The sequence below is a fragment of the Schistocerca serialis genome, chromosome 7, assembly GCF_023864345.2.
Source record: "Schistocerca serialis cubense isolate TAMUIC-IGC-003099 chromosome 7, iqSchSeri2.2, whole genome shotgun sequence".
Taxonomy (NCBI): domain Eukaryota; kingdom Metazoa; phylum Arthropoda; class Insecta; order Orthoptera; family Acrididae; genus Schistocerca; species Schistocerca serialis.
This window is the reverse complement of record NC_064644.1, coordinates 169,952,918-170,025,006: the sequence shown is the minus strand read 5'-3', so window position 1 is coordinate 170,025,006 and position 72,089 is coordinate 169,952,918. Positions and strand designations below refer to the sequence as shown.

Sequence of the window (72,089 nt, the reverse complement as noted above, 5' to 3'; positions counted from 1 at the left end):
TTATGATTATCTCTTGCAAATTATTCAGTCTTTTTCTAAATATATAGCGTCAGTTTTTTCAGCAGAACAAGGCAACACGTTACAGTTATGAAAATTTTACAGTAATTCGAGAAGTGTACGTTATTGTCCCCATTTGCTCACGAAAATTCTTTTGCAAAGATTTGAGTCAGCTGTGATTGCTACTCTATGCTGTGACACTCTCTTTTAGCATATGGTACCTCATTTAACTTTTTGTGACTTATAGTTGTGCTAGTGTCTATTTTCTTGTTTATACTAATGAACAAAATTTTTCGTCTAATTTGTATATAGCTGCGTGTACTCAAAATTTAACTTCTATTGAATTCTGTTGAACTAATCTGCCTTTTCTTTGTCTAACAGATAAACTTTACATATGTATGAAATGATTTCATAACAAGATTGTCCATCAGTATAGATGTTTGGGAAATTTTGGAAGTGAAGATGAAATTCATGACCCTTGAGGTGTGACATGAATAAACAATATTCTTAGAATGAGAAAAAATCAATAAGAGAAGTGAGATGCAGGAAGTATGTGGGAGACTAATGATGTTTTTTTTTGTTCTTTTTTACAGCTTTATTATTTTTGCCATGGTATAAGATTCTTTTGTGTATATTTTTCTGTAGCATGAGTGACATTTCAGTTTAACTGTCTTCTTGTATTTACATGTGATATGACATAATAACAAGCAATGGTTTAGCTTAAGGAATTTTCAGGATGAATTTGCCTCTTACACTTACGTCATTTATTGAGTTTCTTTATAATGCATATTCTCTGTAAAAATTGTTACTGTAGGATGTGAAGCCATTAGTATAATAATTGAGTGATGTGTAGTACTGTGTGAGCTCTCATAAATCATGAAAGATATGTAAGAAGTTATGAAAGATACTTAAGGCAGAAGCAAAGAGAAAAAGGTAAGAAAGGAAGTTGTACAATACATGCACTAGCAAACAAATGGTTGCAAAGATGAATTTGAGATGAAATGATTAGGTAGGGTAATTATCAGATGAAATATGATTACACAGGGCAAATAGGGGAAATAGTCAGGTAGGGCAAATATTACAAATGGTTATGTAGGGCAATGAAGCTAAATAAAGTGAATTTATAAGAATGTATAAAATATCTGACAAAAAGAAGCTGAGAGATAGGGTAAAAAATTGTATTTGTTGCAATTACAGGTAAAATGATTAAGAGGTGCACAAACTAAGGGATAAAATAAACTAGATAACATGCTAATTACTGACCATATTAAGTACAATAACAAACTGATGTTTGACTGACTGCATAAAGTACTCTTTGATGTGAACCTTTCTTACTCCCTAATCCAAGTTTACCTAGGTATATAATTGTGTTCTCTTCGTCTGTGTGAGTGACCACTGTCCTCATTTGTTTATTTCTTGTGTGTGAGCACTATCTTTATGTGTCTCTTTCTATTGATTACTTTATTCACCTGTTCTTGAATTTTACAAATATTTTTTACTTATAGTTCCTAAACTCATATCCTTGCAAAACTATTTTTCTCTTTGTATTTGTAATATGTTTTATATGTTCCTATATATAATGTTTAGAATTCTGTCCTCATCCAATTACTGTCTGAAATGACCATCGTACAAAATTCTACTCAGGGAAAGTGGACGATATGTAAGGTGGGCATGTCATTTGGATTTTTGTAAATTATCGATGCACACTTCAGGGAGAGCAAGTTGTGTTACTGTTAAACGATCTTTGATCTTGTTATGACATAGTCTTTGCCTCTGTGCAGTCTGTTTCTTTCTTAGTTGAAGTGTGGAGAGGATGGATTTATTCAGTAGTACTGTGTTGCCTTTTGATTGTATCCATTGGACGATAAAAGATTTATTCTAAAGGACAACAAGGAGAAATATGATGTATGTATTGAAAGATGAAAATAATACACATTTTGCATAATTTTAATTGTTTTAAAGAGAAGAAGTCTGAGGTAAGACTGCAACACTGAGCAGCTAGTTTTTTAAAATGATTTTTGTCAGCTACGTAACTTTGTGCACTTGCTCAGAGCTCAGAGAGAGACCACCTCACTTTCCTGAGTCATGAATTAACATATCAACTGATAAAGTTGTTTGGTTTTTATAGAAATTCACTGTTAATATTTTACCCTTTTTAAATCATTGTTCACTTTGTTAAACGTAGTATTGTTCAAATCAACATGAGGTTTTACTTTTTTTTTACACTCTTCACTCTAAAATTCTTGTTTTGGAATATCATTCCATAGGAATACTTACGATCCCCAGGCCACTGTTTAAAGAAGGTTTATCATTATGCATTTCTACATTGCACCATGTAGTTTGCAACAGTTTGAATACTGTTTGGAAGTTTTGTTCAGAAATAGAAATCTGGCTTAGCCACTGCCTGCTTGCTGTTTGCTGTTGTGATTATGAGAACTCTGCAACAATGTTGTCAAGACGTGAGGTAAGTGGAAACAGTGCATAGAGACAGATAATTGTTTTACTTCAGTTGCGCATTTAACATAAAGACAAGTTGTTTTTAGATGAGTTACAGTTCAGTTCAAATTAGGTTAGTATAAGAGTTTAAGTTGGTTAAGATTTTGTGGGTACATAATTTTGATAATACATAGACTGTTTGTAGAGTGGGAAGTAAATTTGGGCTACATTTCATAGAGAAACACATAGTGGGGAACTTATAGAACCTCTGAAGTATTTTTAAACTATGAAAACTGTTATACAGTAGTAATGAAGAATAGGCTGAAGTTTAAGAGATTAGTCAGGAAGAATCAATATGCAAAGAAATGGGAACGGAAGTATTAAGGAATGACAAGATACGCTTGAAGTTCTCTAAGGCAGTAGATTCGTCAATAAGGAATAGCTCAGTAGGCAGTACAGTTGAAGAGGAATGGACAGATCTAAAAAGGACAATCACAGAAGTTGGACAGAAAAACATGGTACAAAGAAGATAACTACGAAGAAACCATGGGTAACAGCTGAAATATTCCAGCTGGTCGATGAAAGAAGAAAGTATAAAAATGTTCAGTGAGATTCATGAATACAGAAATACAAGTCGCTGAGGAATGAAATAAATAGGAAGTGCAGGAAAGCTAAGATGAAATGGCTGCATAAAAAATGTGAAGACATCGAAAAAGAAATGATTGGCGGAAGGACTCACTCAGCATGGAAGAAAGTCAAAACAATCTTCGGTGAAATTAATAGCAAGGGTGGTAACATTAAGAGTGCAACATGAATTCCACAGTTAAATGCAGAGGAGAGAGAGCGGATAGATGGAAAGAATACATTGAAGGCCTCTGTGAGGGGGAAGATTTGTTTGATGTGATAGAAGAAAAAACAAGAGTCCGTTTAAAAGGACAGGGGATCCAGCAATAGAACTAGAATTTAAATGAGCTTTGGAAGACTTAAGATCAAATAAGTCAGAAGCGATAGATAACATTCCATCAGAATTTCTAAACTCATTGGGGGAAGTGGCAACGAAATGATTATTCACGTTTGTGTGTAGAATTTATGAGTCTAGAGACATACCATCTGACTTTCGGAAAAATTTGCGAGAATTATCGCACAGTCAGCATAACAGCTCATGCATCCAATATATATGGAGAAGTATAGCAAAGAAAATTGGGAATGTGCTAGATGACGATCAGTTTGGTTTTAGGGAAGATAGAGGCATCAGAGAGGCAATTCTGACGTTGTGGTTGATAATAGAAGCAAGACTAAAGAAAAATCGAGACACGCTCATAAGAATTTGTCGACCTGGAAAAAGCGTTTGAAAATGTGAAACAGTGCAAGATGCTTGAAATTCTGAGGAAAATGGAGGTAAGCTATAGGGAGAGAGGCGTAATACACTGTATGTACAACAGCCAAGAGTGAATAATAAGAGTTCTGGCTCTGAGCACTATGGGACTTAACATCTGTGGTCATCAGTCCAATAATAAGAGTGAACGACCAAGAACGAAGCGCTTGGATTAAAAATGATGTAAGACAAGGCTGTAGTCTTTCGCCCTTATTGTTCAATCTGTACATCGAAGGAGCAATGGTGGAGATAAAAGAAAGATTCAGGAGTGGAATTAAAATTCAAGGTGAAAGAACATCAATGATAAGATTCGCTGACAACAATGCTATCCTGAGTGAAAGTGAAAAATAATTACCTGATCAGCTGGATGGAATAAACGGTATAATGAGTACAGGGTATGGACTGAGAGTAAATCGAAGAAAGCCGGAGGTAATGAGAAGTAGCAGAAATGAGAACAGCGAGAAATTTAACATCAGGACCGATGGCCACGAAGTAGATGAAGTTAAGGAATTCTACTACCTAGGCAGAAAAATAACCAATGACGGATGGAATAAGGGCGACATGTAAAGCAGACTGGCAGTGGCAAAAAGTGCATTCTTGGACAAGAGAAGTCTACTAGTTTGAAACATATAGGCCCTAATTTGAGGAAGAAATTTCTGAGAAAGTACGTTTGGAGCACAGTATTGCATGGTAGTGAAACATGGAAAGCTGGGAAACCGGAAAAGAAGATAACCGAAGCATTTGAGATGTGGTACTACAGACGAATACTGAAAATTGGGGAGGGGGGGGGATGATAAGATAAGGAATGAGAAGGTTGTGCAAATAATTGAGGACGTAGGTGCTACTAAAAAGGAAAAAAAAAACTTTATATGATAGCAATATAACTCCACTTCAAATCATTGAGTACAAACTGTGCTACACCTACCCAGAAGCGACTGCTGCACGCTGTTATGGCGTTTCAAGCTGCATGGGAAACAAACATTCGCAGGCTACAGACACAGTTCTATTCTGTGGACCAAGAAGATATTCTTGCCACCAAGAGGCATTATAAAATGTATAGTGGCACCAAGGTGCATTAACATTTATCATACCATGTTCCTATTGGCTGTGAACCACTTATTGTAATATACATGAAAGGAATGTTTTCTTTACAAAAATGGTAAAAACGATATTACAGTGATAAACGGTTACACAAAATATGACGTGGCGCTATGCATCGTCAAAAGCTACAATGACGAAACCTGTGCGATTTGACAAGTGATATGAAATCAAAACATAAAATAGCAGTAAAGACATATGCCTCAAAGTTAAACGTAGGTAATAAAACAAGGGAAGGGGAATGCAATATTTTCGTTGAAACTCTAACAGAACGTTTGTCAAGCCCAAATTCGGTACCAGAAAGTACCCAACATATTCCACTGCGCTTACATCAGTTGTAGAACCATTTATTCTTAATTAATACACCCAGCTCTTTTTTATAAAATATAGGACATATTTTAGTATAAACAAAAATCAGTTATGGGAGATACGTCCATATAAAAATACGTAAGAAATATTACTTGCTGCGACGCACCATCAACGTTAAAATCGTAACGTATTGTGACTCTTTACAAAGGATATAAATTCAGAGTATGAAATACAGAGTGTAGTCGTACATCTCAAACCATAAAATATAAAACACGGACGGTGGAAACTGTTTGGAGCGAGAGGGTAGGGACGAAAGGGAGAGACAGGGGAGATGTATTATATAAAATTAAGCAGAAACAGAAGTGTTTATCAGAATCATATATGGTACGATACAGTACACGAAGGGGAAAATATCAAAATCAGTATCGATTTCTGTCAAGTGGAGATCTATAGCTATCCATTACCGTTTTTTATAAAATATTTTTGTATTTGATGTTTTGGAGAACTCTGATGGTGGGTAAATTCCGAAACGCGTCATATGAGCAATAAGGTTACTCCTTCCCTGATGCCTGACTTTAACCTCTGCGATCCTCTCAGCTTGAATGCAGAACCACTAACTGATTAACATATTGCTCGTTCTACATCTCTAAAGGCTATCTTTCTTGATGGGATAACAATAAATGTCAGTGAATTACTCAGTACTGTGTTTTTCTCTGGAGAAGAATTCTTTGGAAATTATGATATTCGTAACAGAAGAGCTCTGTTAACATGTGGGAGTAGTAATTCGATGTGAATATCGTGCAAACCTGTCATATTAACCTGAATGAAGTTCTATGAAGAAGTTGAATGTACATAGAGGGACGCATCTGTTGATCCCCAAGTGAGTAGCAGAATATTCTTACATAACATTTCAAAATCGTGTTTATTTGTAGTTTTGTAGACGAGCTGATAACTGAAGCACACTAACGGAAAAACTGCTACACCAAAAGCTAATTAATGTCGAGTAATGAAATTTAGCGAATGCATTTGCCTAGGCAACACTTTCAAGTGATTCACATTGCAAGATAAGCCACAGGAAATGTGAAATTCTGGTACATTAATACCCTATTCAACAGGCAGAATGTTGAATGAAAGCATTCAAATGTGCATGCATTGTATTGTACAGGTTCCGGATCTCAGTTTGTGGGATGGAGTTCCATGCCTGTCGCACTTGGTCTGTGGATACAATGACGGTTAATCCTGATTGTAAATAATGCTGAAACTGTCGTCCGATAATGTTCCACATGTGCTCGATTGGAGACATATCTGGCGATCGAGAGGGCCAAGGCAGCATGCCAACACTCTGTAGAGCATGTGGGGTTACAGCAGCGGCAACTCGGCGAGCGTTATCCTGTTGGAAAACATCCTCTGGAATGCAGTTCTTCAATGGCAACACAACAGGCCGAATCACCAGGCTGACGTACAATTTTGCAGTCAGGGTGTGTGGGATAACCAAAAGAGAGCTTCTGCTGTCGTACGAAATCGCATCGTGTACCATAATATCAGGTGTAGGACCCGTGTGTCTAGCACGCAAATAGGTTAGTTGCAAGCCCTCACCTGGCCTCCTTCTGACAAACACACGGTCGTCACTGGCACCGAGGCAGAACCAGATTTCATCATAAAGATATAACAGACGTCTACCCTGCCCTCCAATAACCTCTCTCTTGACACTACTGAAGTCGCAAACGGCGGTGGTTTTTAGATGAGTGGGATCTACGCTACAGGGCGTCTGGCTCGGAGCTGTCCTTGAAATAACCCATTTGTAACAGTTCGTTGTGTCACTGTGGTGCAAACTGCTGCCCAGATTGATGCTGCAGATGCAGTACGATGCACCACAGCCGTACACCAGACATGATGGTCTTCCCTATCGGGAGTGCCACATGGCCGTCTGCAGCCCGGTCTTCCTGCGACCGCACTTTCTAATGACCATCGTTGCCAGCAATCATGTACAGTGGCTACATTCCAGCCAAGTCTTTCTGAAACACTGCAGAAGCAAAATGCAGCTTCTCGTAGCCCTATTACACGACCTCTCTTGACAATTATCTTCATATTAACCTTAAACCACACTCACGCACCATTCATACTGCTAAAACACATTTATAACATTTTACATACACAAAAAGACATAATAACATTTTATGAAAATACTAGAACAGTTTATGAAAAACATTCTATTACTTTAGTGCACTCTAGTGGGCGCAATCGAAACTAAATCACAGTCCGCCATCCAATACTGTCCTCTATCGGCTGATACATAAACTACGTGCGCGTCCAGTCTCGCATCACCATCTGTCACTATCCAGCTGTGAGACACATCTCCCACTTAACCGCTTCCAAGGCAGGATGGGTACACGGCGCTACGCCTCACACAACGCCCAAGCTGAATAGCACATGATGGTTACTGAGAATCACCAGGTAGTTCCACGTAACTGCTAAGGGATATCCGAGCTAGGTTCATAGGTGTTGCTTGAAGGTCCGTGTTCAGTGCGTCTTTGTCGCCTTACGGCATTCTTGACTAAATCGACTCAGCACGTCCAGTCTCAAAGGTAACTAACGCTCGTGACCGTTACTCCGTTTATTTGATGCAAACCTGTATTCCGTGCTCATATTGACGCTACGACTACCATTTTTATACGACTGGTGCGAAGTACAAACAGACATCATCTTTCAGATGTAAAAACATGCCTATGACCTTTCGTTTATGTCACACAGCTGCTTTTTGTTGCTACTACTTTTTTCCGTCGGTGTATTTATTGGTAATACTAAGGAACTGTAGAAGTTGGAGTGAACGCCTAAAACCTGTAATACGTTTGTGGGAAGCGTTGTTGAAAAGTGAAGTGCATCTGTAAAGGAAAGCGCGACCAGTTCAATAGTACAGTTCCAGCTTTTGGAATGCTTATTAAATGGTTCAAATGGCTCTGAGCACTATGGGACTTAACTGCTGTGGTCATCAGTCCCATTTAACTTAGAACTACTTAAACCTAACTAACCTAAGGACATCACACACATCCACGCCCGAGGCAGGATTCAAACCTGCGACTGTAGCAGCAGCGCGGATCCGGACTGAAGCGCCTAGAATAGCTCGGCCACAACGGTCGGCAATACTTATTAAGTAGGCGTCACTGCAGACATGGAAAGATTTAAGGGACACTATTAGCATCGTAATATTAAGCTATAGGCCACACAAAAATGTAGTAGAAGGGCTCAGGGAACTTAAATTAGTAACCCTTGGTAGAAAGACGACGGTAGTTCTCTCATGTTGGATAAATTTAGAGAAGCGGTATTCAAAGAATACTATGCGACCATTATGCTGTAAACATCACATATCTCTTGTAGGGAGCATTAGAATAATAGCTGAGAAATAGGACACTTACAGAGGTATGTAGATATTTATTTTTTTCCCTCGCTCATATTGCACATGCACATTGAACAGGGTAGATAATCATTATACAGGGTGTAAATTTTAAGTTGCCAAACCAGAATAACTCGAAAAATAAGCTTCACACGAAAAAATATGTAGAATCCAAAGTTGATTATTTTCGAGGGGAACATCTGCTGGTGCTAAAATTAGCCCGCCACCCCAGCCGCTTGGGGTTGAGGTGTGCGTCAGCTTTAAAATGTCGAATGGGAACCCCCATTTTTTTATTGCAGAATCAAATTCTACATAAAAAACTACGTGCATTTTGTCTTAAACATTTTTTTTAATTCTTGGTAGTTGGTGCTGCAATTCAAGAAAATCCATGTTCTCCTTTTAGCGTGAAAAACGGTTACAGATAAATGAAAAATACTTACTTACTTCGTGAATTTTGATTCGCTAAAACTAAAACTCCCCCTCTCTCCCCACGGAGTGGGATTTGAGAGAGAGGAATTATAGTTTTTCAAATGTTGACCAAAATATTAATTTTTTCCTCTGATTCGGATAAGTTTTGTTTGTTTAGTGGTCATGAGGCCACACAACTTTTAATTATCAAACAAATCAGCTGACAATCCAACTAACCAACCAAACATCCTACTTACTAACGACTGAACTCATTAACCTAATTTCTTATTAGATTCGGAGTAATCGCTCTTGTTTGTCGAGAAGTCTCACAACTGGGGTGCTTGCTTAGTTTGAGTCTTTTAGTTTCGGGTGGAAAAACGTAGAAAACGACATTCATAAATTTATTGACTTAAATCCATGGTCGCAGGATCGGCGAGGCAGGTCCTGTGAATTGGCCAGCCAGATCGCCTGACCTTACCTCGCCAGATTTTTTCTTATGGGCTTATCTAAAAGATATCGTTTATCAGGAAACGCCTACCACTCGCGAAAACATGATGCAAAGAATAACAAAAGGTTGCGCTTCAGTTACACCAGATACGTTATCAAGATGTGTGCAGGAAACGACAGTACGAGTCAATAAATGCATGGAAGTTGGAGGCATCACTTTGAACATTTGATTTCATAAAACGGGGAGATGCAAGGGATTTACGGTCAACAAGTAGGCCGAAAGTGAGAGATGAGGGGACTCACTGGAAATAAGCACCCTGAAATTCATTCACTTGCAAGTATTTGAAAATGATCAACAATGAAACGAATCAAATCGTTCCTTTTCAGGATCACCAAATTTTAAACGGGAATTGGTTCGCCTTTTCCTCAGTTAGTCTTTTAATTTGTTTACTCTGTGAGTTAATGAGTTATCTCGTTAGTAAGTAGGATGTTTAGTTAGTTAGTTAACTAGTCAAATGATTTGTTTGATAATTATAAGTTGTGTGGCCTCATGACCACGAAACAGACAAAGCTTATCTGAATCTGCTGAAAAAATTAATATTTGGGTCAACATTTGTAAAACTCTAATTCCTCTCTCTAAAACCCCACCCTATGGGGAGAGGGGCAGAGTATTAGTTTTAGCGAATCAAAATTTACGAAGTAAATAAGTATTTTTTATTTATCTGTAATCGTTTTCCACGCAAAAATGACAACATGGATTTTCTTGAATTACAGCGCCAACTACCAAGAATAAAAAAAAATGTTAAAGACAAAATGTACGTAGTTTTTTATGTAGAATTTGATTCTGCAATAAAAAAATGGGGGTTCCCATTTGAAATTTTAAAGTTGACTCCCACGCCAGCCCGAAGCGGCTGGGGTGGCAAGCTAATTTTAGCACCAGCAGATGTCCCCCTCGAAAATAATCGACTTTGATTCTACACATTTTTTCGTGTGAAGCTTATTTTTCGAATTATTCTGGTTTGTTAATTTAAAATTTACACCCTGTATATTACCCTCTATCTTTCACTGTACAGTTATTCATTTTTGAGTTATTACTATGACAGAGTTGAAGAAACGATACTTGTCCAGTCATTGAAAGTATGTTTCTGGTCTTTATTGGGAATTTTTTTAATTTTTTATTCACACGTCTAGATCCGTAGGACCAAATTGAGGAGCATATCTCCAAGGTCATGGAACGTGTCAGAATATGAAATTACAACATAAAAGTAATAACAGATAAAACAAAATGTTAATGATTCCGAAAAAGTCAATTAAATTTACGTCACTTTAACTCATTTGAGTAGGAACGTGCTCATAACAACAAGAGCGTTGCATTGTTATCTGATCACTGAATCCCATAGCGAACAGATCATGGTTAAGAACTCCAAAGAGCGTATTATTTTGAGTTGTGTAGTTTTTTAGCATTGAAGTCACAGACTGCAATGCGATATTTCTGTTTGTGTCTCTTTTGTTGAAGAAGATAAGTGTATAACGGTGAGGTATTTTGGACTGTGGCAGTTTTGAAGAATCATTTCAGGGAATTTCGAGTTATGCCAGTTTTAATGAATAAACCGATGTGTTCGATTTCTGTGCTTTGGCCATTAGGAATTCGTTATTTTCTAATTTAATTGTTGTTATTCTTCCTCAGTAAACAAGATACTTTGGATTAAAATATGAACTGTATTATTTGCGATGCTGTAGTGTTGAAATTTTGGCTTCCTTTTCTATAGATCTTCTTTTTTTTTTCTCTAACGTATTTATTTACCTCGGTTTTGAAGAAGATATTTTGAGTTGTCTCTTTTCAGGAATATACCCATACATGATATTTTTTGCCCCATTTCCATGTAGAATAATGATGTTATTATCAGCGCATTCGCGTGTCATAGTGCATGACAATATAGACGAAGGTCATTCTGATACTCTGGAATGTATTAAAGGAAAATAAGTCCACGAACCAAATTCAGGTGATGAAGTAGCAAAGGAGGAAAGTAATAAAAACTTAATGAGCTACATTGTCATAGAAATGCGTCATCCATAATTAAATCCCTTAATGAAATAGGGTCAGTTGTCACTGCTACCAGTTCTGAAGGAGACAGAAGTGACACTTGCGCCGTTGCACGTAGGTGAGAAAGTAGACAGGTTAAAGCTTATTCTACTCACTTTCTTTTGCCTGAAGGATTTTCAACATCTCATCGATATAAACATCATGGCAAAGAACTATTATGGTTCTTATTACAAAGACGTTCTCAGTATTTGCCGAATATTTGAACTGTCCATTATGATTCACTCATTTTAGCTTTAAATAACTGTTAAACTTTTGCAATGCAAAACGATACTGTCGTTTGAGTTACTCTTCTAAGTTTGTGAAATGTTTTGTTAAATATATGTTATTTCCAGAAACGTAAGAGTCTGTAGAGATGGACATCAAAAACCTATCAATCAAGACCTATCCTGCACAGTACGCGACTTAATTAGAAATCGGGCTTTATTAATAAGCATGTGTAGACGTTTTATACTAGGCCAGTGACAGAACTCTAAATAACCAACAGGTGTGTGTCTCATCATAATGATAAAAGTGGCATAACTATAAAAAAGATAGCCCTTGCGGTTAATGTTAGCAGAAACAAGAACACCATTTGAGTCTGGTGTTATATCCATTCTCGTTAGTGCCGATAAATTTGTCTGTCTTAATAATGTTTCATTGTTGTTTCATTGTTGTTGTTAATAATGTTTCATTGTTGTTTCTTGATTTATGGAAAACATTACATTTGACGTCGTGTCAATTTTGTAGCAAGATTCCGGTGACGTAGATGTAAGGAATTAATTACACGGTGGAACCAAGACCAACAGGAATATGCTGCAAACTGGGAGAAATGAATTCGTCTCCATAATTTTGAACTGGAAGGTAGCTCGTAGCTACTCTAACATCTGTAAAACTTGTAAGACTAAAAAAGAATGGACATTTTTAAGTCATCATCCTTTCGATTGATGCTGGCAACCATCTGTTCCTAACACGTGGAGATCTTGCCATCTCTCAATTTTAACTTTAGGTCTTTTTCAAATTGTTACAGCAAACTGAGGGGGGAAAGGAATTGGGAATACTGGAATGGGAATTACGTTTCGACACTTTCCTTATAATCAATGGCATGTATATACACTATATGGCTATATATACAGGGTGTTACAAAAAGGTATAGTCAAACTTTCAGGAAACATTCCTCACACACAAAGAAAGAAAATATGTTATGTGGACATGCGTCCGGAAACGCTTACTTTCCATGTTAGAGCTCATTTTATTACTTCTCTCCAAATCACATTAGTCATGGAATGGAAACATACAGCGACAGAACGTACCAGCGTGACTTCAAACACTTTGTTACAGGAAATGTTCAAAATGTCCTCCGTTAGCGAGGATACATGCATCCAGCCTCTGTCGCATGGAATCCCTGATGCGCTGATGCAGCCCTGGAGAATGGCGTATTGTATCACAGCCGTCCACAATACGAACACGAAGAGTCTCTACATTTGATACCGGGGTTGCGTAGACAAGAGCTTTTAAATGCCCCCATAAATGAAAGTCAAGAGGGTTGAGGTCAGGAGAGCGTGGAGGCCATGGAATTGGTCCGCCTCTACCAATCCATCGGTCACCGAATCTGTTCTGTTGTTGAGAAGCGTAAGAACACTTCGACTGAAATTTTCAGGAGCTCCATCGTGCATGAACCACATGTCGTGTCGTACTTTTAAAGGCACATGTTCTAGCAGCACAGGTAGAGTATCCCGTATGAAATCATGATAACGTGCTCCATTGAGCGTAGGTGGACGAAACTAAAATGAGCTCTAACATGGAAATTAAGCGTTTCCGGACACATGTCGACATAACGTCTTTTCTTTATTTGTGTGTGAGGAATGTTTCCTGAAAGTTTGGCCGTACCTTTTTGTAACACCCTACATATATATATATATATATATATATATATATATATATATATATATATATATATATATGTGTGTGTGTGTGTGTGTGTGTGTGTGTGTGTGCTCTAGCAAGATGAACTTTACTATTATATGGGATCTTATTTTATTTACTGTTTTTCATCAGTCTTCTCTCAGGTTTGTTGTGACCCGCCACGATGTCCGCTTCTGTCTCTTCATCTCAGAACTGCAGCTACATTCAGCGTCCTCAGTGGTCATATAGTTGATAAGTATTTTAGAATAAAACATTCCTTCCTACAGCTGCAATCACTGGACAAGATTTACCGTTCTCTGCCTGCGGATCACATTCATTTGCGGGTCACTGCGAAATAGCGAGGTTTTTGCACATTCTCGTCTGTTCTGTTGATTTCAAGCACGTGTTAAGAAATACAAGACGCATGGAGATCAATGGAGAGGGAAATAACAGATAATTAGAAATGGAAGGGAAAATTAAGTAAAAAAGTAAAGGCTAGAATTTTTTTGAATTTTTTGTTTATTTGCAGTAACGCACGCGCTGCGAAGACCGCGGCCGGAGAGAGACCATGGATCGACAGTCCACCTGAAACACAAAATACCAAAGAATATGTCTGTAGTTCGGAGAACTATACTGTTCTCTTACATTGCACGTAACACCTGTGAGTCGGTTCTATAACCAAGTGCGACTTAATTCCTCTCCAGTACAAGACAATGTTGCATACAAAATGCAGTAAATGCAACTAGAAGAGAATACGTTCGGATGAGAAAATACTGAAGGCTATTTAGTGACCTCTGAAAGAGACAGAGAATGGAGAATGCTGAAATATGTCGATATTTTGTCAGATGTTTGACATTCTTACTGTCAACTGAAACTGAAACTCTAATGGGAATCAACAAGTGTGACAGTCTGAAAATATGAAGAATATCGAATTTTGCGGCAAAGTAGAACCACTGTTTGTATTTGTCATGCAGTGATTTTTGTAGACCATTTCCCTTATGGTCACAATGAGTTTAAGTCTTACATCTAGGTGTGGTATTAAAAACAACCAGTCTCTTAACAACTGGTTTGTGTTAAGGGAATAAAGTTACCAGTTTTGTTACTATTTTAAATGTGTAAGTTGGTTTTCAGAACTTTTCCTAGTTACATATTTTGGATACTGTTTTACGGAACATGTCTTGTGATAGCACTTTACCTTATTCTATAATCCTATTCTTGTTATATCATCTCGTTTCTTGTGGCAGCTAGCGTTTTCTCCCTAGAATGGATTCGTTTCTGAGATATCAACAAGTGCTAAGTGTGGCTCTGCATGGTGTGGTGCTGCCTAACCGACATATAGCTCCCCCCCCCCCCATTCTGACTCTGTACCCTCCACATCTTAATTCAGGGCAACATCAGCAGACTCCCTCTCCCAAATTTTGGAATCCATCGTGAAATACATTATTCCCACTCGACTTGAATCAGTCCTTTTGACCAGATGATTTTTATTACACAATAATAAACATTTTTTCTCTTCACCTCTTCGCTGTTTATCAATATTATATTCCATGTACAACACCTGCATGCTATTTCTACGAAACATCGCACTTTCTAAATAGATTCAGTGCATACAAATCCCCCCACCCAAAACGTTGTCGTATGTTGTATCCAATCACACAAGCAGACCTCCAATAAAGCGTCATTTAACATAATCTTTCCTAATATTCGCTTGCGAAATTTTACTCATTCATTTACAGACCAGAGTTTCCGACCTGAAAACTCATTTGCCCTTCTCCATCAATTTATTTTTCAGAATGGTTGTGTCACCAACACGTAATCACCATGCACGTAAAATTTCTCTATAGAGTCCTCTGGTGCCATTTCTCTGTTGTATCTAGAGATACATCCAATTTTTATTTACGATGTATGGCTGGAATCGACCTAATGAAGGAACGTCTTACACGATGTTCAGTGTGAAAGGGAAACGGATAACTATTTCAAACAAAATGTTGTCTAAAATGTATTTTTATGTGCCCACTAAATCGAGAAGCATCAAATTCGTCTGGTAGGACACTCCGTCCAATGATATTTACTCACGGTGACAGGAAAACACAAAAAAAGTCCACTGTAGCGTCACAAATCGGCTTCAATGTGGAACCGCGTTGTTATCACGGCTCCATCATAAAGGCCTATAGCACGTCATGCCCCAGGAGCAGTTCTTATTTGATACGGACGCATATTTACAAAATATAAAATACTTGTGCTACGTAACGGTTAGTTATTTCTGCTGTGAAACACACCTACGTTGTCGAAGCCACTATCAAGAAAGGATGAGTTCAGTTTGATACCATAGTACACTCTGCTATCCATTAAACCTAGCCGGCGGCGGTGGCCGTGCGGTTCTGGCGCTGCAGTCTGAAACCGTGAGGCTGCTACGGTCGCAGGTTCGAATCCTGCCTCGGGCATGGGTGTGTGTGATGTCCTTAGGTTAGTTAGGTTTAAGTAGTTCTAAGTTCTAGGGGACTTATGACCTAAGATGTTGAGTCCCATAGTGCTCAGAGCCATTTGTACCATTTGAACCATTAAACCTATTTTTTGTGTGTATTGACTATCAAGCAGCGTAATTAATGTCTTTTCTAACCAAATTTAAGAGAGAGAATAGTGGAAATCATACTTTTTTTCGGATGTTTTCGCTTCGCTCAAACAAGATTCCGTTCGAATTTTACCAGCCAAATGAAGAGTGGGAAATGGACAAACGGAGTATCAAATTAACCAGTGCGAGGTCTTGACTTGAAAACATTTTTAATTGCTTGAAAGTAATCAGTGTAACTAAGAAAAAGCTAACTTGTAATACGTCGGAAAATTGAAATACTTGACGAACAGCTACGTAAATGGCTCTAAGCACTATGGGACTTAACATCTGAGGTCATCAGCCCCTAGAGTTAGAACTACTTAAACCTAACTAACCTAAGAACATCACACACATCCATGCCCGAGGGACGATTCGAACCTGCGACCGTAGCAGCAGCGCGGTTGCGGACTGAAGCGCCTAGAACCGCTCGGTCACACCGCCCGGCGCTACGTAAATGAGGAGACAAAAAGTTCATATCTTCAAGGTGTAGTATTTTAAGTAACAAAAGTTGCATCAGTGTATCAGTGTGATATTTGATTTCTAAAACGGTTTCCTTCGAATCAGGTACTAAATTTGGGACATTTCGAGAACAGCAGATACTAGGAAGACAAATGAGATGTCAAACAGTTTATCTTTTCAAGGCCTGTCTATTTTGGGCACAGAAAGTTATATTGGTGTGTTACTTAACTGCCAAAATTTGCTTCCTGATAATCAAGTACTAAATCCAGGCCGTTTAGATAACAAAAGACGCTAGGAAAGCAAATAAGGTGTCAATAAGAAAACGCTTTGCAAACAAATCTTGGAAAAAAGGAATGCTTGGAAAAGCGGTCAAATTTTCTGTGACATGGTTTGCCTAGAAGTAATAAATAAAACGTTCGAAGTGCTTTTGAATAATGACCGAAATCCTGTACAGCAAACGAGGTGTGTCAAATGTTTCTCTATTCTATTTTCTTTCTTACTTTTAGACTAATCATTTCACAAACATTTGACCGATTTTTTAATTTCTTAATTTTCTAATATTCTACTTGTGCTTGTTAGTTACTTACATGATTCATATATCTCTGAACGATGTTAATCAGTTCACAGGATACGCATACATGATTAGTTTCAGTAGCTGGCTACATACTAGCAGTTTTCAAGTTTCTAAATGGCATACTGCACTAATTCAACGTTAATCAACATATTTTAGACATACTAATGTATCTACAATAAAACTGGTTTTCTTAGAGGCAATCAGTTTTTAAATAAAAATTCGTCCACGGAATAGAAGGAGTTGTCCAGAAGAAATAATTTTATGATTAAATTTGCGTTACTACGTATCAGAAACTTGATATATATGGCAAGTAACTTCTGCTGTTGTAGTTGGGAATATCGCAATTCTTCTCAAATTGAGATGGATTTCTCACGTCGAATTTCATCAAGTGAAAGTGCAGTTAAATGCCAAATTCCCTGAATGGCAAATTTCCTTAAAATAAACTGTTTTTATAAAGGAATGTATTGTTAGTATTAACTTTTGTTTGAGAATAGATCTACTGCGAGGCTATTGCAAGCATTTACTATTGCCTGAATAAATATTTACGAGGGCTGTCCAGAAAATAAGTTACGATCAGTCGCGAAATGGAAACGACTATGAAAATCCGATAAAGCTTTGCAAAGATGTGTTGGGCAGTGTCTCAGTGTGACTCTAGGTAGAATTATGTCGCTCTTTTCATTCCTGAGCTCTTAGTGAGCGCGGAAAGATGTTATAGAAAATAGTGTCTCCCGCCAAGTACGAGGGCCTGGTGAGAATTTTCCCCTGAAGCTATGCAACCAACATTACGTAACTGTCGTGCGGTTTCTTCTTCTAGACAATTCTCAGCCTCATTCTGCAGGGGCAATGAAGATGTTCCTGCACCGTTTCAATTGGAAATGTTTGGTTACCCACAATACAGCCCGTAATTGTCTCCTACTGAGTTTCATCTCTGCTCAAACGAACCGCTGGCGATGAAGACAACATTTTGACACAGACAACGAGCTTTAGGCCAGCGTAGAGAATTGGCGGAAAGCACTGGCGGCTGCCTTCTATGATGAGGGTATTGGAAAGTTGGTACAACGCTACGACGAATGTCTGAGTCAGAACGGCGACTACGTAGAGAAGTAGCTGAAAGGTGTAGCTAACTGTTACAAATGAAACATTTCTGATTTTCACTGTGATTTTCATTTCGCGATCAATCGTAACTTACTTTCTGGACAGCCCTCGTATAATGCATGTCCCATTGTTATAATTACTTCCTTCTTTACTGCATATACACCGAAAGTATTATCGCACATAAGATCAGTGAAAGAAAATGAGCAAAGGCACTTAACTTAATTAGCTCCATATTCTCAAAGTTAACAACTATTCTTAGAGCAAAAAAGCTTAGAACAAAGTTTCTTACCTTTTTACGTCTAATCAATATTTATCGCCAAAAATTCAATTATTTGCCTTGTTTATTACTTTCTGCTCCTGTACCACCTGTATTCATTGTAATGTACAACATGCTTAGAAATTATTGAACGTTTTAATATGGCTCTATATCTTCATCTACGTTGAACAAAACTACGCGAGCCTGGCATCATGTTATCTTCTTCCAAACAGTTTCGCAGTCGGGTTCTGTGCTAACCTCATCAAATACTACCGTGTTGTTAAAAATACAGTTACAAATACACCCACATCTTCGGCGTCCACCTTACGCTTCCGATATAACTGCAATTGTAATTTAAAATTTCATTGCTATTAACAGCTGCTGATAGGAGGTTTCCATTACTAGCGTTTATAAGGACTTTACCAAGGAGGCTCTTCAGTTAACTAATACTCTATTAACATTCTTTTTCTTCTATCTGCCAATACGAATACTATTCTTTGTAATGAATAGAGTTCATATTTTTCCTCTCGGAAATCGGAGCATATTATCAGGTCTCTGGAGGGTTTTCTCTATCTTAAAAGGCCCGTTCTTTTCAAAACACTTACTCTGTTACCCTAGTAGCTGCTTCCTACACGTGTTGTACGCATGACCTATTAAAAGGGGTAATACGTTTCTCTACCACATAGCAGAGGTCGAGAACTCCTCACCGCAGATCGCCACTGAGTTGCCTGAATCTGTTATTTGAGCGCCTGATTCGGCTCCAAAACAGAGGACTGCAGTTGGATCTGGGAACGATGCTGAGATATGCTAGCTCTACTTCCATCGCAGGTGCAAGGCTAGCTAAGTTGGCCAATGCAGTTCGCCATCTACAGGTACAGAGGATAGCCTCTAAACTCAAGCGGTAGGCATCATCCCTACCAACATTTGCTACTACCTGCAGCCAGCTGCACCAGTTACGCTCAATAGCTGTTGACAGTAGCCTTGGACGAGATCCCCTGGAAGGCAAACAGAATGGACACTGACCTTCCTCCCGAACTGCCACCTATTTCCCAATGAGGCTCCTTTTCCCGCATAACGTTGGAGTTCTCAGTGACCATGACACCCAACCTCTTCTCTTGTCCAGGCCTTCACAACGATCAGCCCCAGTCACAACAGACGAGGCGTCCAGAGGGTGAGATGTAGTTTCAGCAGTGGACAAGACCTCAGACCTATTTTTAAGGTGTAAGGGACAGCCGTGTGGCCACTGTCCACTTTCGTCTTCTGGCCAGAGATTCATGACCCCACCACTGTCCGCCATCCACACTCAGGTGAACGCATATTGGCCATGTCGACCATATCGGAAGGCACTGCGTTATCAGCAGACGATATAAGCACGAGAAGTACCAAAAGTTTCGTCTCGGGTGTCTCGAAGCCACCCCAGATCATCACAGCTATCTCAAGCCCGTCAAACATGTCCAGCACAGTTTCCAACAGTTCCTGGACAATAGCCAGTTTCATTTGCATCCGTCCACAAGACTCACAGACCCCCTCCATCTTTAATCTACGTTCTTATTTACAGAGAGTACATAATGTATTTCCTCTCGAGCTTAAAAAAGAAACTCGTAGAATCGCAAATACTCTGCATCGTCGATTATGGTGATCCTATCCACCAAGGACTTTCATATGAGATCTGACTTCGGCAAGGACTTGTGTATGATACATTTGTGATGCACGCTATTTCGACTAATTACCTCTGCCTATCAACGGTCATCATGGCTATGTACTGATAAGAGTAGAAATTATCGTACCCAGCGTTTGCTTCATTGAATTCTCAATCATTGCACTACTTTCTATTTATTTCAACCTTTACAGTACTAGCTGAACAACACAGCCGAAATATTTGTTCCCAACAAAGTAAAATCCCCTCTGTACCACCACACATTGCCTTGTTATCTAAATCATTTTCTGTGTAAGGAACCCGACATTGGAACAATCTTCCTCAAAATATTAGAGACATTAAAATTGATTCAGACTTCAAAATTCAGTTAATGACCCACCTTCTACTACAATAGCTATCTCTTCTTGCAGCTCACTCTCGTCAAACCTCCGTCCCCCACCACTTTTCTCTCCACTCGTCTACAGAGTTCTCTATTGAAATTCTCCCCTTTTCTATCAAAAACTGTCACGTTCACTTCAGTGTTCTCCTCTTCCACCATCTCTTACACTTCTAGTAACAAACAAGGCTCCAAAAGTGCTAAACTAATAATATAATTCTTAATGCCTCCATTATTTCATCGTTATTATTATTTCTATTAACAAGGCAAATTATTATTACTGTGATTGTTCTGTAGTATTTTTTGTATGTGTTGTTCCTGGTCAGATGCAAGACAGTGTCTTGAGGACCTAATGTGTTCAGGCTAAATAAACAATAAATAAATAAATATAATCCTAAACCAAGCAGGCGCCTGATGCAGTCTGATATCACTATGCTACAACGTCAGCGCACTCAATACAGAAAAGTTACTAAACACTAGTCATCACAGTTAAACACAAATGCACTCTTCACTACTTCGCAGAAGCATGTGACAACGAAGGATAAACTAAATGCTGTATAAAAACAGATACTTCTGAGGCAACTGAGGGCTGCACTCGATTCGACGCCTCGATCTCTACTCGTGCAAATGTGAATGAACTGTGTGTTTCCAAAATTTGAAGCAAGGCTAAGGTAAATTTGGAAAAGGTATAATGCTTCAAGGAGAAGAATTGAAAACTTTGACGTTTAATGTGGTGTCACCGCCAGACACCACACTTGCTAGGTGGTAGTTTTAAATCGGCCGTGGTCCATTAGTACATGTCGGACCCGCGTGTCGCCACTGTGTGATCGCAGACCGAGCGCCACCACAAGGCAGGTCTCGAGATACGGGATAGCACTCGCCCCAGTTGTACGGACGACGTAGCTAGCGACTACACTGACGAAGCCTCGCTCCTTTGCCGAGCAGATAGAATAGCCTTCAGCTAAGTCCATCGCTACGACCTAGCAAGGCGCCATTAGTAACATTGCATGTACCTAAAGAGTCTCACTTGTATCGCCACAATCTCCAGATGTACCAACAGGATGGATTAAAGTTAAGTATTCCAGAAGCTACGTACTTTTCTTTATAGCATTCATTACGTATCCTGTTTCAGACCTCACGCCCATCTGCGTGAGCGTAGCGCGTGCCTTTCGGCTTCCTCTCATTGTGTCTAGGCTGTCTTGTCTAGACACAACATTTAATATATGGTATCGTAATTATCTGAGGCAGAAAGGACTTGGAAGATGTTGAGTGGAATGGATAATGTACTGAAAAGAGATTATAAGATGAGCATCATCAAAAGTACAATAACACTAATGGAATGTAGACAAATTAAATGAAGCAATGCTGAGGGAATTAGATTAGGAGGTGAGACACTAAAAGTGATGATGGCTGAAATAACGAGGATATAGCATGCAGATTGACTGCACCACAAAAGACATTTCTGGAAAACAAGAATTTCTTAACATTGGACATACAACGAGGTGACAAAAATCATGGGACAGCGGCATGCACTTGTACAGATGGCGGTAGTATCTCGCACAAGAGGTATGAAAGGGCAGTGCTGGAGCTATCATTTGTACTCAGGTGAGTCTTGTGGAAAGGTTTCCGAAATGATTATTGCCACACGACGGCAATTAGCAGACTTTGGAACGCGGAATGGTAGTTGCAGCTAGACGCACGGGAAATCCATTTTCGGAAATCGTCAGGGAGTTCAATGTTTCGTGGTTGACAGTGTCAAGTGTGTCTGGTAGAATACCACATTTTAGCCAGTGCCTCTCACCAGGGACAACGCAGTGGCCGACGGTCTTCCCTTTGTGACCGAGAGCAGCGGTGTTTGCGTAGAGTTGTTAGTCCTAACATACAGCGTGAAATAACCGCAGAAATCATAGTGGGACGCATGACGAACTCATCCGTTAGGACAATACGGCCAAATTTGGCGTTAATTTGCTATGGCAACAGACGACCGACGCGATTACCTTTTCTAACGGCACGACATCGACTGCAGCGCCTCTCGTGGGCTTGAGACCATATCGGCGGGACCCTAGAGGACTGGAAAACCGTGGCCTGGTCATAACAGTCCCGATTTACGTTGGTAAGAGCTGATAGTATGGTTGGAGTGTGCACAAACCCCACGAAGCCATGGATCCAAGCTGACAACAATGGACTGGGTTCTCTGTCAGACTGAACCGATCATTGACTGGAAATTGTTATGTTCGGCTACATGGAGAATATCCGCGTTCATTCATGGACTTCCTGTTCCCATACAGCGATAGAACTTTTGTGGATGGCAATCCGTAATGTCACAGGGCCGCAGTAGGTTACGGTACACTTGTTCGCCCACTGCTTGAATACTGCTCACTGGTGTGGGATCCGTACCAGCTAGGGTTGATAGAGAAGATCCAACCGAGAGCAGCGCGCTTCGTTACAGGATCATTTAGTAATCGCGAAAGCGTAACGGAGATGATAGATAAACTCCAGTGGAAGACTCTGCAAGAGAGACGCTCAGTAGCTCGGTAGGGGCTTTTGTTGAAGTTTCGAAACATACCTTCACCGAGGAGTCAAGCAGCATACTGCTCCCTCCTGCGTATATCTCGCGAAGAGACTATGAGGATAAAAATCAGAGAGATTAGAGCCCACACTGAGGCATACCGACAATCTTTCTTTCCAAGAACAATACGAGACTGGAATAGAAGGGAGAACCGATAGAGGTACTCAAGGTACCCTCCGCCACACACCGTCAGGTGGCTTGCGGAGTATGGATGTAGATGTAGATTGGTTTGAAGAGTAATCTGGACAATTCAAGAGAATTATTTGGTCATCCTGATCGACTGACATGAACCCCATCGAAAATTTCTGGGACATAATCGAGAGGTCAGTTCGTGGGCAAAATCCTGCTCCTGCAACACTTTCGCAATTATAGACTGCTATAGCTGAAGCATGGTTCAATATTTCTGCAGGGAACTTCCATCGAGCCGGCCGTTGTGGCGGTTCTAGGCGCTTCAGTCCGGAACCGCGCTGCTGCTACGGTCGCAGGTTCGAATCCTGCCTTGGGCATGGATGTGTGTGACGTCCTTAGGTTAGTTAGGTTTAAGTAATTCTAAGTCTAGGGGACTGATGACCTCAGATGTTAAGTGCCATAGTGCTCAGAGCCATTTTTGAACTTTCATCGACTTGTTGAGTCCATGCCATGTCGAATTGTTGGACTACACAGGGTAAAAGGATGTCCAACAAGAAATAAAAAGTATCCCATGACTTTTTCACCTCAATGTAAATTTGAATGTTGAGAAGCCTTTTCTGGAGGTACTTGTCTGGACTGCAGCCATGTGCAGAATTAAAATGTGTATAATATCGTTATAGACAAGATGAAAATAGAAGCTGTATGAATGTAACGCTGCAGAAGGATGTTGAAGATTAGATGAATAGGTCGAATAATTAATGAAGAGGAATAGTTAGAATATGGTGAAAAGGAATATATTGCCTGACTTGACTAAAAGAAGGTTTAAATGGTTCAAATGGCTCTGAGCACTATGGGACTAAACTTCTGAGGTCATCAGTCCCCTAGAACCTAGAACTACTTAAACCTAACTAACCTAAGGACATCACACACATCCGTGCCCGAGGGAGGATTCGAACCTGCGACCGTAGCGGTCGCGCGGTTCCAGACTGTAGTGCCTAGAACCGCTCGGCCACCCCGGCCGGCGACTAAAAGAAGGGATCAGTTGATTGGACACATCCTGATGTGTCTAGGAACAGTCAGTAGGGTATCTGAGGGAAATATGGGTGGAAGCTGGGGGTGGAGGGATGAGGGTGGGCGAGGGAGGGGGGGGGGGTTGAAGTAAAAATTATAGATAGAACCAAGGCTGTACTGCTGTAAGCAGGATTTAAGCTGCGACAATTATCCAGATATCAAGAGAGTTATGTACGATAGACAAGTGTGGGGGCCGCACAAAATCAGTCTTGGGACTGAAGGTAATCACTGCAAGAAGAAAAAAACCAAGTCAACTGTTGCAGAACGTGTCAGTGGTTTTTCTGTAGGACAGAGCAGTGGATAGTTGCGTCAGTGGAGAAATCTTCGATATAACTTACTGGTGAACTGTTGCTGAAGACCCGGTCTTGAGAAGTGTAGCCAGCTGTAGGCGAGACAGTCGTGGTTGTGTTGACACGGATTTGCTCTTCCACCACGGTGCAAGGCTCTGCGTGCACCACGACACGCTAGTCTACACACTGGATACTCTTATTCGCCTTAGTTGTTGGAGCCGCAGCGGCAAGCGGTCTTCGGATTAGTCAGGAATCCCTCGATGCACATTTCAGTTGATGGCAGATGGTCGGCCGGTTAGCCCCTCAGCTACGATTTGGATACTTGTGCACCACCACAGCACTGCAGGCCAGGGAATGGTTCAGGACTGTATAGGACATAACTAGCGGTTTATGAAAGTGTACCCTGTCAAGGGGTGCCAGCTGAAGGCGAGACAGTCGCGGCTGGTGTTGACACGACATTTCTCTTCCACCACGGTGCAAGGATCGGCATGCACTACACGCATACCGCGACGCGTCATGTCTACAGACTGAGCACCGAGTGCGATGCAGGTCTGCCTGTCCCCTCACCCACCCTTGACAATATTTCCACTATGACCGAGATCTCGTTGGCCATATAACTGAGCAGACCTTCGCACCGGGACATACGAGATCTCAACCGAGCTGATGTGGTCAGACCGACCGAGACTTCAGGGCCTTGAAAAGGAGTAGGAGTTGGAGGAGGAGTTTTTGGAGCATGTTGGAACGGATACCGCGTGGTCCGCACTTCGTTTGCTCGGTGTTCGGAGCGACATGTGGGAGAGGACGTCCGTGGACTGGGTGAAGTGCGTTCTGATGTACTTGTTGGTGAGTAAAACCACGGAAAACCCCACCCGGCGGTACCCGGGAGCCGGACTGAGAGCACAGGAAACCGCACTGGCTCTCCCTTCCAGCACAGTGTACTCTCCTGTAGCGCGCGCGCCACTGCGTTCGAGGTGACACTGGATGATTGAGTGCGAGGAGAGGACAACTCGTCTCTATGGCCGATCAGGACCACAAAGGCATTCTTAGGGGAGGTAGCTCGAATGTCGCACAGGTCGACAGCTTTCAACATGGTTCTTCGAGCAGCTTTCCGTCTCCAGACTCGACGCCTGGCCGACAGTCATGGCCAGACCTCTTACATAAACTGAAGAGGACAGCTGCTAATACGACCGCCAGTATTACAACGAGAGGTACTATTGGAATGGGGGCAACTAACTGGATCTTTTGAACGATATCATCTTGTGAGTGTGGTGGAAGGCCTGCATTGGTAGCAGTGGTGGTAGTGGTGGTGGCGCCGGTGCCGGTATTTTTTGTGGCACTTGTTTGAACGTCGCAGTATACTCTGAGACGCGGCCAGTATTTGTGGAGGTCCTGGGTAACTTGACCACAAGGAAGAGCGTCATTGCCGCGTAGATCCAACCCACGCAGCTTCCGAAGACGCCTCAGCAGTTGTGGGTCGAAACTAGTGAGCCCACAGTTCCGCAGGGAGAGGTGTTTCAGCGACTGGCTGCGGAGGGCAACCAGCTGGATTTGTGGATTATCGTCCAGGACCAGCTTCTGCAGTTGGTCGTTGCAAGCGATGCTATCTTCATCAAAAGATTCCAGGCTGCAAAAGGAAAGAAAGAGTTTTTTTAGCTGACAATGAAAGAGAGCAGTCTAGGATATTGCGGCAGTAGTCAAAAGCGTGAGATTTCGTACGAATGCTATTTATAAATTAACCTCCGATTGCGTGTTAAATATACTCAAAGCTTCATCATATTAGCGTAGATGGAAAAGGTGACTTTGAAGATTCAAGTTGCTTCATTCAGTTCGCTGTGGCATTCGCCAGTGTGTAAGCTGCCAATGATTGAAGTGGACGGTTTTAACACTTGTCCCGACAGTTGCGAGGTATGTTCCGTCATTCGCTTCCCGCTGCAGAAAGAGTCAATACTACGGAGATTCGTCGTCAATTTTGTAGTGTGTAGGGCGCCGGCGTTTGATGGTTCCATGAGAGAGCACTGCAAAAAATTCAAGGCTCATCGCACAGATCTGCTTGATGATAGTAGTCGAGAAAGGCATTCACGGGTGACTAATGAACATACTGACGAAATTGTGCATGCGAGGCTAAGATTAACAGTTTCCGAAGTTTATTAAGATGTGCCTTAGATTTCGAGGAAAATCCTTTTCAACAGTATCACAGAGAGATTAGGTTAACACAAGTTTTCAGCACGGTGGGTACCAAAATGACTAAGCGATGTTCGCAAAACTAAAAGAATGGGTTCGGCTTTGATATTCTTTTAACCCTACGAGGAAGGGCAGCAGGAATTTCATAGCAGAATCGGGACTAGCGATGAGTCGTGGATGCAGTATATGAACTCTTTCTCCCGATAAGCCCAAAAAATTCAAGGAGACGCTGTCAAACTGAAAAAAGGTTTACAGTTTTTTTATCGTAATGTAACTTTGTCAACAGATTTCGTGAAAGTAACGCGTGAGAATACTGTGACGTCATAGGTTTGTTGCGACATACTTGCGAAACTTCTTAGGTCAAACCAAAACAAGCGGCGTACGATGATTGCCGAAGGAATTAAGCTGCTTCACGACAATGTGCGATCCTTACTGCGAACCAAATTAAAGGAAATCTCAGACTTCTTGGCTGGGATACTTTCCAACATCTGTTCTGTTGCCCTGACATAGCGCAAAGGGACTTTCATCTCCTCCCACGATGAAGACGCGGCATGCTACTCAGTACTTCACGATCGACTGTGAGGTCAAGGATGCTGTAAAGAACTGGCTGAAGCACCGGACGGCACCACCCTTGATGGAGGTATAATGAAGCTGGTGCCACGGTACGACAAATGTTTGAATTTGGATGGCAACTGTGTGGAGAGGTAATGTGAACATGTAAGTGCAGATTGCTTACAAAAAAGTTACCTGTTTTTTAAAGAGTCGATCGTAGGTTAATCCACGAATAATACTCATATAATGCGAAGGTAGACAGTACATGCGGTACCAAAGTTGCTCGTAACGTTTGACAATGCTAGCTTCATTCGTCCTTTAACTATCGAAATGTAGGCTCCTGATACCACTTTTGGAACGGTATCGTGCGTTTGGATAGCGAAACAGTCACGGTCCTGCGCTTTGCCAGAAAATGGGCTGGCCTGCCCAGTTTTCCTCTGGCACCTATTGAGTCTCTCTGTATGTCTGTATAAGACAGTTTTTCAATTTTATAAGTTTGGTAGTCATCTCCAGGATGAATACACGGATACGCTTTCCCAGCGCAGTAATTCATGATACACACCTGGAAAGACGACGTCGATTTTCATCTGATGACGGCATATGCCACCTGGGGGTTAGTAGATGTGCTGATAATGATTTCAACGTCGTCCGCTAACAGATATCGTAGTGGCATAGCTACGAGAGCGCCATCTGTGTCTGCGCTTTAATAGGGAGTGCTCACAGAAAGAAGGCTCATTGTGGTGCAAACGTATTGAGCCGTAGTAGTGTCCGGCTCTTCGAAAATCGCTCCAGGCGGAGTGCTTTCACCTCGCGTCTAGTGTTTGCGGTGGCGCTTTCGGTTTGGCGCGCTGTTTGGATCGCTACCGCCCTCTGGCGGGAGGTGCAGCAAGTGTACGGTCGCGTGACGATCGAGGAGTACGTACTGGATGGTAACCGAGAGAGGTGGTGGCGCGAGCGGGGTCCTGTTGTTGGGGGTCGTCAACTGCTCGCCACGTGATTTGCCCGACCTCTTGGCTGTCAGGGGTTCAGTCTGCCTTACACGCATGTACGTGGCTTATGAAGCTTAGAAGCCGTGGTGCAGGAGATCAGCGCGCAGGACCGTATATCTTCTTATCGGCCGTTGAAACCACTGGCAGCGGTTGGCTCTGACGAGCATTTGGAAGTGCAACGTGTTCCCTGCGCTGTGGTGGAGTGTGAGAAGGGGGTTTTTCAAGTTCTAGTGAAGTGTATGAGTTTCTTCACCAGTGGTTTTGTTGGGGTCGTCCCACCAAAGTTTTCGTTTGCCTGTCCGCGGGAATGTGGTAATTGCTTCTTGGCCGGGCCGATTTCATTCACACCTCGATTGGGTGATTTAGGGTCGGTGTCGCGGGTCTCTGTGGCTCGGAGTCTGTGCAGGCACCGCCCTTGCTACATCTTCTGGTTTTGAGTAACTCGGGGAGGTGGTGGCTTGTAATGGAAGTCTTGGGGCTGATCTGCTGTGGCCCTGTAGACCACCAGTAACTATCCCGCCTATTGTCATTTGGGCCGCTTTACACGTGTCACTCCCTCACCGAGCTAAAGAAATTTTTTTTGGGAACTGCCTTTAATGTGAAGGTTTGTGTGCTGGCTTATTCACGTTTATCTTGTAGCAACTGACAGGTGTAATATAAGTTATTTAACTGGCGAGAAGAACTATTTTAGCTTTAGTACAAACTAGCTACTTAAAGGTGTTTTTTAAAGGAATTGTTCTCTTATAGATATAACAAGTTTAAAATCTTATGATTGGGAAGTTGTTAACGTCATACCCTGCAATATCCTTTACATAGAGAAAATTTGCCAGCTATTTAAAAGAGTTTTTTCAATTGTTGTCTTATATATATAAAGTTAAAATCCTACTATTGAGAAGTTGTTAACGTCATACCTGGGAATCTCCTTTTCATAAAGAAAATTTGTCAGCTATTCGAAATTGTTTTTGAAATTGTTTTTTGTGTTAAAATGCCAGACTTAATTTTTTTTATAGAGAAAGCCTTTACAATAAAAAGATAACCGTAGCAGCGTGTGTTATTTCACCAGCACCTCCTGGCCCCTACTTCCACGATATCGTTTTTGGAATAACATGTGTACTTGAGTTGTTGTTTGTGAACCGCCCTAATTGATGGTTCACATGCGAAGCAAGAAGTCAACCGTACCAAACGAGTGAGTTTGAAAGGGGTCAAATTGTGGCTTACTGAGTGACGGGACGGTCCTTTCGGAGAATTGCCACAGACCTAGGACGTGCTTCGTCAGTTGTGCGACGATGCTGGTATCAGTGATCAAGTGAATATTCTCACACCCCTAGGCGAGATTCCAGACATTCGCGCAAGACAACGCCCGCCAGGATCGTCGTATTGCAAGGGCAGCAGTAGCAGCAAAAAAAAAGCTTCAAATGGCTCTAAGCACTATGAGACTTAACATCTGAGGTCATCAGTTCCCTATACTTAGAACTACTTAAACCTAACTAACCTAAGGACATCACACACATCCATGCCCGAGGCAGGATTCGAACCTGCCACTGTAGCAGCATCGCGGTTCCGGACTGAAGCACCTAGAACCGCTCGGCCACAGCGGCCGGTCAGCAGTAGCAGATCGTACAGCTGCCACAGCACAGGTAAGAGGGCTTGTGAGCCCAGACATGTCAACTCGAACTACTGTGAACTACTCGCTAGCAGTGGGAGTACCGGCACGCACACCTCTATCCCGTCTTCCACTCACGCTGCAGCATCGACGTGCACGGCGCGACTGGTGCCATCAGAGTAACACTTGGAAGAGGGAATGGTGCGCACTGATCTTCAGCGTTGAGAGCATATTCTGCCTGTACTCAAGTGATTGTCGTTTGAACGTTCGACCTCGGCCTGGTGAGCGCTGTCTCTTAGTGCGACCAAACCCTAGGCCTTATCGTGCTCGGATACCCGAAGTGGTTAAGGCTACCGCTCGTGTAAAGCGGTAAACCAGTGCTCGAGATCCTTCTCTGACACAAATTTTCACTTGTCGCCCGATTGGCCAATAATTTCGTTGCATTTCATGACAAAACAAAACAAAATTAAGGTCACATACTTCCAGGACAGCAAAAGAAAAAAAAAAGAAACATACGAATGGATTTGAACACAGGTACTACAATGAGACCTTGTGCCCTTTTACACTGCGCCAGCGCTTCACTTGATGTTACACCGATCGGGCGGGTTGACGATATCGAGTCGAAACTTTGACCGTCATTTTCATGCAAGCTACTGAGAGTTGGCACCTAAGCCAAAATAAAGTTCTCTTTATTTTCGCCGTACTTTCACCCTGAGAAGTTTAGACTGTATCAGAGAGCGACCTATGGTTGGTTCCCCTTGAGAGACTTTCTTTCTGCTAGTATCATATCAACTTACACCACTTGTTACGGAGCACCCTGTATATCCGGTATAGTTCAAACTTCGCCGTGGATTCTGGTATCTGGCACAGCTAACATGTTGATATTTCTAATTGGTGTGGTTTGAGGATATGGAGATGAAGAGAAAGTGGAAATTGCTTGTGTGAGTACGTTTCTGAGGACCAGAGGAAAGGTATATTGTTGAGTGATTAGTTTGCTGGATGCGTACTGGGGAGGCGGCGGTGGGGTGGGTAGACTGCTGTGGCCTGTTGTGGGGTTGTAAACCACTGAGAGCTATGGCGGGACGAAATCTCTCCGTCGTTTCTAGGTTCCCCGTTTAATACACAATACACAGTGGTATTTGAACGTCGTTGGGTACACTGCTTCTTCACCCCCCACAGTGATTCTTAACACACAGTAAGTGATGTTTGTACCTTGTTTGATTGAAATCGTTGCAGTGGTTTAGGAGGAGATTTGGAACATACATATATAAATATACACATACATATACTTCTTTTTTTGTAATTTGTATGGATGCAACACTGTTTATTCATTTGCCTTTCCACTTCATTGTACATATTCTCAATAAAAGATTTGTGTATGGATTAATGTAATAGATGAAAATGGGACAAAATATTACATTATGTTGTTATGGTTCATTCCAAACCTGACATTAATGACAGTAAAAGGTATGTAAGTGACATCGTTAGAGGCAGAAGGGTGTAAGTGGCAAGCAGATTAGTCGTATAAACAGTACTGACAACATCATTTTAATTTTTCTTTAATGGTTCAAATGCCTCTGAGCACTATGGGACTCAACTGCTGTGGTTATCAGTCCCCTAGAACTTAGAACTACTTAAACCTAACTAACCTAAGGACATCACACACATCCATGCCCGAGGCAGGATTCGAACCTGCGACCGTAGCAGTCCCACGGTTCCGGACTGCGCGCCTAGAACCGCGACACCACCGCGGCCGGCTCGATGGAAGTGGTACTCACTTGTTGGCTGATAGATCCAGCACCATCAGACTCTTCAGGGGACAGAGGTCCGAAGTGTAGAGAGACGTGATGCTGTTGTTGTTCAGGTAGATGGACTTGAGGTCGGCCAGTCTGGACGAGACGAAGTGGGTGTTTGAGACGCGGTTTCCGGCCATTCTGAGGCGGGTCGCGTCCGTCGGTACGTTCAGTGGCAGGCGTGAGCAGCCAACGCAGCGGTACGTGTGGGCTTCTTCCTTCCAGCACTTGCACTGCATCGGACTGGACGCCGACACACTGGCCAACAGCCAGACTGCCAACAGCAGCCGCCAACACTGCGACCGGGCCACCACAGATGGGACATCAAAGAGCAGATCCATTGTCTGCAAAAAACAGAGAAGGAGGTTCGAGGAGCTGTGGCTACTGTCACGACCGGCTTCAAGACGCGAGGGCCCGTATCACTGATGACCTGCTGAGCCCCGTAATCAGCAATATACAGGGTGTTACAAAAAGGTACGGCCAAACTTTCAGGAAACATTCCTCACACACAAAGAAAGAAAATATGTTATGTGGACATGTGTCCGGAAACGCTTATTTTCCACGTTAGAGCTCATTTTATTACTTCTCTTCAAATCACATTAATCATGGAATGGAAACACACAGCAACAGAACGTACCAGCGTGACTTCAAACACTTTGTTACAGGAAATTTTCAAAATGTCGTCCGTTAGCGAGGAAACATGCATCCAGCCTCTGTCGCATGGAATCCCTGATGCGCTGATGCAGCCCTGGAGAATGGTGTATTGTATCACATCCGTCCACAATACGTCACGAAGAGTCTCTACATTTGGTACCGGGGTTGCGTACACAAGAGTTTTCAAATGTCCCCATAAATGAAAGTCAAGAGGGTTGAGGTCAGGAGAGCGTGGAGGCCATGGAATTGGTCCGCCTCTACCAATCCATCGGTCACCGAATCTGTTGTTGAGAAGCGTACGACTGAAATGTGCAGGAGCTCAATCGTGCATGAACCACATGTTGTGTCGTACTTGTAAAGGCACATGTTCTAGCAGCACAGGTAGAGTATCCCGTATGAAATCACGATAATGTGCTTCATTGAGCGTAGGTGGAAGAACATGGGGCCCAATCAAGACATCACCAACAATGCCTGCCCAAACGTTCACAGAAAATCTGTGTTGATGACGTGATTGCACAATTGCGTGCGCATTCTCGTCAGCCCACACGTGTTGATTGTGAAAATTTACAATTTGATCACGTTGGAATGAAACCTCATCCGTAAAGAGAACATTTGCACTGAAATGAGGATTGACACATTGTTGGATGAACCATTCGCAGAAGTGTACCCGTGGAGGCCAATCAGCTGCTCATAGTGCCTGCACACGCTGTACATGGTACGGAAACAACTGGTTCTCCCGTAGCACTCTCCATACAGTCACATGGTCAACGTTACCTTGTACAGCAGCAACTTCTCTGACGCTGACATTAGGGTTATCGTCAACTGCACGAAGAATTGCCTCGTCCATTGCAGGTCCTCGTCGTTCTACAGGGTGTTTCAAAAATGACCGGTATATTTGAAACGGCAATAAAAACTAAACGAGCAGCGATAGAAATACACTATTTGTTGCAATATGCTTGGGACAACAGTACATTTTCAGGCTGACAAACTTTCGAAATTACAGTAGTTACAATTTTCAACAACAGATGGCGCTGCGGTCTGGGAAACTCTATAGTACGATATTTTCCACATATCCACCATGCGTAGCAATAATATGGCGTAGTCTCTGAATGAAATTACCCGAAACCTTTGACAACGTGTCTGGCGGAATGGCTTCACATGCAGATGAGATGTACTGCTTCAGCTGTTCAATTGTTTCTGGATTCTGGCGGTACACCTGGTCTTTCAAGTGTCCCCACAGAAAGAAGTCACAGGGGTTCATGTCTGGCGAATAGGGAGGCCAATCCACGCCGCCTCCTGTATGTTTCGGATAGCCCAAAGCAATCACACGATCATCGAAATATTCATTCAGGAAATTAAATACGTCGGCCGTGCGATGTGGTCGGGCACCATCTTGCATAAACCACGAGGTGTTCGCAGTGCCGTCTAAGGCAGTTTGTACCGCTACAAATTCACGAAGAATGTCCAGATAGCGTGATGCAGTAATCGTTTCGGATCTGAAAAATGGGCCAATCATTCCTTTGGAAGAAATGGCGGCCCAGACCAGTACTTTTTGAGGATGCAGGGACGATGGGACTGCAACATGGGGCTTTTCGGTTCCCCATATGCGCCAGTTCTGTTTATTGACGAAGCCGTCCAGGTAAAAATAAGCTTTGTCAGTAAACCAAATGCTGCCCACATGCATATCGCCGTCATCAATCCTGTGCACTGTATAGTTAGCGAATGTCTCTCGTGCAGCAATGGTAGCGGCGCTGAGGGGTTGCCGTGTTTGAATTTTGTATGGATAGAGGCGCATGAGACGATACGTGGACGTTGGCGTCATTTGGACCGCAGCTGCAACACGGCGAACGGAAACCCGATGCAGCTGTTGGATCACCTGCTGCACTAGCTGCGCGTTGCTCTCTGTGGTTGCCGTACACGGTCGCCCTACCTTTCCAGGACGTTCATCCGTCATGTTCCCAGTCCGTTGAAATTTTTCAAACAGATCCTTTATTGTATCGCTTTTCGGTCCTTTGGTTACATTAAACCTCCGTTGAAAACTTCGTCTTGTTGCAACAACACTGTGTTCTAGGCGGTGGAATTCCAACACCAGAAAAATCCTCTGTTCTAAGGAATAAACTACGTTGTCTACAGCACACTTGCACGTTGTGAACAGCACACACTTACAGCAGAAAGACGACATACAGAATGGCGCACCCACAGACTGCGTTGTCGTCTATATCTTTCACATCCCTTGCAGCGCCATCTGTTGTTGAAAATTGTAACTACCGTAATTTCGAAAGTTTGTCTGCCTGAAAATGTAATGTTGTCCCAAGCATATTGCAACAAACGGTGTATTTCTATCGCTGCTCGTTTAGTTTTTATTGCCGTTTCAAATATATCGGTCATTTTTGAAACACCCTGTAGGTCTCCCCCAGTAGCGAGCCATAGGCTAGAATGTTCCGTGCTCCCTAAGACGCCGATCAATTGCTTCGAACGTCTTCCTGTCGGGACACCTTCGTTCTGGAAATCTGTCTCAATACAAACGTACCGCGGGGCATCTGCCAACTCCGCATTTGTAAACATTGCACTGACTGCAAAACCACGTTCGTGATGAACACTAACCTGTTGATGCTACGTACTGATGTGCTTGATGCTAGTACTGAAGAGCAATGAGTCGCATGTCAACACAAGCACCGAAGTCAACATTACCTTCCTTCAATTTGGCCAACTGGCGGTGAATCGAGGAAGTACAGTACATACTGACGAAACTAAAATGAGCTCTAACATAGAAATTAAGCGTTTCCAGACACATGTCCACATAACACCTTTTCTTTATTTGTGTGTGAGGAATGTTTCCTGAAAGTTTGGCCGTACCTTTTTGTAACACCCTGTATACCCTTTATTTTTAAACTTACAATGTTGGTGCATAAGTTCATACCGTTTTATACACGTTTAATCAACATAACAGATACATGTAACAGAGACTTTACTCATCAATAATAGGGGAACTCGGGGCGGAACGGGATACTTAATGTTTAACAATTTCTATAAAATAAGGGAACACAAGGAAACACTTCTTAAAGTGATAAGAAAACACCTTGTAGTGTAACCTAATGTACCTTATTTTAAAATCACTTAAAACAATACATTTTGCATTTTTTTTACAATTTTTCAAAGAATGTCTTGCATATTTCCCGCTCCGCCCAGCCCACGGGGCAGAATGGGATAAGAGTATTTTTTGTTAAATTATTGCATAAAAGTTGAATTTGAATTATTAATATCGTATTAAACTATGGCAAAATGTTGTATAACAGGCAAATCAGACTAAGGAATGTGTAATTTAAACAATTAAAAAGTAATTCTTCAATATAAGAAAATATTTTAATGTCATTCTGAAAAGTGTACAATGCTTAATAACCACCAAACCACTAACTACTAGCCCTTTCGACAATAGTCACAAATCAGTGTTTCCTCTTCATCTTCACTGTCTATGCCAGCACACGAATTGTGTGCCCACTCTGGCATGCGACCCAGCCCTCATTAGAAACGGAGTAGAGGTCCCCACAGTAGAGACACTCAGAATCCTCTCTCTCTGATTCTCTCTTCTCCATCATCTTCTTCCTTTTATTTTTCTTAAGGTCTTTGATGTCCTCTGATTTGGTTTTCTTGGGTGTACAGTTTGATATTTTTGCCGTAAGTTGCATTGCACCTGACGTCTCTGTCCTGACATTGTTCATATTTGTGCACCCTCCTCCTTTCTGTAGGCCCACATTACGTGCGACAGCATTCGGCAGTTCCTTCTTACAAGGAGAATCTGTTAATACGATGGTTTTTCCTTTTCGTCTTGTAGTCCGCCGAGTATTTTGACAGATCAGTGGGATTGGAATGACAGCCTTGAGCGATACCTGGAAAGCTGAGCTGTTCGGTGAACATAGCTGGTTGGGAGAGCCTGGCATCCATGGACATCCAGGCTGGGTTTGCTTTCTACTTGCATCAAAATATGACGGTGCAGAACGGGACACTATCCCATTCTGCCCCGTCCCGTTCCGCCCCAAGAGCACTTTTCATGTTAACAACTTTTATGGAGTGTAATAACTGACGTATTTAAACACATTAAATAACTAAAGTCTAACAAATGCCATGCACTTTAAGGGAATGTGTCATTTCAGGGTATACAATTAACAATTAACAGCTTACCTGGCGTTGAAATCCACCAAACGTTAGAATAACGCAAGCGGTAACGTGACGGACAACAATTCACTTACACTCCTGGAAATGGAAAAAAGAACACATTGACACCGGTGTGTCAGACCCACCATACTTGCTCCGGACACTGCGAGAGGGCTGTACAAGCAATGATCACACGCACGGCACAGCGGACACACCAGGAACCGCGGTGTTGGCCGTCGAATGGCGCTAGCTGCGCAGCATTTGTGCACCGCCGCCGTCAGTGTCAGCCAGTTTGCCGTGGCATACGGAGCTCCATCGCAGTCTTTAACACTGGTAGCATGCCGCGACAGCGTGGACGTGAACCGTATGTGCAGTTGACGGACTTTGAGCGAGGGCGTATAGTGGGCATGCGGGAGGCCGGGTGGACGTACCGCCGAATTGCTCAACACGTGGGGCGTGAGGTCTCCACAGTACATCGATGTTGTCGCCAGTGGTCGGCGGAAGGTGCATGTGCCCGTCGACCTGGGACCGGACCGCAGCGACGCACGGATGCACGCCAAGACCGTAGGATCCTACGCAGTGCCGTAGGGGACCGCACCGCCAGTTCCCAGCAAATTAGGGACACTGTTGCTCCTGGGGTATCGGCGAGGACCATTCGCAACCGTCTCCATGAAGCTGGGCTACGGTCCCGCACACCGTTAGGCCGTCTTCCGCTCGCGCCCCAACATCGTGCAGCCCGCCTCCAGTGGTGTCGCGACAGGCGTGAATGGAGGGACGAATGGAGACGTGTCGGCTTCAGCGATGAGAGTCGCTTCTGCCTTGGTGCCAATGATGGTCGTATGCGTGTTTGGCGCCGTGCAGGTGAGCGCCACAATCAGGACTGCATACGACCGAGGCACACAGGGCCAACACCCGGCATCATGGTGTGGGGAGCGATCTCCTACACTGGCCGTACACCACTGGTGATCGTCGAGGGGACACTGAATAGTGCACGGTACATCCAAACCGTCATCGAACCCATCGTTCTACCATTCCTAGACCGGCAAGGGAACTTGCTGTTCCAACAGGACAATGCACGTCCGCATGTATCCCGTGCCACCCAACGTGCTCTAGAAGGTGTAAGTCAACTACCCTGGCCAGCAAGATCTCCGGATCTGTCCCCCATTGAGCATGTTTGGGACTGGATGAAGCGTCGTCTCACGCGGTCTGCACGTCCAGCACGAACGCTGGTCCAACTGAGGCGCCAGGTGGAAATGGCATGGCAAGTCGTTCCACAGGACTACATCCAGCATCTCTACGATCGTCTCCATGGGAGAATAGCAGCCTGCATTGCTGCGAAAGGTGGATATACACTGTACTAGTGCCGACATTGTGCATGCTCTGTTGCCTGTGTCTATGTGCCTGTGGTTCTGTCAGTGTGATCATGTGATGTATCTGACCCCAGGAATGTGTCAACAAAGTTTCCCCTTCCTGGGACAATGAATTCACGGTGTTCTTATTTCAATTTCCAGGAGTGTAGATCTCGCACTTCAAACTAAATCAGAATGGCTGCCCTCACTTCCCTTCCACTCGGAGAAATAGTTACATGCCCATACAACAGGTTGCAACACTGTCCAGTCTAGAAAAGAGCAATTTCCCATTGTGCCTCGCTATCCCGTTCTGCCCCGAGTACCCCTGTATTACCTTTCACTATTTACAACTGGCTCCCAACGCAGGGGTAACTTTTCGATTCCGCGACTGTAGAGGTCACGTGGTTTTGAGGCGAAGAACTCGTCGAGCCATGTTCGGGGCGCATTTTCATCCAGAGAGGTAATTCCTTGAGAGTTGCTTGATAGAGAGTCGATAAGGTGGGTGCGGAATGACTTGCCAACTCCTGCATATTGTTTTTCGTCAGTCTAGCAGAATACGGTCGGGCGTGATCGTTGAGCAGCGTCGCTTCACGCAGTCTTCCTGGTCGTTGTTCTTGGACTGCGTCTGCAAGACGTCTCAGCTGTTGACAATAAATGTCAACAGAGGTGGTTACAACTCGGGGAAGCAATGCGTAGTGCAACACACCGTCACCGTTCCACCAGACACATAACATTATTTTTTTGTGGATGTGCGGAGGTCTTTGTGTAGGAAGTTGATGCTTTGCCTCGGCTCGGCCATTACTTTCTTTTCTTTGTGTTAGCATAAAGGCACTATTCCTCGTCAGCAGTAACGATACGGTTTGGGAATGATCGGTGTTGCTCACGAGCCAATTGATGACGAACAAGCATAGGTGCACATATGACCACCCGCCTGTTTGAGTGATTTTGGGTTATAGTATTCAGCACCCATACACCTGATTTTTGAACCGTACCCGTTGCATGTAAATGCCGCGTGGGATTAGCCGAGCGGTCTTGGGCGCTGCAGTCATACTCTGTGCGGCAGGTCCCGGCGGAGGTTTGAGTCCTCTCTCGGGAATGGGTCTGTGTGTTTGTCCTTAGGATAATTTAGGTTAAGTAGTGCGTAAGCTTAGGGACTGATGACCTTAGCAGTTTTTCTTTTTTTTTTTTTTTTTAATGTTATGGGATTCAACAGCTAAGGTCATCAGTCTCTTAGCTTACACACTACTTAACCTAAATTATCCTAAGGACAAACACACACACCCATGTCCGAGGGAGGACTCGAACCTCCGCCGGGACCAGCGGCACAGTCCCTGACTGCAGCGCTCGGCTAATCCCGCGCGGCCCTTAGCAGTTAAGTCCCATAAGATATCACACACATCTGAACTTGAACTTACAAGTAAATGCCACACGACGGAGGAATAATCACAGTTCATCACATTTGGCCGTTCTCGAGTGCACTGACGCGGATCATTGTGTATTAATGCGTTTAGAGGATCTTCATAGAACCCCACAGGTCTTCCTCAAGTCACTAATGTCAAAACGACCCTCCTGATAACGAGAAAACCATTTTTCTAACGTGTTCCATCGAAAGGCATTATCCCCAGACACCGCAAAAATGTTTCTGGGTGCTTCTTCTCCTGTCACTCCTCTATTTGACGAATAGAGAAGAATTTTTTTGTATCGGAAATGTTCTAATTTCTACACTTGGCACTCTATTTTCTAGTGTCCACAGCTCCTCTCACTGTCTCCAGACGAAAAAATGGCAATACGTAAACTTAGCCAGCTACAGTGAAGCACAAATGAAAAATGACAATCGATAAACGAACCCAGAGCGGTTGAAATACCAACGTGTAAAACAAAAGCTCTAGGAACTTATGCAGCAAGGTAATATTATTTTACTTAGACAAGAAACGTAAAGGAAACGTCTAATACAATTTTGTTTCACTGATTTTGCATTTTACAAATACGAGTCTTTAATATTTTATAATTTTTTAGGTCCGGTTGGTTGTGAAATCGAAACTATAGTGAAAATCAAAAATGTTTTATTTGCAGCACTTAGCTACATGTTCCAAACACTTCTCTACATAGTCGCCAGTCTGTTTTACGCATTTATAGTACACCCTCGTCATAGAAGACCACCTGTGCTAACTTCCAATTCTCCGTGTTGGTCTGCTGCTCGTTGACTGTGCGAAAATGCTGCCATTGCTTCATGTGAGCGAAGAGATGAAAATCAGATGGAATCCAGTCGCGGCTGTAGAGGAGGCGATCAAATACTTGCATGCACCATGAACGTCTGTATGTCCTGCGTCAAAGTTCCAGCATCACTACTGCACTTTGTTGTCACACATGACAGGTACGTTATGTGGCCTGCATGTAATCAGGCGGAACTCCTCAACATGAAGAAATCGAATAACAGCATTCACTTCATACTGGGCAGGGCCCACTATTGATTTATTAATGTGAAAGAGAGCGTGGGGAAAGAAGGGGAAGGATAGGTGGGAAACTAGTGACTTTCATCCGCACAGCCGGCCGGGGTGGTCGTGCGGTTCTAACCACTACAGTCTGGAACCACGTGACCGCTACGGTCGCAGGTTCGAATCCTGCCTCGGGCAGGATTCGAACCAGCGACCGCAGCAGTCGCGCGGTTCCAGACTGTAGCGCCTAGAACGGCGCGGCCACTCCGGCCGGCACACCTTCGCAGGCGCTCTTGTCTGTGATGCAGCGTCAAGGGTAACCGCAGCCATGGTCTCCCAGCTGATAGTCCATGCTACTGCAAAAGTCGTCGAACTGTCCGTGCAGATGATTGTTGTCTTGCAAACGTCCCCATCTGTCGACTCAGGGATCGAGACGTGGCTGCACGATCCGTTACAGCCATTGAGATAAGATGCTTGTCATTACGACTGCTAGTGATACGAGGCCGTTGGGATCCAGCACGGCGTTCCGTATTACCCTACTGAACCCACCGATTCCATATTCTGCTCACAGTCACTGGATTTCGACCCACGCGAGCAGCAATGTCGCGATACGATAAACCGCAATCACGATAGGCTACAATCCGACCTTTATCAAAGTCGGAAACTTGATGATACGCATTTCTCCTTCTCACAGGAGGCATCACAACAACGTTTCACCAGGCAACGCCGGTCAACTATAATGTTTTTGTATGAGAAATCGGTTGGAAACTTTCCTCATGTCAGCACGTTGTAGATGTCGCCACCGGCGCCAACCTTATGTGAATGCTCTGAAAAGCTGATCATTTGCATATCACAGCATCTTCTTCCTGTCGGTTAAATTTCGCGTCCGTAGCACGTCACCTTCGTGGTGCAGAAATTTCAATGGCCAGTAGTGCACATTTCTGTAAGAGTGTGACGACTCTTTGAAGTTTGTTTCAGTGCGGATACCCTAATATCGTACTGGAATCAATAATTCGCAAGTATTGGGTTGATGGACGAGGGACGCTGCATTGCAGCGTTCGATAATTTGGAAATTTGAGTCGCTCATGGACCGCGTCCGGATAGCCGAAGCGGTTAAGGCAAGCACTCATGAAAGGCGGTAAATCTGGTTCGAGTCGCAGTACAGCACAGATTTTCAGCTTTCTCCATTGCATTACTACAGTGCCCTGTGTGGCTGAATGTCATGAGTTTCCTACCCATCCTTTCCCCCATTCTTTCCCCTTCCTATATTTCACAAAAAAATATTCACCAGCTGCGTCATCACGTGTGGCGTCTGTTCTGCCTGATAGGCCCCACAGAACAGGCACCACTCACATATATACTATTGTTCTGGGCATATCTGGGTGCTCACTGTGTGCTCAGAACTAAAAAGTGCGACGTAACGCGATCGACGGACATACTAGAGACACTGCGCAATACACCTGCGCAAAGTTTTGGCGGATTTTCACAGTGGGTTTAATTTTGTGACCGATAGACACTAGAAAAAAAAACGCTCGTAAATAATAGTCACATGACATAATTGTTGGTAGTCAAAAGTGTGTAAACAGAATTATTTCCTGTTTCAGAACAAGTATTATAGTCAGTCTGATGGCCTACATATGAGTTCACCCCTTAGTTCTATACTATCTGGAATTCTCATGGACGTTCCGAACAAATTTCCTAACAGAAAGAACCACTGAAGACCGAAGTTAAGCACTGGTTCAGGAAAGTGGATGATGCGCTGCGTTTATGGACCAGTACCACCAGGAAAGTTGCAGCATTACAAAATTGTAGCGAAATACAGGAAGGTCTGCAGCGGATAGGCACTTGGTGCAGGGAGTGCAACTGACCCTTAACATAGACAAATGTAATGTATTGCGAATACATAGAAAGAAGGATCCTTTATTGTATGATTATATGATAGCGGAACAAACACTGGTAGCAGTTACTTCTGTAAAATATCTGGGAGTATGCGTGCGGAACGATTTGAAGTGGAACGATCATATAAAATTGATTGTTGGTAAGGCGGGTACCAGGTTGAGATACATTGGGAGAGTGCTTAGAAAATGTAGTCCATCAACAAAGGAGGTGGCTTACAAAACACTCGTTCGACCTATACTTGAGTATTGCTCATCAGTGTGGGATCCGTACCAGATCGGGTTGACGGAGGAGATAGAGATGATCCAAAGAAGAGCGGCGCGTTTCGTCACAGGGTTATTTGGTAAGCGTGATAGCGTTACGGAGATGTTTAGCAAACTCAAGTGGCAGACTCTGCAAGAGAGGCGCTCTGCATCGTGGTGTAGCTTGCTGTCCAGGTTCCGAGAGGGTGCGTTTCTGGATGAGGTATCGAACATATTGCTTCCCCCTACTTATACCTCCCGAGGATATCACGAATGTAAAATCAGAGAGATTCGAGCGCGCTCGGAGGCTTTCCGGCAGTCGTTCTTCCCGCGAACCGTACACGACTGGAACAGGAAAGGGAGGTAATGACGGTGGCACGTAAAGTGCCTTCCGCCACACACCGATGGATGGCTTGCGGAGTATAAATGTAGATGTAGATGTAGAAAGTAGGTAAGTTACTAAAATATTTCAACTCTCAACATAAGAAAATTCAGTTTAATATGGAGCTGGAGACTCTCCTATAAACTTCTTGGTCTTTGATATAGACATTAGCACAAGGAGACACTTAATTAGACATTACAGAAAAAAACGTAGGTACAGATACGGTAATCTAGACAGCCACAAACATGCAGCTTTCCATTCGATGGTGGGTCACTCACATCCGTTCCATTATCTGGATCAGCCTTTCAGATAGAACTACAGACCATGAAACATATCGCTTCCGGCATTGCCTTTCACTCTTTTTTGATTGATAACATACTACGAAAAAAGAAAATACGTAACATTATACCAATTTCATACGCTGTCCAACGGCAGTCAGTCAATAGTTACAAAAACTGGTGCAAACTCCCCAATATTGGCAGCATTTCTGATAATCTTGCAGAAAATCTAATGTCTCTCAATTACAGATCTGAATTTTATAATACCAACCGCATATCAAAATTTTTATTTAATTGCAAAGACAAACTGCCAGCCTTGACACAGTGTGGTGTGTATAAAATAACATGCAGGCAATGTGAGAAAGTATATATTGGTCACTCAGGCAGAACTGTAGTAATTAGGTTATCTGAACATTAAAGATACTGGAGATTAAGGAAGAAAGTTTCAATCTTTGCCGATCATATTTTAACAGTAAACGATTCATTTGATGTAGAATGTCAAGTTTTACATTCCGTTCAGGAAAGCAGAAAGATGACCTTTCACTCTCTTGGAAATACTGGAAATCAAGAAACATTTGTCACAATACGCCAGCTTAGTTTTAAACGATAAGACTCAATTTCCTTTTTCACCTACGTTAAACTAAGTTTTTGTTACAAATGCTACATACAAATTGTAGATTCAACTTATTTCTCAGCAGTTATTAAATATATCTATACATAAAAAACCTAATTATTTCTGTGTAACAAAAAATGATATTTCCCTCGCCATTTTACCCTTCTGTACAAATAATGTATGTGTAAGTCGCACATAACTTTATCTGTGTCTACGACATTCTATTGTCACCCGAAGATGGCCTAAAAAGCCGAAAACCTTTCCGCGACCACAAAAAAATCTAATTTTGCCACTAAAACTCCAATGAGGCCATTTGTAAACTCATAAGGCACTTAACATACCCTTTAAATGTCACGTAAAAAGCATAATAAGAAATCTATATGATAACATTTTTTCCTGTTAGTAGAGACAACTCCCATCGCCAAGAAACTTTAAACGATTGGCTGAGTACGGTTTGTCCTTGTATGATTAGATCCATTAACATTCGTGATAATTTGCAGTGCCGGGAATCGATTGCAAGCGTGGTTCTTCTTAATCTCATAAGGAAAATCCGTTTCAGACTTATCATTTAATGGTTCGTGATATGATAAAATGTTTGTCTACAACAACACGATATCACATAACAAACAGATACTCTAGAATTTATTGGGAGTGACTCATTTGCAATTTCAGCTGCACTGGAAGCTGCTCCTTCTGCACAATATCCTTAGCGTTTTGAAACTAAGCAAATGTCTCTTGAAGATTGCAAGAGGGCTACTGGAAGTTCAGTGAGATGGTACAAAATATTTTCACTGCAGGATGACAATGAAAACTTATTCATCTCCTCCACTTTGGCAAAATATCTTCGTCTGCAAATAAAAGAACATCGCATGAGGCTGGTTTTACTTGTTGTATTGGGGCGTCGAGTAGCCGTCATAAGCTCTGCCGTAAGAGAAAACTCGTGTAACTTAATGAACAGTTGTCTAGTGACCAGAGAAGTGATGACATGGTAATAGTACTTAAGTTGCAAGTGGAGCATACGTCTCAAGTTCACAGTGGCAGGCAAACAACTATTCGGGTTGGTTTGTAGGGTCTATGAATCTGCAGATTTACCGTCCTACTTTCGGAAAAATGTCATCCACACAATCCTGAAGATACCAAGGGCAGATAGGTACGAGAACTATCGCGCAATCAGCTTAACAATTCATTCATCCTAATTGGCGACAGGAATGATACACAGAAGACTGGGAATGAAAACTGAGGCTCCATTAGATGACGATCAGTTTGCTTTTAGGAAAAGAAAAGGCAACAGAAGTGCGGTTCTGACGTTGAAGTTGATTATGGAAGCAAGACTGAAAAGAAATCAAGACACGTTCATAGGATTTGTTGACCTGGAAAAAACTTTCGACGATGTCGCGAAGGGACAATGACGATAAAAACAGGGATATTAGAGCCCACACAGAGGCATACCGACAATCTTTCTTTCCACGAACAATACGAGATTGGAATAGGAGGGAGAACCGATAGAGGTACTCAAAGGGCCCTCCGCCACACACCGTCAGGTGGCTTGCGGAGTATGGATGTAGATGTAGATGTAGATGACCTCAGCAGTTTGGTCTCAAAGGAAAAGCACCGGATATAGGACATACGGGAAAACATCTCTGTGCAACAGCAACATCCATGGCACTAGAGGAAACTGTAGAGGAAGAAAACTGTAAGGGAAGGCAGAGATTGGAATATACACTCCCGGAAATAGAAAAAAGAACACATTGACACCGGTGTGTCAGACCCACCATACTTGCTCCGGACACTGCGAGAGGGCTGTACAAGCAATGATCACACGCACGGCACAGCGGACACACCAGGAACCGCGGTGTTGGCCGTCGAATGGCGCTAGCTGCGCAGCATTTGTGCACCGCCGCCGTCAGTGTCAGCCAGTTTGCCGTGGCATACGGAGCTCCATCGCAGTCTTTAACACTGGTAGCATGCCGCGACAGCGTGGACGTGAACCGTATGTGCAGTTGACGGACTTTGAGCGAGGGCGTATAGTGGGCATGCGGGAGGCCTGGTGGACGTACCGCCGAATTGCTCAACACGTGGGGCGTGAGGTCTCCACAGTACATCGATGTTGTCGCCAGTGGTCGGCGGAAGGTGCACGTACCCGTCGACCTGGGACCGGACCGCAGCGACGCACGGATGCACGCCAAGACCGTAGGATCCTACGCAGTGCCGTAGGGGACCGCACCGCCACTTCCCAGCAAATTAGGGACACTGTTGCTCCTGGGGTATCGGCGAGGACCATTCGCAACCGTCTCCATGAAGCTGGGCTACGGTCCCGCACACCGTTAGGCCGTCTTCCGCTCACGCCCCAACATCGTGCAGCCCGCCTCCAGTGGTGTCGCGACAGGCGTGAATGGAGGGACGAATGGAGACGTGTCGTCTTCAGCGATGAGAGTCGCTTCTGCCTTGGTGCCAATGATGGTCGTATGCGTGTTTGGCGCCGTGCAGGTGAGCGCCACAATCAGGACTGCATACGACCGAGGCACACAGGGCCAACACCCGGCATCATGGTGTGGGGAGCGATCTCCGGATCTGTCCCCCATTGAGCATGTTTGGGACTGGATGAAGCGTCGTCTCACGCGGTCAGCACGTCCAGCACGAACGCTGGTCCAACTGAGGCGCCAGGTGGAAATGGCATGGCAAGCCGTTCCACAGGACTACATCCAGTATCTCTACGATCGTCTCCATGGGAGAATAGCAGCCTGCATTGCTGCGAAAGGTGGATATACACTGTACTAGTGCCGACATTGTGCATGCTCTGTTGCCTGTGTCTATGTGCCTGTGGTTCTGTCAGTGTGATCATGTGATGTATCTGACCCCAGGAATGTGTCAATAAAGTTTCCCCTTCCTGGGACAATGAATTCACGGTGTTCTTATTTCAATTTGCAGGAGTGTATTATACAAGTAACTGAAGACTAGGTTGCAAGTGCTAATCTGAGATGTAAGGTTTGGCACAGGCGAGGAACGCGTGGCGGGTCGCATCAAGCCAGTCAGAAGACTGATCAGAGAAAAAAAGTTGTCGATGTTTACTTACATCTTATATTACATATTGCCGTATACTAACTTATATTTTCCTTCATCGTTTCCAAACACAAATTTGGAAATTACTTCCTGGGGCGCTTTTGATTTATAGATAGATCAGCGACTGGATTCAAGACTTCCTTGCACAGAGAACTCAACACGTCTTTCTTAAAGGAACAAAATCGACAGGTGTAAAAGTAATTTTACGAATGGCCCGGTGAGCCGGCCAGTCTGTGGATGGTTTTTAGACGGTTTTCCATCTGCCACGGCGAATGTGGGCTGGTTCCCCTTATTCCGCCTCAGCTCCACTATGTCGGCGATTGCTGCGCAAACAAGTTCTCCACGTACGCGTACACCACCATTGCTCTACCACGCAAACATAGGGGTTACACTCATCTGCTGTGAGACGTTCCCTGGGGGGAGGGGGGGGGGGAGGGGGGTCCATAGTCCACCGAAGGCCGAACCGCACAATAACCCTGGGTTCGGTGTGGGGCGGCTGAGGGGTGAAGTGGACTGCGGTAGTCGTCGACCACTGCGGCTGCGGCGAGGACGGAGCCTCTCCGTCGTTTCTAGGTCCCCGGTTAACATACAACATACAACAATTTTAGGAGTATACCAAGGAAATGCGAAAGAATTGTTACCGTTCACAATGTACAGTGTACAAATAACCTTATAGGTCGCGCAACCATAGCTAAAAAAAACGTGTACATAATGTAAAGGGCAATCAAGCAGTTTAATTCGGAGATGGTAAAATACGACGCTGTGGTCGGCGACGTCTATATAACACAACAAGTGTCTGGTGCAGTTGTTAGATCGGTTACTGCTGCTATAGTGGCTGGTCATCATGATTTAAGTGAGCTTTGACGTGGTGTTATAGTCGGCGCACGAGCGATGAAGTGGGGATTTTCCCGTTCGACCATTACACGAGTGTACCGTGAATATCAGGAATCCGGCAAACATCAAATCCCCGACATCGCTGTGGCCGGAAAAAGATCCTGCAAGAAAAAAATCACTATGCAAGAACGTGACCAACGACGACTGAATCTAATCGTTCAACGTGACAGAAGTGGAACTCTTCCGCAAATTGCTGCAGATTTCAATGCTGGGCCACCAACAAGTGTCAGTGTGCGAACCATTCAACGAAACACAATCGATATGGGCTTTCGGAGCCGCAGGCTCATTCGTGTACCCTTGATGACTGCACGACACAAAGCTTTATTCTTTGCCTGGGCCCATCAACTCCGACATTGGACTGTCGATGACTGGAAACATGTTGCCTGGTCGGGCTAGTCTCGTTTCAACTTGTATCGAGCGGATAGACGTGTACGATTATGGAGACAATCTTATTAATCCATGGATCCTGCATGTTAGCAGGGGACTGTTCAAGCTCCTTGAGGCTCTGTAATGGAGTGGGGCTTGTGCAGTTGGAGTGATATGGGACCCCTGATACGTCTAGATACGATTCCGACAGATGACATGTACGTAAGCATCCTGTCTAATCACCTGCATCCATTCATCTCCATTGAGCAGTCCAACGGACATGGCAATACCAGCAGGAGAATACGACACCACACACGTCCCGAGTAGCTACAAAGTTGGTCCAGGAACGCTCTTCTGAGTTTAAACGCTTCCGCATGCCACCCAACTTCCAAAACTTGAACATTATTGACCATATCTGGGCTGCCTTGCAACGTACTGTTCAGAAGAGATTTCCACCCATTCGTACTCTTACAGATTTATGGACAGCCCTGTAGGATTCGTGGTGTCAGTTCCCTCCAGCAGTATTTCAGACGTTAGTCGAGTTCATGCCACGTCGTGCTGCGGCACTTCTGCGTGGTCGCGGGGGCCCTACACGGTATTAGGCAGGTGTACGTTTCTTTGGCTCTTCACTGTATACTGGCAGTCGTCAAATAGAAGTGCAGGTTACAGCGCTAGCTACACACTGAATACTGTGAAGTCAAGCACGCGCCACCCCATCGCGGGTTGAAGATTGCGACATCTAGCAGTAGAAACCAAATTAAAAGGACACGCAGACTGGACCCTGGAAATCGCAGTAACAAAATGTATCTCAGTGTTAAATAACAATCCAGTACAAGAGGCAGAAAATATTACCCGTTTCACGTATGAGAAGTAAGATACACTTAAAATTACTTACAGCTGAGGAAGCTGATCTACCTGGTTAGAGCCATAACCAGATAACACAGCCCGACTGAAGTTCTAGTCCTTGATGCCCAAGTGTATTAAACTAATAAAAATGTGAAATATATAGTGTGTTTTGTTGTGACTTGAGACAACCAAACATCTGGAAAACGACGCACCGTACAAAAAATATGTTCTAGGTGAAAAGTTAATATAAGTAAAGTGGGCGTTGTTTGTGCTACAATCTGCCACCTCGTAACCACCATAATACCCCATTTTTACTGCATGTTCGGGCTCTGCGCCAAAAAATACATACAGTTTACTCACACTATTGTTTTCCGTTCGTGGTAGATGGCGCTGTAACCGACAAATATGAAATGTATCTGTTTTTTGCAATTAATAAACGGCTCTACTTTTCATTTACGATGTAAATGTGAACCCGTGCCAGAACAGGCTCCAGAGATGAGTGGTGCCGAGGCAATGGGGTGTTCCGCGTGCGTGGAGAGTGAGCGATGGGGCGAGCGAGAGAGTGTTTTACACGATAGGTGTGTATCCATGGTAGGTGCGTCCGTCAATATCAATTCATAGACATATTACTACTCGACCACGATATTACCACATTTGGCCTCCCTTGGCAGTCATCGGAAATATGCGGGGACGTTACAGTAAACGAGTACGGTGGTGACTAAGGAAAACGCATTGCGCTCTGAATACTTTCAGGACACTTGTGCACCAACTATCAAGAGGTTTAGCACATGTCCTCGTAAGGTATCACGATAGCAGCTTGCGATTGGCTGACCGAAGCGTCCTCAGCCCCAGACGCAATAATATAGTGATCGACTAATACCTTATTACAATGGTTGTGGTTTGTATCTCACAGGCAGCCGCGTAGAAACCAGCGCGAGAGTTATGGCGGTTGGCTGGAAACAAACACCGAAATCAGTCACCCCGGTGGCAGGATTCGGGGGCGGCCACCGAAATCAAGTATTCCAATGGTTTGAAGACGCACCAAGATCAACACCGCAGGAAACAGAAAGCTACGTTACCATCCAAGAAGCTTATTTTCCAGCAATGTCTAGCCATATTATTTGTACTATATAATCACATTTGCAACATTCAAGAAATGTTTCAACATTAATAGCAACCGTCATACTACAAAGGCTAACATTTACATCCTCAATGAAATGTAGGATCAAATACGTCGGTTCTTAAAAAATGGCTCTGAGCACTATGGGACTTAACTTCTGAGGTCATCAGTCCCCTAGATTTTAGAACTACTTAAACCTAACTAACCTAAGGACATCACACACATCCATGCCCGAGGCAGGATTCGAACCTGCGACCGTAGCGGTCGCGCGGTTCCGGACTGAAGCGCCTAGGACCGCTCGGTCACCCCGGCCGGCGTCGGTTCTTAATTGCAAAAAAAGGCACACTTGATATTTGTCGACTACATCGCCATCTACCACGAACGAAAAACAATAGTTTGAGCAAACCGTACGAATTTTTGGCGTAGAATGCGAATATGCAATAAGAATGGGTAGGGGGGAGGGAGGGGGCGGGGAGAATCGATTTGAAAATAGGAAACGAACCTCCCAGGCGGGAGGGGTGGTTGGGAGTTGGCCAGTTGCAGCACAAACGATGCCCACTTTACTTGTGTTAACGTGTGACTAGAACATCGTTTTCGCACGATGCTTCATTTTCGAGATATCCAGTTGTCTCGAGTTGAAATAAACACCCTGTGCATATAAATGATCTAGTAGAAAGTGTCGGAAACTCCATAACGCTGTTCGCAAATTTTGCGGTTGTCTGCGAGAAGGCAGCTCACCAGAAGGCTGTAGCGATATGCAAAAGGACATGAAGAGGGCTGATTAGCTCTGGCAGTTGTCCCTTAACGCAGATAAACGTAATATAATGCACATGTATAAGAGAAGGAGTCCTCTGTTGTACAATTACACCATTGATCTCAAATTTCTGGAGACAGTATCTCCCGTAAAATATCTAGGAGTAACCATACGGAGCGACCTCAACTGGAATGACCACTAAAACAAACATCAGGAAAGGTATATGCTAGAGTGAGACCCATGGAAAGAATGTTAAGGAAATGTAACTCATCCACGAAGAAGGTGGCTTATAAGGTGCTTATCCGACCTATCCTTGAGTATTTCTCATCTCTCTGGGACCCCTACCAGGTAGGACTAACAGTAGAGATAGAGAAGCCCCAACCAAGAGCAGTGTGTTTCGTCACAGGGTCCTTTACCTGCGTGAAAGCGTTACAAGGCGCTCGGCAAACTCCACACGTGGGCGCTACAAGAGGGGCAATGTGCGCCATGGATTGGTTTAGGCCTACTATTGAAATTCCGAGAAAAGAATGTCCCGGGAGGAGTCGGCCAACGTATTACTTTCCCCCACATGCGTCTCGCAAAATGACCTCGACGAGAATATTCGAGAAATTAAGTCTAATACTGAGGTTTGATTCTCCTCAAGCGCTATTCGCGAATGGAACAAGAAAGGTGGGGGAGGGGGGGGGGGAGATCAGATAGTGGCACCAGAAGTACCCTCCGCCATACACCGTCAGGTGGCTTGCAGAATACTGATGTAGCTGTAGATATAGGCAACAAAACAAAACAATTGTCGTACACTAGAACAGACGCGCAGAGATTCCTTCAGATTATTAACTACCATGAAATGTCAGAAACCTGAACAGTCTCATGAAATTGTGATATGTCGGTTATTTACCATGATCACGTAAGATCTATGGGCAATGCCTTCGGAAAAAATAGTCTGGAGACTGTTACATTTTAAACGTGCAACTATCGTACGACAGGGTTTTTATTTCATTTTATGTTATTTTCTGTAATACTCGAACTTCACTGCAAGTACTTGCTGGAACGTATATTGTACTTTGACCGCAGTTGACTTTATAAGATAAAAATGTTTTATCACTGCTCGACATTCGTTTTTATCAGTTTTTTTTATAGAGCGCGTGACACACATCACTTAAGATAAAGACCAACAAAGAAATTTGCGTCGGATCAGTTTCAAGAAAACTTGGCAAGGTAATTACGCTTCCCAACGCTCATCAACGCAATTTCGTAGAAATTTTTTTTCCGGTGATTTATTTGTTGCTGCACTTCTTCAAGTAATTCAATCCACAGAACGGACTTAAACCACCGGTACCATGTATAAATTAATGCAAACTAAATTTATCAATCTGTCTTCGTACGTTTTGCGTGTGGTATTCAGAGAAGATTTTTCTTTAGTTGTGGTTAATGTCCCACCAGCTTTATGTCACAAGGAGCGAATCATTTATTCCGGAATTCTCCCAGCAAGCATTGGCACAGAGTGGTTTATCGAAGCCACAGAAAAGTGTGTCAGCGACACCAAAGCAAAACGACGAGTATCTGTGTACCGACCTTTACAGACCCAACGATTATTTCAGTTAATAAATATAACGTTAATTAGTTATAGGGAGAAAGTTCCTGGAGAACGATATTTCTGTATAGTACGACGTGGTTTCCTTAAATATGCTGCTAAATTTTTCTCTAATAGGCGGCGCCGTAGCAGTCCTATAGCATGTACCCATATTATAAAGTAGTTACAGTGACGGGAATGAGAAGTGTTACTCCAGGAACACCTTGACCGAACGCCAGCAAACTCATGATTCAGTATCTCCATGCCCAAACTAAACTTTCATTCTTATGCGAGGCTATTTTCAGTATAGATTAAAAGCCCTTCCTATAGCCGAAGAACTAGGTGAGTACGTGGTACGTGTTCGTGGAGACAGAAAAAAAATGGTTTTATTTTATGGCAAAATTCGGTGTTACTTTTTGCCAGATTCGGTGTTATTTTTTGCCAAATTCGTTGTTACGTTTTTGCCCAATTCAATGTTGTTTGTCAAATCTGATGTTGTTTTTCGTCAGATTCTGTGTTTTCTGCTAAATTCCGTGTTGTTTTTGCTACTTCCGATGCTATTTTCAGTGTCACATCAAAGTTCGTTACGCGGGAAATGAACATCAGTTTGAGATTATACACGAACCTCAGCCTTAAGAAAATTAGAAGCGGAAATTCAGTTTAATACTCAGTAACTATAAGTTACGAATATTAGTAAACTCTTTTATATGACAAAATTACAAATTTCACGAAATCCCGTAAAAATCACCGATTTTGCGTTATTTCGCTTAAAACCGTTACTTTCGTGTTACCGTTTTTGAGAAATTTTCCTTTCTCTAGCTACAAGGGTGAGTCTAACCTATTAGATCTTCTCAGGTGGATATCGCAATACAGCATTTCCAGACCACGTGCAAGTGCAGCTTATTGCCATCTTTTGGACTTCGGGAAATGTCGAATTATTGTTATGCGGCACATGGGAGCTTCAGGTCGACGTATCACACAGACAGTTGGAGTGTGTATAACTGTGTGACCAAAAGAGTACTCATGGGAAAGAACACAGCAGGAAAATCTTAAGGTCGTTTGGCTGGCGCTGACGAATTGACAGATGGCAATGGCTGAAATCTGGGCAAAAGTTACAGGCGGAATGTCACCACGCACCACTGGTGGCAGATTACTGGCAGCTGATTTGAGATTTCTAGTTGGCAGGCGTGTTTTACCATCGGGACCATAGCATAGACAAAAGAAACATGGGTGGTGTAGAGTCAGAATCAACTGTGACATTGAGTGGTGTCTTATCGGTAGACGTCATGGGCAAAGGTCACTTGAAACAATGATTCTCGATACCGGTACTTCCCCAACTCCTGGAATCATGGAGTGAGAAGCTACTGAAAACAACAGCAGTATTGGTATAGAAACTGCTGAAGCGTGGTTGAGTGATCTCCAGTGTGTAGCAAGAAAGGTGGACCCTTTTGTCGCACCCTCCGTGAATAGGGTACAAAATGGCAAATTTTAGCAGGACAATGCAAGACCCGACATTGCAGTTCACACCACGTACGCCTTAAGAAATGTATGGATCTTTCACTTTCCCTTATTTATGACCTACAGAACATGTCTGGGACGCGATGGGTAGACGTATACTTCCTTAGCCTCTAATCAAACATGACAAAAAATTCCTCAAACTGACATTCTGAGTCCATTTCCTTCTACGCCACAACGAATACATCAGTGTATTGGTGGTCTCGGGGGCCACACCTCGCACTTAACTGACACATTTTGCAAACGATTCTAGCATTATAATAAACCCCACTAGAGAGAAAGTCACAGAAGACATTGTTAATGATGTTTTTCAAAATATTATTAATTGGTTCTCTGAAAATGAACACCGCCTTAATTTTGAAAAAGAAAACGCACTATATACAGTTCTGTACAACAAAAAATTATACCAACAGTATTGATGTAGCCCATGAACAGGAGTCAGTAAATTCAGTAGAATGGTCCAAATTTTTGGGTGTACTTATTGGTGAAATTTGAACAAAGAGAAGTTTTGGAATTCTGTGGTACGCTTCTATGGAACCAAACTGCTGAGGTCATCGGTCCCTAGGTTTACACACTACTTAATCTAACCTAAACTAACTTACTCCAAGGACAACACACGCACCCATGCCCGAGGGAGGATTCGAACTGGGCGAGCCACGCGAACCGTGACAAGGTGTCCCAGACCGCGGCTACTCCACTTGGCGCTGGTCTTGGAAACAGACGAATTAACGTTATGGCATATTTCCGCCCAATAATATATTACTGAATAATTTTCTGGGATAAGTCACCACTTAGAAAGAAGGTACAAATTGCACAAAAGCGAGCAGTGAGAATAATATGAAGTGTTCAAATAGCTCTGAGCACTATGGGACTTAACTACTGAGGTCATCAGTGCCTAGAACTTAGAACTATTTAAACCTAACTGACCTAAGGACATCACACACATCCTTGCCCGAGGCGGGATTCGAACCTACGACCGTAGCGGTGGCGCGGTTCCAGACTGTAGCGCCTAGAACCGCTCGGCAACCCCGGCTGGCAATATGTAGTGTTCACCCGAGGCATTAATGCAGATACCTCTTCCTAGAGTTATATATTTTAAGTGCGTCGTCGCAATAAATATATTCGCTAATGAAATTCGTCATAAGTAACCCAGCACAACACTAGAGGAAAAAAATAACCTCTATTCACCATTACTAAAGCTCCATTGGCCCAGAAAGGAGTTCAATATACAGCAACAAAACTTTTTTATCATTTCCCCAGGAACACAACGTGTCTGACAGGTAGCAAAGCTAGTTATAAATGTAACCTACAAACCCTTTTTCCTGGTCTACGCCTTCTATTCTACGAACGAATTTATACATACTAGTTTTAAATGAAACCCACAAATCCTTTTTCCTGGTCTAAGCCTTCTATTCTACGAACGAATTTCTATATAAAAATTGATAGCCTATAAAAAGATTCCTTTCTGTATGTGAGACTGTAAAATAATGTCTTAATTAATGTTAACGTTATCCATGTATACATACCTTGTAAACTGACTAGTTCCACATTTCGAAAGAAGAATCGTCCAAATGAACTATGGAACATGTAACTAATTACGTATGGAGGTTGACATCAGTTCGGAATAGAATAAAAATTTAATCATTTCATACTTGCTGTGTGATGAACATTTCCACAAAATAAGATGAATATAGAACTATTGCTGTATGGTGTAAAATTTTCTCTCGATGTGTTTTGAAAAGGTTGAGCAATGATACTTTGGTGCTACGTGACTTTCCGTCGTAGTGCACAGCGATATTAATCTTTCTGCAGTGAACACTTCTAGCTGGAGGTAGACGCTGAGCTTAAGTTCAATATGTGTACGTAATGAAACAAAGCGAGTTCGATGAAATTGTTCTTATAAGAACTTCAAACGTCTACCTCCAGTTTAGCGCAGGTGTAATTCAATACGGGTCATTAGAAATGTAGATGGACTCATGTCTCGTCCCTCGTTGGTAGCTGCTATGAATAGCTTTGGCAGTACATACAAAAAGCCAGAGACCCAAAAATCTGTCGTAATTGAGCACGAGTTCGCAGCTCGTGGTCGTGCGGTAGCGTTCTCGCTTCCCCCACCCGGGTTCCCGGGTTCGATTCCCGGCGGGGTCAGGGATTTTCTCGGCCTCGTGATGACTGGGTGTTGTGTGATGTCCTTAGGTTAGTTAGGTTTAAGTAGTTCTAAGTTCTAGGGGACTGATGACCATAGATGTTAAGTCCCATAGTGCTCAGAGCCATTTGAATTGAGCACGAGATAGAACAGGATAACAACGCGCAAGCTTCTGCACATGACAAATGTGATGCAATTGTATTTTCCAGACGGTAAACGACTTCATAGTAAACATTTACGCTGGGTGCAGTGCTCATCACATCTCCCTTTCCGTACAGAATGTGCTGCGATCGACAGTCAGTCACTTTTTCCCGCGTGAATAGCTCATGGTCAAGTGGCACCGGGAAGAAACAGGGGTAGATAGAGATGCCGTCCACCACCAGTGGCCTTGATGAAAGAAGGTATTTGCTTACGTGTGTGAGGAACACCAGCTCCACTCCTCTGCATATAGTACCGGGTCCGAAGGCTGTTCCCGTTAGCTGCTAGTCTCCACAGAGAAGAGATATGTATCTTTCGGTACTTTATGCGGAAACTACACCCAGCTACTTGCAGAAAGTTCGGAAATTTTGATTTTTTTCGTTGCTTCTACGGCTTTCCCAGATCTATGACGTTCTTGGAGAACGAAAATCTCCTCTATAAAAATCAACATGGATTCCGCAAACAGAGATGTTGGAAAACGCAGTTCGCTCTTTTCCTCCGTGAGATCCACAGCGCTGAAGACAATGGCGCTCCGGTTGATACCGTGTTCCTTCATTTCAGGAAGGCATTTGACACCGTCCCGTACTGCCGGTTAGAGAAAAAAGTACGAACTTATGGAGTATCACGCCATATTAACGACTGGTTGCAGGGCTCTCTTGCGGACGGAACTTAACAATTCGCACTTAACAGAAAAAAATCGACAGATGCAAAGGTAATTTTCGGATAACCCCAAGTAAGTGTGATAGGACCATTGGTGTTTACAATGCATATAAATGATCTAGTACAAAGCGTCGTAAGCTCCTTAAGATTGTTCGCAGATAATGCAGTAGTCTATAGGAAAGTAGCAACGGCAGAAGACGGTATAGATTTGTAGAATGACCTGCAGAGAATTGATGAATGGTGCAGTGTAGTAGTTGACCCTGAACGTGAATAAATACAACATGTCTCACATGCATAGGAAAAGAAAGCCACTACTGTACAGCTACAGTATTGATGACGAACTATCGGAAACAGTGTCTACCGTAAAATATCTGGGAGAAACTATCTAGAGCGACCTTAAATGGGATGAGCACATAAAACAAATAATAAGGAAAAGCAAACACCAGACTAAGATTCGTAGGAAGGACCTTAAGAAAATGTAAATCGTCCACGAAGGAAGCGGCTTACAGCGTGTTGTTCCATAGATTCTTGAGTACTCTTCATCCGTATGGGACCATTGCCAGGTAGGACTGACAGAAGACAGAGAGGGAATACCCAAGGAAGAGTGGCTCGTTTGGTCACGGGATCGTCTAGTCAGGGAGACAGCGTTAAAGAGATGCTTAATTAGCTCAAGTTTCGGATATTACAAGACAGGATTTGTGCGTTACGGAGATGTTTGCTATTGAAATTTCGAGAGAACCCTTTCCGGGAAGAATCGGGTGACACATTATTTCCTCCCACAGACGCCTTGCGAAGTGATCAGGACGAGAAAATTCGAGAAATTAGAGCTAATTACCGACGATTATTCTTCCCACGCACTATTTACAAGTATAACAGGAAGGGGTGTTAGTTAGTGGTACCAGAAGTAACCTCCGCCGTTATGTGGCTTGCAAAGTACGATATAGATGTGGAAAATACCGGATTTCACGTTTCACAATAATTGATGGATGGAATACCCAATAACAAAAAAAAAGTGTAGAATGCTGAAGGAGCTAGAAATATGAACACCCCAGTCAAGATCTGTCGAGCAGTTTCAACGTATAACGGTTGCTCCACATTGGCTAAGCATCAGGTGCTACATTTTCAGTTCATCTGCCGAAGACACCTGTAACTACTGACTTTAGCGGACTGCCAGAAGACCGGGCATCTTTTAAAGTTAATCCTGGAATACGACTGACGTCAGCTATCTGATTTGCTCTTTAATTAACCAAATCCTCAACTAAGCTATCAAAAATGGCTCTAAGCACTATGGGACTTAACATCTGAGGTCATCATTCCCCTAGACTTAGAATTAACCTAAGGACATTACGCACATACATGACCGAGGCAGGATTCGAACCTGCGACCGTAGCAGTAGCGCGGTTCCAGACTGAAGAACTCAACTATAGTCGAGATGTTAGAGATCGAGAGAAAGTATGACCGACAGAAGGCCTCTAAGCACAGAAGTCGAGATATTTCTTCTTCTTCTTCAGTGGTTGCAATTTATTGAGCACCACGTTTATTGTTTTATAAAAGCTCATACGACAGTTAGATAACGTCCACATATGACTGGCTAGTCTATAAGGGTAAAAAACAATCTTGTAGGAACTTACCATTTCCGTAGCTGAGGGGCTACCAAAATACATGTGCATACGAGAGGTTCCCGTACTAATCACGTAGCCTTGGAAAATGCCTTCACTTATAGGGTGCCTTATCGAGTAACAAGATAACACGAAAGTTATCTCAGCAATAGCGTTGATAATGTCTGCTTCTCCAACACTAAGGTGCTTCAAAGAAACGAGCAGGAAAAACCTATTTCAACCGTCGAAAAAACATTTTACGGGGAATATACTGTACATTGAGATTATTGCAAAATAATTATAAAGTCGTCCCAAGTAATAGTAAACGGACAGCCTTAATTTTCTGATATATTTACGTATTTAGGAAGAGATGCATAACGCGCAAAATACGATTCGTATTGTATCTCAGTTTAAGTGCTCTTTCTAGCACCGAATCTTACCACGGCAACTTGGAAAGAAGTTCGTTGCTGAAAGAAATTTCTTTTCAAAAAGTAACTTGCTAGACTACTACTTACAAACGTGGCGAGATTCCAGTATTTGTATCGACGTTTCAGAATAATTTTGTGTAACGAAATGATTTGACGATTTGTACTGGAAATGTACAAACATCTGTGGACCTGAGTCCGTGGGGGTGCCGTGCAATTGCAGATTAGAGACAGTTTTCTCTTAGAAGTAACCTCTAACACGTGCTCAGTAGACCCTGGAATGATTTCGGGGAAATACAGTCAGCGTATATCGGAGATAGTGCGATGTTACTTCTGGCTTCTGAAGATCTGGTTTTGCTGTTTATAACGGTGTTCGGAACAATAATATTCAAAAGTACAGAGACCGCATAAGGTCTCAGAGTTTGAAACGTGATACAACTCTGTTTTATTTCTTTTAGTTGCAGAATCGTTTATCGCCATAATAGGGAAGCAGCCGATCTGTTAATCCACATTTACATCTACATACACACTATGTGATCAAAAGTATCCGGACACCTGGCTGAAAATGACTTACAAGTTCGTGGCGCCCTCCAACGGTGATGCTGGAATTCAATAAGGTGTTGGCCCACCTTTAGCCATGATCGCAGCTTCCTCTGTCACAGGCTTGCTTTCAATCAGCTGCTGGAAGGTTTCTTGTGGAATAGCAACCCTTTCTTCACGGAGTGCTGCACTGAGGAGAGGTATCGATGTCGGTCAGTGAAGCCTGGCACAAATTCGGCGCTGTAAAACATCCCAAAGGTGTTTTATAACATTCAGGTCAGGACTCTTGCAGGCCAGTCCATTACAGGGATGTTACTGTCGTGTAACAGGCCGCCCCCGGTAGCTGAGTGGTCAGCGCGACGGAATGTCAATCCAAAGGCCCCGGGTTCGAATCCCGGCTGGGTCGGAGATTTTCTCCGCTCAGGGACTGCGTGTTGTGTTGTCCTAATCATCATCATTTCATCCCCATCGACGCGCAAGTCGCCGAAGTGGCGTCAAATCGAAAGACTTTCACCAGGCGAACGGTCTACCCGACGGGAGGCCCTCGTCACACGACATCATCAATATTACTGTCGTGTAACCACTCCGAAACTTACCGTGCATTTTGAATAGGTGCTCGATCATGTTGAAAGATGCAATCACCATCCCCGAATTGCTCTTCAACAGTGGGAAGCAAGAAGGTGCCTAAAACATCAATGTAAACCTGTGCTGTGGTAGTGCCACACAAAACAACAAGGGGTGTAAGCCCTCCCCGTGAAACACACGACTGCACCATAACACCACCACCTCCGAATTGTACTGTTGGCACTACACACGCTGGCAGATGACGTTCACCGGGCATTCGCCATGCCCACACCAAATGGTTCAAATGGCTCTGAGCACTATGGGACTTAACATCTTAGGTCATCAGTCTCCTAGAACTTAGAACTACCTAAACCTAACTTACCTAAGGACATCACACACATCCATGCCCGAGGCAGGATTGCGGTCGCGCGGTTCCAGATTGAAGCGCCTAGAACCGCTCGGCCACTCCAGCTGGCATACCCACACCCTGCCATCGGATCGCCACATTGTGTGCCTTGATTAGTCACTCCACACAACGTTTTTACACTGTTCAATCGTCCAATGTTTCCGCTCCTTGCACCAAGCGAGGCGTCGTTTGGCATTTACCGGCGTGATGTGTGGCTTAGAGCAGCCGCTCGACCATGAAATCCAAGTTTTCTCATCTACCGCCTGTCATAGTACTTGCAGTGGATCGTGATGCAGTTTGGAATTCCTGTGTGATGGTCTGGATAGATGTCTGCCTATTACACATTACGACCCTCCTCAACTGTCGGCAGTCTCTGTCAGTCAACAGACGAGGTCGGCCTGTACGCTTTTGTGCTCTACGTGTCCCTTCACGTTTCCACTTCAGTATCACATCGGAAACAGTGGAGCTAGGGATGTTTAGGAGTGTGGAAATCTCGCGTACAGATGTATGACACAAGTGACAGCTAATCACCTGATCACGCTCGAATTCCGTGTGTGCCGCGGAGCGCCCCATTCAGCTCTCTTATGATGTTTAATGACTACTGCGGTCGCTGATATGGAGTAATGGAGTACCTGGCAGTAGATGGCAGCACAATACACCTAATATGAAAAACGTATACGTCTTTGAGGGTTTCTGGATACTTTTGATTATATATATATATAATAACGGTGTGTGGCGGAGTGTACTTCGTGTACCGGTGTCACAGTCCCCTTTTTCTGTTCCAGTCGCATACGGTTCGCAAGAAGAACGTTTGCTGATAAGCCTTCGTGTGAGCCCGAAACTCTCTAATTTTATCTTCATGGTCTTCTCGCAAGAATACGTAGGAGAAATCAGTATGGTGGTTGACCCTTCTAAGAATGTACACACTCTGAACGTTACCAGTAGACTGTAACGTGATGTGGAGTGCCTCTCGTACAGCGACTGCGACTGAAGTTGGCTGAGCATCTCCGTGTCGCCTTCGCGTTTACCAGATGAACCTGTGACAAAAAGTGCTGCTCTTCTTTCGACCTTCTCTGTGTCCTCTATCAGTCGTATCTGGTACGGTTTCCATGCCGACGAGCATTTTCCAAATGTCCGTCGAACGAGTGCTTTGTAAGCTACCTCCTTCGTTGATGGAATGCATTTCCTGAGGATTCTTCCAGTGAGTCTCAGTCTGGCATCTTCTTTACTCGCAGTTAATTTTGTAAGATGGTTCCACTTCAAATCGCTCCGTAGCCATAGTCATAATTTTATGGAAGAAGATGCTTCTGCAGTTATGTAGTCATACGATAAAGGGGCTTACTTTCTATTTGTCAGTAATACTTTACGTTTGTGTACGGTGAGGGTCATTTTCCGCACCCTGCACCAAGTGACGATCCTCTGCATTTCGCTGCAATTTTCTAACACTGCGAATTCTCTATACAGAACAGCAGTATCCGCGAAAGGCTTCGCGAAGCTTCCGACATCATCTGCTAGGTCATTTATAAAGAATGTGAAAATTAATGGTCTTATAACATTCACCTGGGGTACAACCGCAGTCACTTTTATGTATGAAGACTTCTCACCGTTCAGTATGACATGCTGTGTTCTGTTTGCTATAAACTCTTCAGTCGGTTTGATATTCAATGCGCTCGTGTTTTTTTCTGCAGCTGGCCGTCCGGAACCGTATTGAATGCCTTGCGGAAGTCGAGGAACCGGCATCTTTCGGGGCGCCGGTATTTACCGCCTTCTGGGTCTCGTGGACGAACAAAGTGAGCTGATCCTCACACGATCGTTGTTTTCGAAACCCATTTCGATTCCAACGGAGGAAATTTTCGGTCACCAGAAATGCCATAATGCCCTTTCCATGTCATTATTATCCGTCGTGCAAAATGATCCATGTAACAGGTAACTTACTAGCTTACTTACTACCAATTACTAACTAGGTAGCATAAAACACGTTCTAAAATTCTACAACTCACCGACGTCAGAGATACAGGCCCTTCTTGAAAACGGGAATGACCTATGTCTTTTTCCAATCATTGGGAACGCTTCGGTCCTGATGAGACATAAAATAGACTGCTGCTAGAAGAGGGGCAAGTTATTTCGCATACCCTGTTTGGAATCGATCTGGTATCCCATCAGGTCCAATGGCTCTTCCTCTGCTAGGCCATTTGAGTTGCTTTTCTTTTATTTCGATTACTGCCATTTCGTCATCCGTACAATGATTTAAAGGTGGAACTACAGTGTGATGTTCGTCTGTTTTGGAAAAAGGCGTTCAATATTCCTTTCTGCGTCACTCTCTGTGGCAGTGCCATTGTGGTGACAGAGTGTCTGGATAGATAGTTTCGATCCGTTTCTTGATTTAACATAAGACTAGAAATTCTTAGGAGTTCCTGTCAAGTTGACAGAGTTTTATTTTCGTATTCGCTGAACACTTCATCTGTAGCCCTCCTTATGCAAATTTTGGCTTCGTCTAGTTTTTATTTGTCTGTGAGGCTGTGGCTACGTTTAAATTCGCAGTGAAGCTCTCTTTGCTTTGGTAGCAGCTTCCTGACACGTTTGTCGAACCACGGTGTGTCTTTTCCACCCCTCACAGTTTTGCTAGGGACATACCTGTCTAAAGGGTATTTAACAATGTTCTTGAACTTTGTTCATTGATGTTCAACGCCAGTGCTGGAAATGAAATTTTCATGGTGACCTATCAGCTAATCTGAAACCTGTCTATTCTTTCTTTTGCTATACAGAAAGATCTTCCTGCCTTTTTTCGTGTTACTATTTACAGTCGTATTCAGTTACGCTGTAACGGTCTTACGAACATTGGTTCCCTGTTCTACGCTGAGTCGAAAAGTTCGGAGCTGTTCGCCACCAACATGTCTAAGATATTACCTTCACGAATATTAACTTCGCAAGGTTATTTTAGGACAAGGAGCTTAGAACAATTTCACGTAATTCTCTGTGCCTTCCACCCGTCTTAATAACTTGAGTCTCCCAGTCTATAGCTGATAAGTTAAAGTCTCCATCTACAACTAAAGCATTACCTGGAAATTTACGCGAAATATTCTCCAAGTTTCTTCTCAACTGCCCCGCAGCAACTATTGCTGACGCAGGGGGTCAATAAAAGCGTTCTATGACCACGTTTGATCCACCCTTAATACTTACCTTCACCCAAATTATTTCACATTCTCAGTGTGTACTAATCTCACTGAAAATCATCGTGTTTTTTTATTGCTATAAACACGACACCACCACTAGCGATCAACCTATCTTTGCAGTAAAGATTCCAGTCGGAATTTAGAACCTTATTGCTGTTAACCACTGGTTTCAGCCAGCTTTCTGCCCCAAGGAATATGTGGACATTGTTACTTTTTAGATTAGTTATGGGGCCCTTCTATGTATGTTCCTGCAGTTAACTATTACTATATTAAAATTTTCTTTCTCCGATCTGCTATGAGGAATGTTTCTCTGTCCAGAAGGCGGCATCTTATCGAGCCTCTGGAGATATTTCGCGATAGCGGAAGTCGAGAAAGTTGCTTCCCATCCATCGCAGAACTGCTTGAGCCTCTGGTTTAGATCTTCCACTCTGCTCCAAACCAGAGGACTGTGATCGGTTCTGGGAACGAACCACGAAACGATAGCTCTGCCTCCAACCCATGGGCGAGGCTAGCTGGCTTGACCAAATCAACTAGCCGCCTGTAGAAACAGAAGATGATCTCTGAACCCCGGCGGCAGAGTAATTCGTGCCTACATGAGCCATGATGTGCAGCCAGGTTCACCCAGTGCGCCCAAACAGAGTGGACACTGGCCTTCTTTTTCACCCTGCCAATTACTTTCCTGAGGGACTCCGTCGCCTACCTAACAGTGGGAGCTCCCAGTGATAAGCAATACTATCCTAGACCCTTGTCCGGACTTCCCGGGAAGATCAGCCCCAGTCCCAACAGTCAGGAGTCCCATGTTGGCTCAGACGTACTTTCAGCAGCAGGTAACACCACGAAACTGTTTTTAAGACGTAAGGGGGCATCGGTGCGACCAGTACCTACTTTCACCTGCCACTCAGAGATCGTAACCCTGTCACTGTGCGCCAATCACCGTCAGGTAATTGTCGACCGGCCGCGAAGTGCGAATCGGGAGGCACAGTGGCATTGGGGATCCAAGGCGATACTGTCGGCTAAAGATATGCCAAAGCATTCCCCGTAGCTGCCCCGACGCCACCACAGGTCAGAGCTGCAGTCTGAAGCCTGTCGACTGTAGTCAACACAGCTTCCAGCTGTTTAGGACAGTCGCCAATTCTCCCTGCAGCCATTGCGTTATACAAGAACATGAACATAATTGATGTTGCGTCTGTCAATTTACGTCCAGTGTCACTCCTTTTGGTGTAATAAATTTATATTCACTTAAAATCTCATCTGTTATTTCAGAACGTAATTTTACTCTATTCATTTATTCATTTTCTTGTACCTTCCTCCGCGGAAGTCGAACACGCGGCAGAACAAATGGACGTGGTCAGTCCATAGAGGGCTCCGCCTCCGCGGCGGCTATTCCGAGCAGCGGCTCTCGCGCAGCGAGGGCGCCACCGCTAAGCCACGTGCAGACAGCGGCCAATAGCCGCTCCCTCCGGTTTCGTATATAGGGACCCGCTCTGCCCTAGTCCATTCCCCTATCTGCTCCTCTTCCTCGAACATATCCGCATCCTCTACACCTCCTGCCGCTTTGAACCCCCTCACCCCCTGGTTGCTACTCTCCTCTCCCATCCCCGCCCCCTGCCATATCTTCACTGTTGTATCCCCCCTACCCTCCATCACTACACCCTACATCTCCTTTCCCAAGGTGGCTTCCATCAACTCCCCCTCCCAAATGGTGCCCTCTCTCCCTCCATTTATCCCTCCTATCAACTCTGATCCTCACCCCCCTCCTTTCCTCCGTCCATTCCCTGGGCTCACTCTTCCTCCCCCCTTCCATCCTGTGTTTTCTCCCCACCTACCCTCTCCCTATCTCCTTTCTCTCCCCACCCCCTCGAGTCCTTTTGTACTCCCCTCCTCTGCCTTCCCCACTCCCTGGCACGTCTGCTCAGCACCCCCCACCCCTCTTATGGATCCTCATCTTCCACTGGCTCCTTTCCCCCCTCCCCCTTCACTTTTCCTCTCCTTCCCCCCCTTTTTTTACCGTCATCTGACCAGTTTCCCCCCACCTGCTCTCGGGTGTGGTATGTCATATTTGTGCTAAATTTCAGTGCAGTGTTTAAGTGAGTGTTCAGTGTTGTGCGTCTTTCCACAGTGTTGCGAACAGAAATCATGCTGTCGCTGGTTGTGCATTTTATATCTCTTGCAAACAGAACCCAGACTGTCGCCGTGTTTTTTAATTGTCTGTCTATTATTTTTCTGCTTCCTGTGTATTTTATTAGCATCATCAACCCTGTGTTTTATTTTTTAAGCTCCAGAATTTTCTGCCATTTTACCTTTAAGTCACCGATTTTATCGCCAACTGTTATTATTTTTTATTATCTTCATCTTTTTAAAACAAATTCTGTAGGCTGAAGAGCGGCGTAATAAGCTGCTGCCAGCCCGCCCCCTTTAGGGGGAATCGAAACTCAATAAAGGAAAAAAAAACCCTAGTCCAGCCAGTCTGGTACTCGCTCTGGATTTCGTTTCTCTCCCGGCGGTGCTGCGTTCTGGTCGTTGCTCGTTGTTGGCATTTACCTGCAGGGCCGGCCTTAGCCATCCAGGTGCCCCGGGCGAGTCGTCCAGTTGGCGCCCTTTATTGTATAAATAGCGAACCTGGCAGTGCTTTGCAACACGGTATTTGTCTGTTTTCGAGAAATCGTCTTAAGTGGTTAATGGCGTCATCTTATGATCATAACATGGTTTTTTCCATCGTAAATTTGAGTATTTTATTTTATTAAATGGAAATGAAATCCAAATAATCTGAAAGCCCGCTAAGACGCTCCACGTGAGTCTTGTGTAGCCTGTGACGTCAGTCCAGCATGCTGCTGTCGCTGCCGTAACAGTCAGTATAGCAGTGATACATTGTTTGGGCATTCACGTTTTGGGAAATTGTCTAAAAATATTGCGTAGTACTGCACTGTACATCTACAACAACTCCAGAAAATTGTTTTAGCGTGTTCCAAACAAAGAAAAGATGCGTAAAATGTGGTTGAAACAGGCTCGTATATCCCAAATATTTCTTTTCTTTTCTGAAGCACCCCTGTACTAAAGCGAACAAAACAAAACAAAAATTATCAAATTGGTCAAGCCATTTCTTTGTTTTGGTGAGACTAACACACAACAATTGATTTTTATGTATAGGAGGTAATATGTATAACGAAAAAACACTAATTTTGAATTGGGTACCATATTTTTATTGAATTTAATATAACTGTAAGCCATAAACCTATATTTTCTGTCAGTCATCTGAACACAAAACATATTACGCCTAATGAAAAACAATTATAAACGACTAAAATTTTACTTTTCTCGCTTTTCTGTCGGCAAAGTCTCTGATCAGATTAGCAAAGTCCAGGTTTTCTGCAACTTCATTTTCAATGGACAGTGAGGCCAAACTGGTTAGTCTTGTTTGAGACATTGTAGACCGCAAGTACGTTTTTATCAACTTCAGTTTGGAAAAACTGCGTTCGCCGCTTGCGACAGTCACTGGTATTGTGAGCAAAATACGTAACGTTATCCAGATGTTGGGATATAACTCTTGAAGATTATGCTTTTTTATGAAGTTTAAGGCTTCAATAGGCGTTGCCTGGCTGTCTTCGAGATAGTGTTGCAGGCCTAAAATTTCGTCGCACAGCAAATTTCCATCAATGTCTGACTTCATGTTGACAGTTAACTTTTCTTGTAATTTAGAACAGCATTGTATTAGTTCTTCTTTATTTTGATTTTTTTTAATGTCAAACAAAAAACTCCACGTCGCAGAAAATTCTTGCATCTGTTCAAATCTTTCTTTCATGGATATGTGCACGGTGTCCAACAGTGCATTGAAAAACGCTACTTTAAACTTCTTTTTTGGGTCAGTTACTTCACCCGGCCTGCCTCTTCACCCGGCCTGCGTTTAATACGTCTTAATCGCATTTGTGGTTTAAATAATGGCTGCGTATCAAGATCCGAAGCCAGTTCAGTTGCTGTTACAATAGCTTGTTCGAAACCTGTTTGTCTGTATGTTTCCAAATAAGAGCAACATTTGTTAAGGATTCCCATAAACTCGACAAAGTTGATTGTGGGTGACTGACTTGCTTTACTCACAACGTTAATTTGAAACAGAACATCATACCATGTCACGAGAGAAACAATGAAGCTGAAGTCTTTTAATTGTCCTCCTAGTGTTGTCGCTTCGTGTGACACCGCAGCATCGCTTTGTTCAGTAGCATCGGCCAAGGAAACCAAAGCGTCATGCATTTCGCATAATTGATAACGAACCGTTTTGACGCTGTCAATTCGAGCTTCCCAGCGTGTGTCACTTACATTTTTCAGGGTGTATATCTTCAAATGGTCGGTCAAAATTTTCCATCTATTTACCGGTCCAGCAAAAAGATTAAACATTTTTTGTAACATTCCGAACAGTTTCACGGATTTTACTGATGATTTTGCCGCATCACACAATACCAAATTATAACTATGGCATCCACATGGCACAATAAAAGCTAGTGGATTTAACTTCTTAATTCTGTTCTGGACGCCTTTATTTTTCCCCTTCATGTTCGCGCCGTTATCGTAGCCCTGTCCTCTGCAGTCATTAATGTTAAGGTCAAGATCACTCAATGTTTTTAAAATGCTTTCTGTGAGGCCTTCACCGGTTGTATCATCTATTTGCAGAAATGAGATGAAATGTTCTTTTACACTTATGCCATCCTCTGTTATGTCGGCGCATCTTAAAGTTATCGAAAGTTGTTCTTTGTGGCTTATATCTGGAGTACAGTCAGCTATGATCGCATAATACTTTGAACCCTTTATGCGGGATACGATTGTAGACATAACGTGTGGTGCCATGAGTTCTATTAATTCATTTTGTATATTTTTGCCGCAATAATGGTCAGCCAAATCACCATTCAATGCCAGTCTGACGTGCTCTTCCATGATTGGATCAAACTTTGCCAATAACTGTACAAGACCTAAGAATTTTCCATTATTTGGGGTAAATAATTTATCTGATAACCCTCTGAATGCCATATTATTTTCAGCCAAATACAAAGTAATGTGCATCAATCTTTGAAGCACATTGCTCCATCGTAAACTTTCTTTAGAAATTAGCTTTTGTTCTTCCTTGTCAATAGTTAATCCAGCTTTAAACCTGATTTCAGCTTCAGTCCACTGAGTAAATGCTTTTTTGTGGTTAGGACTATTTTCATGCAGTTTCAGAGCTTCACTTAAATGTTTCCAATTTCTGAAACCCACAGTGGTAGTCAAATCAGTAGTTGACTTTAAATCAAACAGTCGACAACAAAAGCAAAAGACACTGTCGTTTGATACAGACTAAACTAGCCACCGTCGTCTGATAGTTTCTTCGTTTGATAGTATTCTTGTGTAATGAGTGGAAGAGAAATGACGCCCATTTTCATCTTTTGGAAAGTTATTTAGACATACTTGTGAGGGTCCACATATTATAATGCGATCTATATCTCTAGCATTGAGTACTTTTGGCCACGTACCTACATCAGAAACATTGTATTCTTTTATTGCAAGAACGTTGATACTTTCATCGACCACAGATGTCATGTGTTGATTTTGACTTGGAGAAATATCGGAGGATTCATGCAAAGATGTACTGCGCTGGTCAATTTGATCACCTTCAATAGGTGATTGTATATTTTTTGTGTATAATTGTTCACAGTCTGAAGAAATATTTGCTGATACATGGACTTTTGATTCAATATCTGAAGTATTTGCCTTAGAATTTCCTTTAAGGTACTTACAAATATTCATGTGCTTTTTAGTTTCTTCAAGAACCTTTTCTTTTTCAGCTTTTGTTTTCCGATTTTCTGAACCAGAAAGCTTTTTTTAAATCATTTCCTTCTCTTCTGGCATGATTTAATAATTTGACAAATTATTGCTTGGACACTGCTCTGTTTCGCGACCGCAATATTCGATCTATAACAAACAAAGAAATTCACCTATCAGTAGACGTAACTAGAAAAAAACCTGAACTGAAAGATAAAAATGTTTTTCGCACCTACCAGAAAATTAAAATGTTGACACAGTCACGACACTCGTTTCACTCACAATTATTCAGCCACGAAAACATGAGCGCTGCCTCCGACTGTTACTGACAATTACTGACATGCGGGTGCCAATCGTAGCGCTGCCAACATATGCAGTCTAACAAACATTGTGTGGCGCTGTATTATTTCAGTAAGTTAGGGGAGAATTCTCTATGAATGCAGTGCACGCATTGCATGATCTATTAATTAATGTACATGAGTCATTAAGTCACAAATATTCGATATAAATACATTCGTATTAATTAAATCATAATGTAATGTATATTTCACAGTCTGTATTTTCCCTTATTTGGAGCGACCGGTAGTTTCTGTTGTAAACGAGAGATGGTGCGGCTGCATGGGCTCTTCCTTGTTGCAGTTCTTGAAACAAATAAGAGAGGCGCTTTGGTAGAGCCCGTGCTAGCCCGCGTCAAACATGGATGGTTGCAGACAATACGAAGATTGCATTCAGCATGATTTCTCTTCTGCTACCCCGAATTCATCGCGCATTCGTGAGATTAGCGACGTATGTTGAATAAGACTGAATAATATTTTAGTTTCGCGAAATGGGTGATTGTAAATTGTAATTTTTTTTTTACATGCGTTTAGTACGTGGCGCCCCTTGGGCCCCGGCGCCCTGGGCGACCGCCCGAGTCGCCCCACCCTAAAGCCGGCGCTGTTTACCTGGCTCTGGTTCCGAGTGGATTTATGTTTGGTGTTTGGTGTTTGGTGTTGTGGTTTCCACAAGCCTCCATTGTTTATCTCTTCCTTGTTGTGTCGCTCATAGTCGATCGTGGTCGGTTGTTGTCAGTTGTCGTTGGTCTGTCGTCCAACTCGTCCTTGTGTTTACCTGGTGGTGCGTGCTCCAAAGCCGGCGGCTTCCCCGCCTGGCGGCTCCGATCCGCAGCCCAAGGCGATCCCGCTGTTGGTTGTGGTTACGACACATTTCATTCATTTGAGAGGGACTTGGCAGGAGTTATTTTGGAATATTATACATCGCGTGAACTGCAGCTTCACTGCTAAGGGCCACAGTCAGTCATTTGCTTGTAAACTTCCCGTTGCGTAATTCTATAGTACTGTAACTGAAGGGAACTTACGTGCTGTAGAATATTCTAGGGTAGAAGCAGAGGTACTCCACTTACCTTCCACCAAAATGGACGCATTATATAAATTGTCGTTTCCAGTAAGGATTCATAATTGTTGGAGCCTTTTGTGGTGCACTCAGGCCAATATTGTTTAATTAATATCGTTTATGAACCAACGTCTGGCAGGACTGGATTTTGCTACGTAGGGGAAGGTGGTTCAAATGGTTCGGAGCACTATGGGACTTAACGTCTGAGGTCATCAGTCCCCTAGAACTTAGAACTGCTTAAACCTAACTAACCTAAGGACATCATACACATCCATGCCCGAGGCAGGATTCGAACCTGCGACCGTAGCGGTCGTGCGGTTCCAGACTGTAGCCCCTAGAAGCGCTCGGCCACTCCGGCCGGCAGGGGAAGGTGGGGTAAAGTGGTCACTCTAAGAGAAACTGAATGAATTTTCATCAAACTGTCATTTCGATAGCAGCTTACCACCTACACTTTTTAATACTCATATTACAAGGTATCACAACAAATATTTGTAAGTATAAACGAAAATAATATATAGGAGCTATATGCATTTTTCTGAAGGCTTACGAAGAGTCCACTTTTTCCTACCTAGGGGGGTAACGTGATCAGTTCCATCACAGTGGAATCCCGTGGTTGTTGTGATTTTCGGACATACTTTCGAGGAATCTTGATGTCCTAGTATCTGAAACAATACCAATCCCCTTGGCCAGATCGTTTTCAATCGGATTTGTTATCTAGGCCACAAATAATAGAACGGAGACCGTTTAAAATAATATAAATTAATGCTGGGGATAGAGCGACATACTATAGCTTTTTGTACAAAAGGGGGTGGAAATAAACCTGACCTGAAGTATTATGATTGATATATGGAAGTAACTAACCCTTACCAGGGTAAACTATTTGGCCACTTTTCCCGATCGGACACCATGCCGGTATTAGTGGTTCACAGATGAAACTATCAACAAACAACGAGGAACTACACTTGGAGTCCAAAAGACTTTGTTGAATCATTGATATGGTAAAAAAAGTATTACTCTAAATACAGGGTGGTACAAACAGGTACGGCCAAACTTTCAGGAAACATTCCTCACACACAAAGAAAGAAAATATGTTATGTGGACATGTGTCCGGAAACGCTTACTTTCCATGTTAGAGCTCATTTTATTACTTCTCTTCAAATCACATTAATCATAGAATGGAAACACACAGCAACAGAACGTACCAGCGTGACTTCAAACACTTTGTTACAGGAAATTTTCAAAATGTCCTCCGTTAGCGAGGAAACATGCATCCACCCTCCGTCGCATGGAATCCCTGATGCGCTGATGCAGCCCTGGAGAATGGTCCACAATACGTCACGAAGAGTCTCTACATTTGGTACCGGGGTTGCGTAGACAAGAGTTTTCAAATGTCCCCGTAAATGAAAGTCAAGAGAGATGATGTCAGGAG

At 43.2% G+C, this 72,089-nt stretch overlaps 1 protein-coding gene across 1 annotated transcript; it reads right to left on the bottom strand.

Annotated features, from left to right (window-relative positions):
* Positions 1-13,947: 13,947 nt before the first annotated feature.
* On the bottom strand, positions 13,948-58,456 carry LOC126412367 (leucine-rich repeat-containing protein 38-like). The gene is made up of 4 exons (XM_050081934.1): positions 58,410-58,456; positions 31,637-31,995; positions 24,582-26,157; positions 13,948-14,031 (listed from the first exon to the last, which is right to left on the bottom strand). The coding sequence occupies exons 1-3, from the start codon at positions 58,446-58,448 to the stop codon at positions 25,617-25,619; spliced, it is 939 nt and encodes a 312-aa protein (XP_049937891.1). The 5' UTR covers positions 58,449-58,456; the 3' UTR covers positions 13,948-14,031; positions 24,582-25,616.
* Positions 58,457-72,089: the final 13,633 nt, after the last annotated feature.

What these genes read in the sequence shown, in the direction of transcription:
- LOC126412367 (XM_050081934.1), bottom strand. Translation starts at nt 58,448, where the DNA reads ATGCACATGTATTTTGGTAGCCCCTCAGCTACGGAAATG. An exon ending in GCCCCTCAGCTACGGAAATG is followed by an intron (nt 31,996 to 58,409) that starts GTAAGTTCCTAC and finishes TGTTTTTTGCAG; the next exon opens with ACAATGGATCTGCTCTTTGA. An exon ending in CTGGATCTATCAGCCAACAA is followed by an intron (nt 26,158 to 31,636) that starts GTGAGTACCACT and finishes TTCCTTTTGCAG; the next exon opens with CCTGGAATCTTTTGATGAAG.